At 54.3% G+C, this 69,928-nt stretch overlaps 3 long non-coding RNA genes across 9 annotated transcripts in view; 2 read left to right on the forward strand and 1 right to left on the reverse strand.

Moving 5' to 3' along the window:
• Positions 1-748, forward strand: part of LOC124508430 (uncharacterized) — a 13,480-nt gene extending 12,732 nt beyond the window's left edge. Inside the window, exon 3 of the long non-coding RNA XR_006961228.1 lies at positions 1-748. This exon is cut by the window's left edge and continues 2,083 nt beyond it. This is a non-coding gene — a long non-coding RNA (uncharacterized LOC124508430).
• Positions 749-22,479: 21,731 nt separating this feature from the next.
• LOC124508433 (uncharacterized) lies at positions 22,480-26,120 on the reverse strand. Of its 2 annotated transcripts, none has more exons than XR_006961235.1 (3): positions 25,942-26,120; positions 23,043-24,660; positions 22,480-22,692 (listed from the first exon to the last, which is right to left on the reverse strand). It is a non-coding gene; the product is annotated as an uncharacterized LOC124508433 (long non-coding RNA). The 2 variants fall into 2 exon arrangements; XR_006961236.1 differs by having other exon boundaries at positions 23,043-23,369; positions 24,421-26,120.
• A 510-nt stretch (positions 26,121-26,630) lies between these two features.
• Positions 26,631-41,343, forward strand: LOC124508431 (uncharacterized). Of its 6 annotated transcripts, XR_006961234.1 has the most exons (7): positions 26,631-26,728; positions 29,688-29,882; positions 31,019-31,194; positions 34,140-34,281; positions 34,960-34,988; positions 37,644-39,463; positions 40,584-41,343. It is a non-coding gene; the product is annotated as an uncharacterized LOC124508431 (long non-coding RNA). The 6 variants fall into 6 exon arrangements; XR_006961233.1 differs by lacking the exons at positions 26,631-26,728; positions 29,688-29,882 and having other exon boundaries at positions 30,886-31,194; positions 40,584-41,030; positions 41,255-41,343; XR_006961230.1 differs by lacking the exons at positions 26,631-26,728; positions 29,688-29,882 and having other exon boundaries at positions 30,886-31,194; positions 40,584-40,768; positions 40,869-41,343.
• The last annotated feature ends 28,585 nt before the right edge of the window (positions 41,344-69,928 follow it).

The raw sequence follows: 69,928 nt of genomic DNA on the forward strand, positions 1-69,928 counted from the left end.
CCTCATGTTTACACTGTTCTGCCCACTCCCTGCACTTGGCACAGAGGAGGTGACAACATGGTGGCCTGTGGATGGAACCCAGCAGAAGCAGGGGGGAAGGCTGCTAGCTGGGGGGTGAGTCAGCCCTCTCCCTGTGGTCTGAGGCTGTCATCAGGAACCGCGACAGTCATTTCTTTCTTTGTGGCTTTGAGGTCTGGGGGCAGAGGGTGTGGGCTCCTGAGACCCCTCGGGCTGCCATGGAGAGCTCAGTGTGTTGGGACCCGGGGATACAGGAGGGACTCTGGGGAGTCCCTGGGGGAGCTGTCCCCCCCTCCCCACTGGCTGTGGACCTCTAGGACAGTGAGGGCTCCAAGTGTGCAGAGGGTCGAATTTCATCTTAACTCCCAAGGAGGCTCCTGCCCCCGTTCTCCAGCTTACAGATTAGGAAACTGAAGCACGGAGAATTTAAGGGACCGGCCCAAGTCCCCGTGGATGTTCAGTGACACTGCCGGACTTGGTGCCAGGCCTGCCTGGTCCCCGAAGCCGCCCTCTCTCCCCTGTCCCATGCCAGCCCCTCTGGGGGCAGCTCTGCCTCTCCTCTGAGGGGCCAAGAGGAAGAGAAAGTGAGGGGCGGAGCGAGGAGCTGGGTCCTGGCAGGAAGGGGATTTGCCCCAAGGGTTCAGATGAGGGAACTGAGGACAGAGGTTTCTCACGGAGGGGTGAGGGGTTGTGCAGGACGGAGGGACCCGTGAGACGGGCTGAGGCACCCCAAGACTAGCTGGGGTGGGAGCTGGGCTGGAGGGGTGGGGGGGAAGTGTTGTGAGGACCTGCTGAGAACCGGACCCTGGAGGAGACGCTGTGGTCATGGAGGATGTGGGGACCGCTGGCGGCACACCCCTGCCCGTCTCCACCGCCGGCTCCTCTCCTGCGGGCCTCCCCTGGACTGAGCCCCAGCGGGACAAGCAGGCAAAGGAGGCTGGGGAGGATGCTGTCCTAGGGGCCAGTCCCCTGGGGATGCAGACTAGCTACCATGGGGACCCAGGGGAGGGCTGTGGGGCTGCAGGGGTGAAGACGCAGGGCCCAGAGGCTGGGGGGCAGTGAGTCAATGTGCACAGTGTCTCCCTTTGTCCCCGCCCACCCCAAATGCAGGGAACACTCAGCGGCCTGCCTTCTCCCCCAAACATGGCAGTGCTTGCCCCCAGGGCCTCCTTCTGGCCCTTCCCATGTCTGTTTCTTGTCGGGGGCGGGGGGAGGGGCTTTCCCAAGACTGGGGTAAAAATCCGGCATCACCCTGGGGGTGACTGTCCCCCGGGGATCGACTGTCCCGGGCTGAGGCTGGCTCCTTAGCTCCTTTCTCAATCTCTCTCTCTCTCTCTCTCTCCCTCCTTCCCTCCACCTCCACTCCTACCTGAGGTTGACAGCCGGCAGGTAGGCCCCCCTGGGGTCTCTCTGGCTGGGGGTCCTCCTCCCACCTGACTGGGGCTGTCTACAGAGCCCGCAGGGCTGAGCGACTGACTAGCCAGGCCTGGAAGCCATCTTGACTGCAGCCTCCCCATGGCAGACACTCCCCGGGGCTCAGGGAGGGCCATCCTCGGGCAGCAGCTCCCGGAAGTGAAACCACCTGCTCAGCACTTGGGGGGAAAGGGGCTGGAGGGCTGGGCCTGGCCGGCTGAGCAGCCCGGAGGAGGGAGAGGCCTTCTGGCCCCCGGGGAGAGCCTGGCCTCCTCTGTCCCGGAGGCAGTTAACGGCCTCTCGGGATACTCCCTCCGCCTCCCCCCAGGGCTGCTCCTCTGTGAGGGCATTAAATATTTATGAATCAGCGCATTTCCGATGTTTTCTGAGCAATACGTTTGCGTGATGTGGGTGTTGGTGAGCGAGGCCCCCGCCAGGACCGGCTGGCCTGTGAATCCCACTTGTCACCCCCCCTTCCCACACCACGCGCCACAACCTGGGGGTGGAGAGAGGCCCAGTCTGAGTGGTGATAAAATGCTGGGGTGGGAGGGACCCCAGGAGGGTGGGCAGGGCCCTCATGGGGCTGGGGAGGGGGCCGGGAAAGACTTCAACAGCCCCAACCAAAGAGCCTCGGGGTAAGCGAATCCTAGCCCCGAATCGGCTTCTCAAGCGGATGCTTTCGTGGGTACCGAGGGCGCTCTGGGGGACCTCGGTGACTGGCCCCCAGCCTGGGCAGAGAGGCCCGTAGCTGCGTGCCAGACCTCGCCCGGGCTGCTGTGCTGAGGTCCTGGGGGTGTCACCACGGGCTGGCTGAGGGGGACAGGGTCCTGGAGGTTTCCTCCTGCCTCCCTCCTCATGATGGAGGAAGCAATATAAAAAGCAGGCCTGGCTTCTTCCTCTGCTCATTTCCACTCAGCAGAAAGTGAGCGACGGCCCCTGAAACCCCCACTTCCTCATTCGCACAATGGAGGTCGGACACGGTGGCGGAGATTCTCATGCTCTGAGGTGGTGTTGGGTCGAGTGCCCCAGGGATCCCCGGACGCTGCCCTTCCTTCCCCATGAGTTCCCCGAGGGCTTTTTGTGGCAAAAGAGCAGACGTTACAGAGCTGGAAGCATGGTGCCCGGGCACACTGCGGGGCTTGGGACACCCCTGCCCCTTACCCTACACTGGGGCCCGGATCTCAGTCCTGCTGTGTCCCATAAGGGGGTGGGAACAGTTGAGGGAGGGCCAGACGGGGGTGGGAGGAGGGCGCCTGTCTCCAGACTTAGTGCCCAGGCCAGCCAGAGGCCTTCTGGGCCAGGACAGAGGGTCTGGCCCAGCTGACGCTGGAAGGGGTTGGAGGGAGAGAAGTCCCACCCCCGTGCAGCTGGCACCGCTGAGCATCTCCCTTGGCCCTGGGCTCTTCCAGGCTTGGGGGGAGGGGTAAGGAAGGAGGTGGGGGTGGGGTGAGAAGGGATCAGGCAACTGGAGCTCCACTTGACCGCCAATCACCAGATGGCCAAGGCAGGACCAGGAGAGGCCCTCTTGGCGGAGGAGACGCCATCTTGGCGGAGGAAACCTCCAGGGCAAAGGCAGGGAAGCAGAAACACCGGCATCTTCTTCAATACTGGTATAATCTGGTCAAGTGGATTTCAAAGCCACCTTGAGGGGAACACAAGGGACTGCTCAGAAGAGTGACTCACAGCGATGTGAAGAGGGGGAGGAGGGAAAGGGGGTGCCGCTTTTGCAGTCAGTGCAGGCTGCCCTCGGCTCTGGCCCGGCTCTTCCCAGACCCGCAGAGGGGCGGAGAGGGGACCGCGCACAGCACCGAGAGCCACAGGACCCCAGGCCATGCATTTGCTGCCAGGGCGACAGGACATTCTGCCCTTTTAGGGTTACGTCCACGTCTATAAACTTGGTCCATCATGAGGTTGCCTTAATTAGCCGATAGGTCCTTAGGAGCGTCACTGCGATGAGGTGACGTGCTTGGTTCAGCTTGACCCTCAAGCAGGAGCCACCACTGTCCCCCACCTGCCCACCCCTGCCCCTCTGATCTATCATTCAGAAAACAACCAAGGGACCCTTTAAAAAAACAGAGCTGATTATGCGGCTGGTTAAAACCCATCAAGGGCTGCCCCATAGGATAACGACCCCCCAACTATTTCTTGGTTGGCCTTCAAGGCCCCTGGGACAAGTTCTTTACCCTCGTGACCCCTCCTTCTGTGTCCTGAAGGTCCCGGAAGGTCAGCCCCCCACGCTGCCGGTCTCAGGGTCTCTGTGCCTGCCATTCCTTGGGCCAGCAACGCTTTGCCCACTTAATTCCTACCCATCCCTCAGGCCTCTCTGGCCAAGCCAGGCCCTCTGCCTCGTGCTGAGACCACCCTGTGGTTCCTGAGCATTCGACCACAATCGCAGTGAGCCGGTCACTCGTCTGGTTCACCTTGCCTCTCTGGCTCCCCAGGCTGACCGGCAGCCTGGAGGGAGGGGGTCGGGGGTGGGGGTGAGGGCCCTATGGGTGTCGATCACCCTGTAGGCCCACATACCTCACTTGGTGGACCCAAAACGTTAGATATTATGGGATGGTGAGCCTGGGAACCCGCAGAGTGTTGCAGTCAGGCAAATCCGGGTTCAGCCCCCACCTCTTCCACTCCCTCCACGGGACCCTTGAATCCGAATTACAGACTGAGAAGCCTTTATTTCCTCATCTGTAAATAGAGGCCATGGCTGTTTTCCCAATAAAGCCATGGAGAGGACGAAGCAGGCCAGCTTCGGGGGGGGGGGGGGGCGGTTCCCGGCCACGGTCAGTGGTCACCTAGCACTTGGCCCCCTCCCCCTCGGGGCCTCGCTCGGAGCAGGGCACTGGGGGTACCCGGTTCCAGCCTGCCTGATGGAACCGTGAACCTGCCGAGGGGCCGTGTCGCCGGGGCGCCTTCCCTTCTGCACGGGGACCCCCTCTGGCTGCCCCCTGGGAGCAGCGCAGCTGGAGGGGGGAGGTGTGCGGTTTCGTTCTCGGGGTTTGCAACCAAGAGGACAAAAAGAGGAAAAATGAAACCACCCGGAAAGCGGCAGGGGCCCGTTTTGTCGGCAGCCCGGCGTTGTTTTGCTCGCTGGGCCCGGTCGGCCTCGACGGCCTATTTAGTTTTAAAGTGACTGACTCGTGAGTCAGCCGGTTGGGTCGGTGGCAGGACGCAACCCACTGTCAAGGAAATAGCCGATGAGCGACCCACCGTGGGTGCCGTGCCAGCGCCCCACTCACGACTCCTGAAAATCTCTTGTTTTCTCGGCCAGCGCGAGCCAACTGGAGCCGCGGTCCCCCGCGCGGCTCTCCAGGACCCAGTGCCAAGAGCATCTGAGAGCCGGCAACGATTGCCTCACGGTCGCTGCGCCCGGCCAGTACGTGTTTGCTGTAATTACACAGTGTCTGAAGGAGAAGCACAAAAGACTTGTTGATTTTGGCCGGGGTCCGGCCCGCGAGGCGCAGGCTGACCTGGGCCCCTGGCAGAGGGTGGGAGGGGCCGGCCGGCCGCCCCGGTGAGGACGTGACCGGCTGGAGCAAGCCTTGAACCCGGGCCATCGCGGCCACAGCCGCCGCCTCTGCCTGGCGCTCCCGCCAGCTGACTTGAGCCGCTCTCTTTGGAGAATAACCCGAGGAGAACAAAACGAGGAACGGCAGTTCCTATAAAAAGCAGCTCGCTCCTTCCTCCAGCCAAGTCCCCGAACGATAATCATCTCTGAAGTTGGCTGCCCCTCCCTCCCGAGTCACTGAACGTGCTCATTGTCTCCCGCGTGTCTCTGCAGGGAAACGTCTTGGCTTTGGACGGGGCCCCTCCGCGGTGGCCAGGGAGCTGTTGCCATCAGAGCCCCACTTCCTGCCTCCCCCCAGACTGGCTGAGCTGGACCGTCAAGAGGTCGGCCGGAACGTGCTGGAAAGGGGACCCCGGCCGCGGTTCGGGTGCTGCCGCTGACGTTTTCCAGGACGTGGACGAACTCCTTACCCTTTGGGGGTGGGGTGGGGGGGGCTTCAGTTTCTTCATCTGTTGTTTGAGGGGTGGGCTAAGCCGTGGTTTCCATACTCACCCCTTTTTAATTTTTTAAAATTTGGGGCAACACTTCTTTCCAAGGAAATTTTACTTGGAACCTCAACACGGAAAGCAGAACTGCTTGGTGGGGGCGGGGTGGGGGGGGTGGGGAGGCTCACATTCCGCAGCCCCAGCCACTCTGCATTCCCAACCCAACCCCCTCCTGGAGATCCCCTGGAGCCCCCCCCCCGGAACCCTGGGGTACCGTGGAGCACAGTTTGAAAACCACGGGCTTTGCTCTCAAAGGCCTCTTCCAGCCTTTGGGCTCGGAGAGGAATCCATCTATTTGTTGAGGTGAAAATCCCCGGAGTTGCCTTTGGCTGTCTCAGGCGAACCTGACTCAGTCCTGGGATGAGGGATAAATTCAGCAAGAACACGACAGCCCGTAGTAACAACAACAACAACAAAAACGATTTTGCTCCCGCTGAAGTTTCTTGAGCAACTGGCAGGCCGCCACCAATGTACTTAGGCGGAAAATCACCAGAAAAAAATGATATAATCTGACAGATTTTTCACAGGCTTAAATATTCATGAATTAAAGGAATTGGCAGAATTTTCTACATTATTAGCTTTCATCATGGCTGCAGGAGCAGTTGGATACTGGCTGTTCTTCAAGATCCATTAATCTCGTCCATCATAAGAGCAGCCATTTTAAAATTAGCTATTTTTACTGAGCGATGGTGTACCGGGGAGATGGGGAGATTGAAATGCTATTCCAGTGGAAAGGTCCATCCCTCCTCACTTTCAAATCAGCAGGGGAAGCCGGACAGAATCTCCACGGGCAGGGGTCAGGGAGAGGATCGCGCAGGGGCCCTTCTGGAAGGTTCCTTCACACGGGGCAGCGAGCGTTCTGCCTGCCGAGCCCCAAACTCTGGGAGGTTAAGACAACTTTCTGGGAGGCCGAGACCAAGAGACCCAAAGAGGGGCTTCTGAGTAGGGAAGACGTTTAGACCTAATAGCACAGTCTTTCTAGCAGGTGGCACTGGGGGTGCAGGACAGCATAAGAGCCAAGTAATAACATTCATTATTTATGGAGTGCCTGCTCTGAGCTGGGCAGTATGTTATGCATGTGTCTTCTTATTCTAGCATCAAAGACATTGGAAGGTAGGTATATGTGTGTGTGTGTGTGTGTGTGTGTGTGTGTATAATAGTTGAGGAAATGAGGCCAGAGGGGTTAAGTCAGTTGTCCAAGGTCTCACGGCCAGTAAACAGCAGGGCCATGATTCAGATCCAGGCCTGTCCCCGAAGGCCCTGAGAACACACGGTGTTCATCGCTGGCCTATGACACTTTGAAGAAACATTCTCTCCAGCATATCCAGAATCTTCTAGGAGGAAGCTGGTTCTTCCAAGCATAGAGCAAAGTTGCGGGTCAGGTCTTCCCTCCAGTAACTTGAGACCCAGTTTCATTTCAACTTTCCTTGCTCCCTTGCCTCCTTGCCTCCCTCCCTCCACCCTTGTTTCCATCTTCTCCTCCTTCCCCCCCCCCACCTCCTTCCACCCCTCTCTGTTTTAAAATGCAGGTTTTATTATTATTCAGGTACAGCGAGGCCATCAGATGAGCAGAGGATTGCCAGTGAAGACAGAGCTTATTACTTCCAGTCCCAAGGACTGGTGTTCATTGCACGTCATGCCGGGCCCCCTGGGGAAGTCCTGGGGTCAGTCTGGAGGCAGAGGGAGTGAGAGGAAAGCAGGGCAAGTGTCTTTATAGTGGTTTCCGTGGGAGGGGACAGGTGGGGCACGGCAAGCAGGTTCAGGATTAGCTAGTCTAAATAATTTCAGTAGGCTCTGGGGCATAGGGACTGTCCCTGGTTGTCTTGTACCTGTCCCAGGGATGATTAGGGAAGGTGGGTAGTGGCCTGGAGTAGGAGAGTCTGATAAAGGAGGTAGTTGGGAGGGGCCTGGGTTTTGGATTGATTGGTTTGCATCTGAAAGGTATACTCACAGGCAAGTTGTTTACTATCTCTAGGAATTGACTACCTTTGGGAGGGGCAGTGTCTCCTTGGTCAGCAAAGTCCCAGATATCAAAGCATCAGAAATAGCAAAAATAAAAAGGTATGATTAATATACTCACTTCCATCCATCTATGCATATATGCATGTATGCATCCTTGCATCTATCCACTCATCCATCCACCCATCCATCCGTCCATCCAGTCTTCCATCCATTCATTCACCCATCCACCCATCCATCCTTCCCTCCATCTGCCATCCATCCACCCATCCATCCATCCTTCCATCCTTCCATCCATCCACCCATCCATCCTTCCATTCATCCACCCATCCATCCACCCATCCATCCACCCATCCATCCATCCATCCATCCGCCATCCATCCACCCATCCATCCATCCATCCATCCACCCACCCATCCATCCATCCACCCATCCATCCTTCCATCCACCCATCCATCCATCCATCCATCCACCCATCCATCCATCCACCCACCCATCCAGCCACCCATCCATCCACCCATCCATCCACCCATCCATCCACCCATCCATCCACCCACCCATCCATCCACCCATCCATCCACCCATCCATCCACCCACCCATCCATCCACCCATCCATCCTTCCATCCATCCATCTGTCCATGCATCTATCCATCCATGTATTTATTGGGCTCCTCCTATGCTAGGGCTGAGCTAGGTCCCGGGTTCCTCGGGAGACCTTCCTCTGGTTCATTTCAGGATGGCGGTGAAAGTCACATGCTCACCAGGGCCTCCTCCTTACCTATCTGCTCTCATCCTAAAGACAGAGTTCTTGGGAGCTGGACCAGGATTTGTGCAGGTCACACTCTACACTCACGTCTCCCTCTTGCCTACAAGCCGGCACTCGAGGAATTGCCAAGGGGTGTTCTCATTTAGGCGATCTCTAAAATATGTAACAACCCAGAGACGGAGGAGCCGAGCAGGCAGAGGCAGACTGAGCAGCCTGACTGGCCAGATGGGGTGCGTTTGGGTGAATGTCACCTGCCTGGGTGAGACCAGCCCATCAGTGCTGCCCAGAGTGTTGGGGGGAGGGCAGTGCTCCTTGCGTGCCAACTTGGGACCAGCAATCTTTCTGGGTCCCAGAATGTTCTTCGTGGTTGAGGAGGGATAACCATCTGCAGACAGATTGAGTGGGGGAGCTGGTGTTTGGGTAGCAGTTCTCACGTTTATCATCAACAATAATGATGATTAGTCATCATAATAATTAATAACTATTTAGACTTGCATGGTGCTTATTTGTAGAGTATTTATTCCATGCCAAGTGCTTTATAACAGCTTATAATTGTAGCCAAAGTTTACTTAGCTCTGCTGGGGGCCCATCACTGCTGAGCTTGGGACTGTCCGGGCATTACCTTGTTTCGTCCACACATCATGCCTGTAAGGGAAGGCTATAATCTCCCTTTTACAGGTGAGGGATGAGGTTCAGGCTCAGAGAGGTTAAGTAACCCGCCCAGGGCCACACAGTGAGGAAGTGGAAGAGGCAAGTCTCAAAATTCTGTGTCTGGCTCCCCCCCCCCCCCCCCCCGGCTTCTCCGATGCCCAGCCTGACCCTCAGGCCTACGGATCCCAGGTCCCAGGGAATCAGAGAGTGAGGTCAGGGCCTGGGGTGATAGGCACAGGTGCTCAGGCAGTGCAGGGTTCTCTGACCAGCTCCTGGGCCCTGGGTGGGGAGCAGAGCCCATGTCTTGAGCCTGACCCTGCCCGTGTCTGTGTCCCAGGCCAGGCGGAAGCGGGGAAGCACTGAAGGGACAAGATTCCTCACTGCAAGCTCCCGGGAAATTCTGCTTCAAGTTCTAGAGCATATAGCCTGACGTGAGTCCGCAGCCCCGGCACTAACACCGTAGCCCCAACAAAGCCACCACGACAAACAGCCATCTCCCTAAGCTTGGCTCTGGCATATTTGGACCTCCCAACTGGGTCCAGAGCTAGCATCAAGATTCCTCAGCCAAGCCCCTCTACCCCCACTGCCTTCATGGCTGGTGCTTATGTCATCCCGCATAGATGACACACGCAAAAACGCACACAGGAAACCCTGGGGTGAGCTGTGTGAACACGGGGAAAACCCACAGGGCCGGTGTTTACTGAATACTCAGCACTGCTGGGGAATCAGCTGGTGACCCAAGCGATAGGGCCGCCAGCGGTTTTCCTGCAGCCCCAGAATGTTCGATTCCACAGGGAGGCTTCCCTAGAAGTCTCTCCTTGCGACGTGATTTCCTGCCTCCGTTAAACCAGGAAGGGGGGCAGGTGGTGCGGGCCAGTGGCCAAGGGAGTGGGGACTGGGTCCTCCCTTGGGCAGCAAACCTCAGGAAGAGATTAGGACAGAGGAGCTGAGGGAGGGTGGCCATGCAGGAAGGAGCCCTCCGCCCAGTAGGGGCTTGCCAAGCACCTGTCCTTGGACACACCCCTGGGCCTGTGCTATGGGAAAGTGTTACCCCCTCTGCCCTTGAATACCCTCTGCATCTGCCTGTGGCCTCCGGGGTTGAGCCCAGACTCCGTGAGGGGGGTGTGGAGGGGACCAGAGACTGGCCTTGTCTGTATGGCTGGGTCTAGGAGAACCCCAGCCCCATGTGTATCTGACAGTCTAGCCCCACCCCATCACCCGTGTCCCCCGCCCTCTGTGCTGCGACATACACTGGGCCTCTGCCAGGAGTGCTTTTCCTCTGTCTGTCTGTCTGTCTGTCCTCCAGGGCCCAGTCCTACTCCTGCCGGGCCTGGTGAGTAGGCGCCTCTCCCGTCCTCCCCGGCCCTGTCTACACGCCTCTGTGTTTGCATGTGTCCCGTGAATTCCTGTACACGTGTTCGTCCCCCTGCTGTGAAGGCAGGACCATCCCTGAGTCGTTTGTGACAAGGTCAGACAGGGACCACGCGGGACCAAATTTGATGCAGAGAAGGGCCTGATCTCCCCCCACCCCACTGGCCCGATAACCCCCGGGGTCCTGCTCCCAGAGCGGACGAGACCTGCAGGGTGAGTGGGTTTGGTGGGGGATGCTGAGCAGCAGGCCCCTGACAGCTGGGGCCTTCTAGAACCAAATGGACTTTGGGGAAGAGGTGCTCACGGGGAGCGACCACCCAGAGATGGAGAGATACAGATGCCTTGGCTCCCCTGTCTTACTGGGTTGGAGCTCCCCACGGGGGGTGGGGGGGCGTGGGGAAGGCAGGTGGAGAAGGTTCCTGTGCCCATCACCCTCCTGTGGCCTAGGGCCTTCATCCCATGCCTCACTTCCAAGAACCAGCACCCACGGGCCTTCATGAGGCACCCACCGGCCGGTGACCCTGAGCCAGAGGCTTCTCCTTCTGAGTGATGCTCACTTTGGGCTGGTGTCGAGAGGGGCTGGGCAGAGCCTACGGAAGAGTCCAGGCGCCCCCACCCCTCGGTGCTGCAGGGGGGACTCGAGGAGAGACTGCAGACGGCGTGTGCATGGGTGTGCATGGGGCGGCGGGGTCAGTCCCCGGGACCGGTCGACCCGTGTGGGCCCTACTCCAGCTGGAGGTTGGCTCACTGGGGCTCGCCCAGGCCAGCCCCGGCCTGCTGGGGTCCCTGGTTGTCTCTTTTCCCCCCTCACTCTCTCTCTGCCTCGGTCGCTCTCTGTGTGTGTGTGTTTCTCTCTCCATCTCTGTCTCTGACTTTTTTTTTTATCAACCGGGAGCCGTTCCCCACTCCTGTCTAAAGCGGTTCTTTGCCTCCTATTCCGGGATGTTTCCCAGCTGAGCTCTGCGTCTCTGTAACCACCGACTCCACCGCTCTGGGGACGCAGGAAGATACCGCAGTCAACTGGACGAGCTCTTGGGCTCTCAATTCATCAACAGAGGCTAAGGGCCTGCTGCTGCCGGGGAGGGCCCCACTTCAGGGAGGCAGCAGAGGCAGGCCCAGTGGCCGCTTTTCTTCTGGAAGAACACGCGGTGCGTTTTGCGCCCCAATGCCACCGCCCTCGTGACAGCTCTGTGACCTGGGGGAGAAAGACAGTGGTGCTGCTGGCCGTGGGGAGTGGGGAGCAACGCGTCTCATGCTCGGTTTCCTCATCTGTAAGATGGGGCTAATAATACCTAGTAGCGGTGTTTTGGTGAGGTTTAACCAAGTCAATATGCTGTCCAGGGCACAGCATGCATTTCATGAATGTCAAGTACTAACATCGTATTGGTATGATTGTTATCTCTGGGGTCATTGTTTTACCTTCCAGCGGCAGGGGGGAGGGGGGTGTGAGTTCACCTCCCTGAGCCCGTTTTCTCCTTTGTAAAACACGGCCATCCTCGGGGGCTGGGGGGAAATTCTGTGTAAAGCACCTTGCCCGGTGCCCACCTCTCCGTCGCTGCAAAGTTAGCCACCCTTCTCTTCCCCCTCCCCCCCCTCCTCCTTCCTCCTTCCTCCTTCCACGTAAAACTGAGGCCCCGGGGAGGTGGCCATGGAGGCTGGCATAGCAACCCAGTGGCAAGTCTAGAAATAAAACCAGAGGTGGGGACTTGCCTTTTCTCTCGGTCCCTTGGCGGACAACGCCCGGCTTTGCAGCTCCTTCGGCATCGTGGACGCAGGTTCTAAACCTGTTTGTCCCCAGAGGTTGGGCCCTCTCTTCATCTGTCACCCGTCTGTGCGGATTGTCCCCATTACGTGGAGAACAGTGCATCCTAGGTCTGAAGCACGGGGACGCTTGTGGCTTTGTGGACTTCTTCCGGCTAGATTAGGGTGCCGTCGCTGAAGACTTTAGTGAGCTGCAAAAGAAAGGGAGGGGACAGAAACGGGAAATATTCTTTCTGAGCTCAATTAATTCCTGTCTTCAGGCAGGACCGTACCAGGGGACTGACTCTTCCCAGATGGTTGGGTGTCTCTTGGAGCTCATCTCAATGCTTCCCGCACACTTTCCTTCAGAGCCCCTGCTCCTTTTTTTCCCCCGGTGGGGTCTGGATCATCATCGAACAATAACCCAGATGCAGAACTTCTCAGGTCCGAAACTTGCACCCCTCTGCCTTCTCTTAGCCGCCGTGGGAGAGGACGCCGGGCCTGGGTCCCCAGGGCCACCCTTCTGCCCCAGATCCTGTTAGAGCTCTGCGTCTTTACACACGAGGCCTGTAGGTGGCAGCACCTCCCGAACCCAGGAGGGCGAGCAGAGCCGGAGAGAGGAGGTTGAGGAGGGGGAGGCCTGACTCTGAAGCACCTGGGGGTTAAAGGTGGGGCCAGGGATCGGGAATCAATCGGGTGAGCAGTCTGGAAGGCCGCTCAAGACAGGGTCAGCATTAGAGCTAGGGCATTAGACGAATCCCTGCTCCGTCATTCACTAACTGTGTGGCCGCGCCCAAATTACTTTCCCTCCCTGGGCCTCAACTGTTCCATCTGTAAAATGGGAATCATAACAGTACCCGTATCAAGAGATTGCTTCACGATTAAATTAGAAGTTACTTGTCACGGTAAGTACTCATTCGAGATTAAGTCTGTGCTAAATGTCCCCTGGGTCAAACAGTGAATTGTACTGTAGAAAAATACTACGGCTGCAATGCCTTCACCGTCTAGTCTGGGAGTGGGAGACAGTGCATGAGCAGGAACATGTCCAGAACCCAGGGTCACAGCCTGGGGTAGGGGACAGACTCCAGGCCACCGGCTGGGGTCCTCAGAAAGCTGGCCTGTGCACCTGGATGCTGTCTAGTTCCTTCCTTCCTACCCCTGCAGGGGTGAATCCTCAGGCACTGGGGTCCTGGGGCTGCAGGGCTGGGCAGGGGCTCCCGATTAAGTGGGAAGGGAGGGGACAGGGAGAAAAGCAGCTGAGGACAGCCTGCCCTCCACATTAGCCCATCTCCTTTCAAAGGCTCCAGTCCCCAGAATAACTGAGGCTTTGGTTCCCTCAGCTGCTGTCTGCTCGTTTTCCAAAGAGCTGCCTCGGTGCCCCTCGCGGTCACTGGCAGATTTTCAGAGCGACAATTATGAAGCCCAAAGATGCTTCTGGCAGTGAGCATGACTCTCGCTCTCTCCGCACACCAGTGCGCCCTAGGCCTTGGGAGGGGGCCGGTTTTGTCACAGCCCAGCCTTCTCGGGCTTTCCGGCGGGGTCTCGGGGATCCCGGCAAGTAAGGAGGCCCTTTGGGTAGAAAAGTCTGCTGGCCTCGGGGGTCCGCAGCCCCCACCCAGTCTTCCCGTTCTTCTCCCCTTCTTGCCTGCCCGTTTTGTACTGGCTTTGAACTTGAATGCCCTAGCAATGCATTCATTAAGGAGATAGCGCTGTTTATCAAGAAGGCTTCGGTCTTTGCCTGCAGAATCAGAGGCCCCAGTCTGCCCATGAGAGTTTCAAAGGCTACAGATTCTGGCTGGCTCCCATTCAACGACCGAATCCCCTTTGCAACCTCTTCTCGAGGTGGCACCGGCTTCTCTAACCACCGACGATGGAGAGCTCGGTATTTTGGAGGCCGCTCGTGTATAGACAGCTCAGACTACTCCCCCGGTCCCCCGAACAGGAGGACGCTCTGTTATCCTGCCCTGTAATCTAACCTCAGTCCTTAGAACCACCCTGGGGGGCGGATCTGGTCACTCACATTTCACAGCTGGAAAGATCGGAGGCTGAGTACCTGCCCTCGGGTTCCGGGGGCCGGGCCCCATTTGTGGCCGGGCGCGGGCTTGCTAAGGAAGGATGCTGCACCCGAAGGGGCTTCTGACACTTTGATGTTGGGCTGGTGCACGACACTTCAGCGCCACCGCTCAGGCGTGGGTGCTGGTCTCGTGTCTGTGCGTCTGTCCCCGTGGTGTCAGGAAACCGTCTTCCTGTTTATCTGTTGCCAGGACCTCGCCCTCTGGGAGGGAGACTGAGGTCTTGAGGTCTCTTTTTGACTCTTGGCTGCACGATCACTCGCTGGTGTTCCAGGCTCGGCAGACTCCTGTCACCCAGAGCCACTTCCCCTCCTGGGGGTGTTGAGGAGCCGTGAGCGCCTTCCCACCCCCACCCCGCCGTGCTCCTCACCCCGTAACCTTGTGCAGTTGACTCTCTCCCTTCTTTTTTTTTTTTTTAATTTTTTTAAGCTTATTCATTTTTGAGAGAGAGAGAGAGAGAGAGAGAGCGTGAGCAGGGCAGGGGCAGAGAGAGAGAGGGAGACACAGAATCCGAAGCAGGCTCCAGGCTCCGAGCTGTCAGCACAGAGCCCGATGCGGGGCTCGAACCCACGAACCTCGAGATCATGACCTGAGCCGAAGTCGGGCGCTCAACCGACTGAGCCACCCAGGCGCCGCCGACTCTCTCCCTTCTTTGGACACAGCCACTGCTCCTGGCATCTGCCTTCGCAGTGACCTTGCCCTGAGGCTGAAAGGTACCCAAGTTTCTCTTTCTATCTCAACCCTTGTGGACTCAGAATATTTGAACGGGGAGTAGTGGCATCATATGCGCGTGGAAGTGAGCCCCAGCGTCACCATTCTCTGGTCGTGTGACCTGGGGCAGGTCAACCGCTGTCCCTGAGCCTCAATTTCCTCAAGGCCAAAGTGAAGGTGACAAATAAAAAAAAAAAGAATCACAATTAGTTAACCCTTTTACTCTGTGTGTGTCAGGCATAATTCTAAGTGCTTCGTATAAATTATGCAACCATTGTAACTAGGATATGCAATCATCGGTATATTTCAGTCTCCACGTACTCGGGGTGAGTAAACTGAGATCACGTAAGCAGTTCACGTCCAGCAGTGCTAGGATCCAGGAGGAGTTAGCTCCACAGTCCTGGCCCTTTACGTCTCAGAAAGGCACACGTATAGTCCCATCAATAATGTCTACTTCACCGGGTAGGAAATAAATGGTGATGATATCTGTATGTGCCAAGCTCCGTGCTGGGCCCTGAGCTCATTAAGGCTCACCTACCTTGTCCTCTCCCTGCTCGTCTATCTTTTTCCTTCTAGACCCCCCAGGTGAGCACACGCTGTGGCTACAGCAACGAAGCCAGTAGGCTGCGTCCGGGAAAGGCCGGCAGAGTAAGCACGGGCCAGTGGTCTCTCACTTCCCTCTGCCTCTGGGACAGCCGGCACCATAGCAAACAAGCAGACGTGGGTGGCGTCCCCCGTAGCTGACATATCCCTCTGACTGTTTCCCAAGGCGGGAGAGGAGGAGGGTGTAAACCCATTGGCAGCTGTCAGTAGGCCTGGGGTTCCTCCCCATCTGCTCTGGGGAGGCTGTCGATTTATGCTTGCACCCATTTCCTCATAGGCGCCCTGAGGGTCAGAGGTCATGCGGCATGGCATCTGGGCCAAGGGACAGCTGATAAGGAACAGACCCATCCACTGGGATCCACTGCGGGGGGGGGGGGGCCTTCCCATTAAGTCACGCACCAATGTAGATAGCCAAGGCCTTAAGTAGAATTCACACTTTCTTGATCTCTTTCTCTTGGTTTCTCCAATCCCCAGCCAGCTCGACCCCAAGGGGCAGCCAGTTCCATTTCCCCACAGGCAGACGAAAACCCGTGCTGGAACCCTGGGGGAAGTTTCAAGAACCAGTTTGACCACAAAACCGAGAAGCTGGTCTGTTAGGCCCTATCTGGGCAGAGCGGTCATGGTAGCTGTCAGATGAGGATCCAAATTAGTCACGGGAGGAACAGAGCCCGTCTGGGGGTGGAAACAAGCCTCAGCGGGCTCTGCTCCAGGACTCGGGATCCGGCTGGGGCAGGAGCAGAGGCTGTGTTGCAATTTCACTGCAAATCAACTGGGTCATCTCTTGTGGGTGGCAGCGTGCAGAACTGCCAACCCTCGTGTTTTTTTGTTTTTTTTTTGTTTTTGTTTTTGTTTTTGTTTTTTTTCATAGATAGGGAGATGGTATCGTCTCACCCAACTGTCTGTAGCATCGGGCCGTGACACGATGCCGGAGGGAAGATGTATGATAGGTGTTTTTGGCCAAACCAGTGGCTCCAGACGCATGGGGTGGAGGGGGACAGGGTGGAGTCAATGGTTGGACAAGTTGGGAGCCGATGGCTGGAGGAACCATGGGTACCCCCCCTCCAGGTCAGAGTGGGACCCTGGGTCTGTTTGCAAGAGAGGAGGGAAACATTCACCACGTCTCCAATTGGGACAATTGCTGGCTATCTACGACACAGTAGCCAACCCGTTGGCCTGGGGCCACCCTCAGCCCCTTGAATACTCAGTGCCTTGGCAGGTCGTGAGGTGTGGTGGGAAGCACGTTGGCTTTGGGGTCTAACCAGCTTGAAATTAGATCTGAACGCTGCCCGAGACACTGGCTGACCTTGGTTATGCCACTCAATATCTCTGGACCCCATTTTCCTCATCTTTTTTTACTAGAAGAGTGATGACTTCTCAGCAGGGTGGCTATGCAAAGCAATAAGGATAACGTGGGTGGAGGGATGGTATACCGTAGGGAATTAATAAAGCTGTGGCACATTTCTCCTCCTCTTACAACACACACCGTCCTTCAGCGACTTCTGGGTTTATCTTCTTCATCTGGGTCTTTTGGGTGAAAGGCCTCACGGCTGGCTGCCTCTGCCTAGATCAGGGATCAACAAACTTTTTTCTGCCAAGGGCCATAAAGTAAATATTTTAGGCTTTGGGAGCCATAAGGTATCTCTCACAACTACTCATCTTTACAGTCACGGTGCAGAAATAGCCATAGATGATATGTAAATGAACGAGTATGGCGGTGTTCCAATAAAACTTTATTGACAAAAACAGGCAGTGGGCCAGATTTGTCCCCCAGGCTGTAGTTTGCCAACCTCTGGCCTAAAGTTTTAAGTCCAAACATACCTGCTTATCCCTCAAGGGACTTCCCCAGGTTGGTTTCACATGGTCCAACCAGTCAGGTTTGCAATTGTTCTCTTAAATGTTTCCCAACCCTATCAAACAAAATTTCCTTTTGTTCTCTCTCTCTCTCTTTTTTAATGTTTATTTGTTTTTGAGAGACAGAGTGTGAGCGGGGAGGGCAGAGAGAGAGAGAGGGAGACACAGAATCCGAAGGAGGTTCCAGGCTCTGAGCTGTCAGCACAGAGCCCGACGTGGGGTTCGAACTCACAAACTGCGAGATCACGACCTGAGCGGAAGTCGGACTCTCAACCGACGGAGCCACCCAGGCGCCCTACCCTTTGTTCTTTGCTCACGAAGCCTCCGGTCTTGCCTCCATGCCTCTGCTCAGACTCTTCCTCCTGCTTAGAAGAACATCCCATTTCTTCTCTGCACTTCAACCTCCCAGGTTGTCCTGTAAAGCAAAGGGCTCAGATCAAGGTCTCTGGATTCAACACTGGACGAACATCCTTCAAGATCCTTCAGGGCCGGGCTCAGGTCAGCTGTCCACGGGAATTATTCCCTTTGCAGGAATCGCGCGGCCGTTCCACTGAGGCCAGAGTGGCCCTCCTGCGCACCCTGGGTTGCGCTGGTGTCTCTGTTTTGGTGATAATGCCTCGCGGCTCAGTCCCCAGCTTTCCTACCGCAAACTCACAGCAACAACTTGAACTTCCATCCTGCCAGGTATCTCTGGGACTTCTAGCCAATATGGATCCTGAAAAGTCTCCCGCATCACCTCTTTCTTTATCTGTGTCTCACACACCCACCGACTTTTAAAGTTAATTTTTCATTTTCAGCCATTCTATTTGAGTCTGTATAAACATCTCCCGATCATTTTTGGTAGTTTCTTATTCCTTGATCATCTTTTTTTTTTTTTCTTCCATTCCATCTTTCAAGTCTTTAAACAGTCCGTACATAGTTATTTGGTGACCTAGCTCATCGTTCTAATATCTGAAACCGTTTGAGGATCTCAATCAGTGCTTTTCAAGCGGGAGCCATTTTTCCCTCCGGGGACATTTGGAAATGTCTGGAGACATTTCTCGCTGTCAAAACTAAACTGTGTGTATGTGTGCGTGTGCGTGCTCACACGCGCATGCAACCTGCATCCAGCGAGTAGAGGTCAGGCATGCCAAAACATGTGCAGACGGCCCTCACAGTAAAGAATCACCTGGCAAGATGTCAGTGGCTCTGAGGTTGAGAAACCGTGTTTGAAATCTGTTGCTCGTTGTCTCTGATGACTCTTGCTCGGGGTGACTCATTGCTTTGAGTGTGTGTGTGTGTGTGTGTGTGTGTGTGTGTGTTTGGAGTTTCTCTTTGGCAAATCCGATTGAGAACGCACTTCCCTCCTGGGAGGGGTTGCATTTGCTTCTTCCGGCCACCAGGGGGCACTGCCAACCTGGGACCACTTGACTTTTCCAGCGTGGGGGCTGGGGGGTGTCCCTCATCACCCCCCAGGCAGCACAGATTCAAAGCCCAGACTCCCGCGAGAACTGGCACCGTGAAGTTTTGTGCGTTAGCCCTGGATGGCTCGGAGCTGACGTTCGCCTGCTGACTTTGGATTGCCCCGCATCAACTAATTAATGAGGATCCGAGCCTGGACACGAAACAGCGCTTCCGCTCAGTCCACTGGGCAGGGCGTGTGCATGCACGTGACTGAGCCATCGCATTTTGTCCTATATCGTTTGCTAGGCGTGAGCAGAAAATGGGTAAATGCGAAAGCTGGGGTAGGCGCGATAGGTTTCCTAACCTTGGCACCGCTGTGCCAAACGTGGAAATTATTTAGCATGGCCAAGGCTGACCTCAGGGGCGCCAGCACCCCCGTAACTCGGTTGTGTCCACTGTGCCCTTAACTATGCGAAGAGAGACGGATACGAAGACGCAGGGGGTGCAGGTACAACATGCTGACGTCGCACTGTCAGAAATGGCTTTGCAAAAGTGGAGACTTGGTTAGGGATGATCTTGCGATATGGCACCTTATCCACAGTTTCGAAATCCGGGAAGCTCTCAAACACGAAAAATTGATTTTGACAGTTCAGCACAGACTCATTTAGCAGCAGAATCTGACTTCAGCCGACCTGTGGCCATGCAATCTTTATATTTGGTGTGAACGTTCGTGCATTTTGCCGCAGAAATGCCGTGTTTGACTAGAAGGTGCCGTTCCAGGCTCTGCCAGGAGTACTGGGAAGCAGACAGATTTTGTACACCAGCACCTGCTAAAATTATAAATCTTTAAAAAAAATTTTTTTTAATGCTTATTTATTTTTGAGTGAAAGAGAGAGAGAGAGAGAGAGAGACAGAAGACAAGTCGGGGAGGGGCCGCGAGGGAGAGACACAGAATCGGAAGCAGTCTCCAGGCTCCGAGCTTGTCAGCACAGAGCCCGACGTGGGGCTCGAATCCACGAACCGTGAGATCATGACCTGAGCCGAAGTCGGACGCCACCCCTGAGCCACCTAGGCGCCCCGATTATAAATCTTGTAATTTTTCAAAACACATCTGGCTCCCAGGGTTCTGGGTAAGAGATTGTCAGCCCACATTATTAAGTTTCAAAGAAAGGGTTCCCCTTCCCCACACCCTTACACCCACGACACATGTAAGAATGCATGCGAACACTCACCATCCAACTATCAAGGATTTAATTTTCTAATACGATATGAGGAAGACCTTAATCCTCGCCCAAACCAGAAAAGGTGGGAATTGTTACCCCGTTTCCCAGATAAGGAAGGTGAGACTCAGAGAACCTATGGGACCAGTTCATGTCATACGGCTAGCAGGGAGTGAGGTTCAAAAGGACAGCTGCCTCATTTATTTTTCTTTTTTAAAGTTTATTCATTTATTTTTGAGAGAGAGAGCAAACCGGAGAGGAGCAGAAAGAGACAGGGGGGCAGAGGATCTGAAGCAGGCTCCGAGCTGACAGCAGAAAGCCCCCGATGCGGGGCTTGAACTCGCAAACTGTGAGAACACGGCCTGAGCTCAAGTCAGATGCTCAACCGAGTCACCTAGGTGCCCCCGAATTTGCCTCATTTATCCAGGACTCTGGGCTCCCATCTACACCCTTAACATAAATTCTGCAGGAAAGAGGAAACAGCAATATGCATGCGTCTGCACACATCTATAAACACAGGAAGAATGTACCAGAAATTAGCGGAGGAGGATGGGAACAGGGTGGAGAGCATTAGCGTAGGAGTAAAACTTCTCCAAGTACGACTTTTAACATGGTTATGTGTTTTTAACTATGGACATGATTTATATGTTCAAAAAAGTAAATCAAAGTAAATAAAAAATAAGAAAAAAGAAACCCCCCAGGTCATACACACACATACACAACTGAACATAACTGCAAATTAATTTGGGGACCTAACAGCGCAGACAGTGAATTCAAATAACCTGGGAAAAAAATACCTTGGCCATATACCTGCGGTGGCATATATTCTAAGGACAAATAAAACTACAAAGAAACCTCAAGCTTTGCTCAATAGGCTTATTGTTACTATGCATATTGTAAAATAAAGCAAGTAAATACGTACATTAATGCTGTTAGAGACAAGGATTTTCTGTGTAAGATAAAAGAGACTCGCATATGAAACGAACAACAAGAAAGAGTTCAGAAGAACCACCCAGAGCGTTCCATTTGCACTGACGATATTATGAACTGATTTTATTTTTCCTGCCTCTGTCCACTGAAAGGATCTACAATCGGGAGCCCCATGGGGAGTGAAACTGAACTCCCCAGTGTCCGGATCCCGCTTTCTAAGACCGTTCCCACCAACTAAACCTTCCTGAAGAGATTGCTGATCTGAGGGATCGGATCTGGATCTGAGGGAAGGAAAGGACGAGTAAGTCTGGAACATTCTTATTGTCCTATGAAGCAAGGACGTGCCTAGTGGGGCCATGTCAAAAAGATGTAGAAGCAGACTTGAAGGGACCCCTCTAGCTAACCTTGGAACTGCTGATGGAAATGACGCCTATGATTAATTGAACAGGCAGACGGAGAGGTAGAGAGAGAAGAGAGAGAATGGGAAGCTCTTCTTCACAGGAGGATACCTGCTGAGCAATGTTTGTAGAAGGAATGATAAAGTTCGAAAGCCGCCATTTGCAATCCCCAGTGTAATTCTTGATCCCGGCAGGACTCATCCCGGGGAGCGAAAACCAGGGAGCGAAGGGTGTTGGGGAACAGGATATCTGTGCAGTTACGAAGCATCTCCCCCTAGAAAAAGGGAGACCGTGCACCATTACGTTAGAGATATGGCGGTCAGAAGTTTATCCAGTTGACCAAACTTAGCATCACAGGCCTCCTGATGTAAGGTGACGTGTGGAACACGTCACCTACGGAGCGTTCTTGCCAAAGACTTTAGCCTTTGGCCCCAACCACCTGTGCCCAGAGGGACAGGTTGAACGACAACGAGGTAGAACAGTCAGGCAAATCCTTTCTAAAAGACTCTTCAAAAGCCCAGTGTTATGGGGCGGGGGGAAGCCAAGGCCATTTTAGCGTGAGAGAGGCCTGATACCCACGTGCCACGTGAGACCCTTCTGAAAACAAACCAAACGGCCAACAAACAACACCGATGGGAGACGTGTTTGGGGTAGTTGGCCCTGAGGCGGGGGCAATGGATTTGTCACTGTGTAGAACGTCCTCAGAGCAGATGTGAGCGGGACAATGGAGCAGAGAAGTGCCGTGTGTTCCATAACTGGTCTTCAAACATCTCAGCAGGAACACATGTTTACAGAGCAGGATAAAGCAAGCATGTCAATATATTAAAATTGTCCAACGAGGCCAGTCCTAGGGTGAGGCCAGGGGGTGCCCTATGCACAACACGGAGGCAGGCGGCACTCTCAGGGTCCACCCTGCACCTGCCCACCCTGGAAGCACCTGCCCGCTGCTCCTGTGGGCACCAAAAGCAGCTTACCAGCGTCGCCCCCATCCTGGCCCTGCTGCGGAATCGGGGGAGCGGGAAAATGGGTGCTCATATGTCAGAAAGCAGATTCGAGGTTATCAGGGGATTGGAGGAGGAGGCATAAATGGGGAGTGATTATTTAATAGGTACGGGGTGTTTTCATAGGGCGCTGAAAATGTTTTTGGTTTAATTTTTTTTAACATTTATTTATTTTTGAGAGAGAAAGAGAAAGAGCGAGAGAGACAGGGTGCGAGCAGGGGAGGGGCAGAGAGAGAGGGAGAGACACGGAATCTGAAGCAGGCTCCAGGCTCTGAGCTGTCAGCACGGAGCCCGACGCGGGGCCCGAACTCACGGACCGTGAGATCGTGACCTGAGCCGAAGTCGGACGCTCAACCGACTGAGCCACCCAGGCGCCCCTGAAAAGTCCTCAAAGTAGAGCGAGCTGGTGGTCGCACCACGTGGTGAGTGCACTGAATAGCACTGACTTGTACGCTCAAATGGTTAATTACATGTGACGTGCATTTCCTCAAAAACTTCAACCGCAGCAAAACGTTGAGGAAGCAGTGGTCAGAATACAGGGATACAACTGATACCTGTGCAAAAGAAATTAAAGTTGTACGTGCACGCATCCGAAGGAAGATTTGGAATGCCGGCAAGGGGTAAGGTGGCACGAGCAGGGACGGGGTCAGGTGATGTGGGCCACCGTTGGCTGTCACGGGGCCATGGTGCATTCAGCGCCCCCTCTTGAACCTGAGTTGCCACTACCCAGTAGGCTCCAGGTTTGCCCAGGCCCCGCTGCGGCTCTGAGCCTTGGCTCTCCACTGGGAAACCGGGCCACGGGCAGGGTGGCTCCCCTCCCTCCCCCCTGCGCACCCGGGCCCAGGTGGGAAAGTTGCAAGGAAATGTCCTCCTGTTCTGGGAACACGCTAGCACCTTTCCTGACCTGAGCCCAGGGGCAGGGTTCCTCGTGGGTGACCCAGGGGTGCCAACGGTCGCGTAGGTGATGTTGATCTGGCTGGGAGGTGCGGTTGATGAAGCAGCTTCTGAGGGACTCTGGCTCTCCCGGGGCCGGGGGATCGCGTTGTGTGTGACTCGAACGTAAAGGAGGAGAGTCTTGCGCTTGTGTTTGGGGGGTGGGATCAAACCAACAGCACCACCAACATTTACTGAGCACTTACTACATGCCAGTGACTGGGTTAAACCTGGCGTGTGCCCTCCCCATGCAGTCCTCCTGATGGCCCTCTGATGTGGCGGCTGTTACGGGTCCCCACTGCCAAAAGGTGGGGAGAGTCAGACGGGTTGGGCTAGCTGCCCAAGGCAAACCCAACTGGTGAGTGGCGGGGCCAGGATTCAAACCCACCATGTCTGATCCCGGGGCCTGAGCGCTACCTGGTGGAGACCCCGAATCCTCCCAGCAGTGAAGGGGCGGCAAGGTTCACTGTTGAACTCCTATCCTGTGCTGCCCCCACTAAGCTCAGAATCCAGGAGTGCTCGCTGAACGAGTGCGAACGACCCCAGGCAGCAGGCGTATCTGTGCTCGTGACCATTTTACAGGGGAGGACACTGAGGCTCAGAGAAGCAACGTTGCCCGCACATCACACGGCCAGGAAGCGAGCGAGGCAGGATTCGAGCAGGCTCTACCCGAGGCCGCACGGCTGACCCCTTGCTTCCCGAAGGTGGGAGTGCTTATAAGCGTCTTGATTTGGGGCCTCCCCTTCCATCTGCTTCTCTGAGGAGCGGTTCAGCCTCGTGAGAAGACAGGAGAGGGCTGTTTCTGCCTAGGGACACACACGGGGCCGCGAGGCGTCCCGTGCAGGCAGCGGGGGCGGAAGCCTGGCTGCGTCGGCAGCGTGAGTCTCCTTGGCACATGGGACAGGGACATCGGGACCCCCGGCTGCCGTGGCGTCTCCTCTCTGGAGGAGCGGTGGCCTGGCTTTGATGCCCCGCGGAGGATGAAGGGGTTGGAAGTTTCCAGAAGGGGGGACACCCGCAGCAGTCCGGCTGCCCGCAGCCAGGAGCGTAAATAGTCCTCCGAGGACTCCGGGGGAAGGACACGGTGGGGAACAGAGTTCTCTGGACAGCTGGAACTCGAGCTTTCCCTTCTCTGGGCATCTCCACCACACAGGGTAGGGCCAGGACGGGGTGGGGAGACAGGAAGGCCCAGCCTTGTTGTTTCTGAGTGTCTCTTGTGGGCATGGGTTTGGCCCCGTCTCTCAAGGAGCCCTAGGGTGGGGGCCGCCTCGCCTGTGTGCTCTGTGGGAGATCCAGTGACAGAACCCCCCGCCCCAGGCCTCCAGATACCTCAGGCCACTCCAACTCACCAGGTGTGAACCACTCACTTCCTCCACCGCTCAGACAGAGCAAAACTGGCTGAGTCTGGTTTAAACGAGTTCCTGTCAGCCTCTGCACACCTCCTTGCCTTGCCCGTCCGCTCTAGGCATGGCTGGTGCCCGTTCTTGGTGGCTGCTGGAGGCGAAACCCTTTTCTGGGGCCGGGTACCGCCCTCACCCGGTCATGGGAGCGGTGCTCAGGGTTCCCGGTCCCGGGCTGGAGGGAATTCTCTGAGGGAGGGAACACAGCAGCAGGGCGGGCTGGGGCTTGCCAAGGGGACGCATCTGTCACCTTCTGATGGATTTCTAAGGGGAACGCTGGGTTCCTGTGACCCCCCCCCCCCCAGGCTTTGGGGTCCAAACCGCTTCACAGGGGTCAAGCGCTTACTTGGGATCCAAGGTGTGAGAGTCTGAGAGTGGAGGGGAGGGCCTTGAATGGGGCCTCCGGCATGTGAGGGAATATAGAAGGCTTTCTGGAAGACGGGAGGGGAGGAGGAGGGGCAGATCCTAGGACTGGGGGCCCAGATTCAAAGGCGGCACTCTCCCCCGCCTGGATGTGCCCTTCATCCTTCCCATGCATGCATTCCATGCCTCCATGACATGCCTGCCATATTCCAGACTCTGACTGGAACTTTGGGAGCAGGAGGTAAATTAAGGCAGGGTCCCTTTCCTCACAGCCTGGAAGGGAGACAGCCAGGAAAACAAATGGTTTTGACAGACACGTGTGCAAAGTAAGTGACTGTACTACTGGAGGGCCTGGGGTGAGTTCTGCTCTGGGGCCAAGGGAAGGCTTCACAGAAGAGAAGGTATCTGAACTGGTTCCTGAAAGATCTGCCAGGCAAGAAGGAAAGGGAAAAGCCTTATGGGCAGAGGAGCTGGCAAGTGCAAAGGCCCTGGGGCATCAGAGTGGGTATGTAGTGTGCCGGGCAACAGTCTGGTAGTTCAGCCATGTCAATGGGGCAGGTAGAGGGGATGATGCTGAAAAAGTAGGCAGGCCCAGGGTGCGCCAGTGTTGAAGGTCACGTTAAGGAAGGAAGATAGGGTCCCACAGCCACGGAATAATGATGGGTCCCTGTCAGAGGGACCGTCTACTGTGTGAATGTGTCCAAACCACCCGGTCTAGACTCCAGTCAGGCTCTCCCTCCCAGCCGTCCCCCCTCTGTGCTGCTTATTGTGGTGTCCTGTGCCCAGGCCAGGACTGTGTCCCCACGGTGATGGAGGGGGCCAGGGAGTGGTTGCTGGAATAGCCTAGAGCTGTCCCTCATGACAGGCAGCCCGCAGCCCTAGACACGTGGGGCAGAGCCCCGTCGCAGAGCAGGCCCGGCTCGTCGGGAGGGGCCGGACCTCTGCTCTTCTCTGTTCTCATCACTCCCCCACCCCAGCCCTGAACAAGTGAGTTCTTCCAAGGGGACTCATTGCGCTCAGACACCGCCCCACGTGCCCTGCGCTCCGTGGCCCGAGTGGGAGGCCTGCCCTCTGTCCCTGCCCTCCGTTGTCCCCGCACCCAAGCACCTTGTCGTCTCCCGCTGTGAGCTGTCACCTCTCATTACAAAACCTGCAGAAATTCTCCGAATCGGCTCACCAGTCATCATGCTCCCCACAAGCGCCTGCATGAGCCTCTGGGCCCGAACCACAAGGCGACCACAGCGCATCAGCGGCTTCTGCTCTGAGCCCCGCCGGGGGGCCCCTGCCCCTCCGCTGCCCCAGCCCTCCCTGGGCTCACCACGCTTCCCTTTCTCTAAATCTTAAAAACTAAAGTGGTGCAGAGCAAGGCCTGGGGGTGACAGGCGAGAGCCACGGAGGCGGGCCCGGCAAGGGGGCAGGTCACGGCAGGCCCGGGGTGCTCTTTTTGGAGGAAGCCCGGGTTGGGAGTGGGAGCGGAGGGGTGGCCAGCCAGCTGAATCGGCCTGGTCTCCCCACGGTGTTCCTTCTGGCTTCCAGCAAGTACCCTCAGCCAAGGGGCCTCTCGGGAGAGTGTAGAATGTGTGCCCTCCACAGAGAGACAGGAACCCAGTACAACACAGAGACGAACTTATGTGGGAGACACAGTGGGGCCGTTAGTCTCGAGCTTCCTTGCCTTCCTCCTCTGACTTCCCCCTCCTAGCGACGGTCACGAGGACGGCTTTGAGCAACTGCGCAGGAAATGTTGGCGGAGCAGATAATGTAATCAGCGCCCGACGGCCTACTCCTGAGAGGTACCCTGGGCTCAGCAAGCGTGTTAGGGATTCAGGGACCCCCTCTCCCCCTCTTGCCCCCGGGGTGTGACCAGCGATGCCTGTATCTGCGCGTTGGAGGCCAGGTGAGCACCGGCCTCGTGGGGCCCACACTTGAGCACAGGAAGTGAATGACACGGTGGTCATGAGCACCCACAGCTCCTGGGGTGGCTCTTCCCTACCCGCCCTGATCCAGCCAGGACTGCTGGGCCCCCCCACTCAGGTTTGCAGATCCTCAGCAAGCTCCCTGCAGCTCAAGGCTCAGGCGAGGGGGATCTCAGTCTCCAGGAGCAGGTGGGGGAGGGAGAGGAGGGGGGGGTTCTGTCTTCCGCCACTTCGCCTTTTGAAACCCGAGTGCCGTTCCTGCGGTTTGGATCGCTCAGATTCTAAGGGAAATGAACAGCACTCAAGGAGTGTCTGCTGATCGCCTAGCTGAGCTATAGTAACAACAGTGACCGTATGGCTCCCTACGGTTCGCAAATCACTTTCGCCTCTGGGATCGTACAGGAGTCCCGTCGACCCTGTGCGGCAGGGAAGCCCATGCCTGTCTTGCAGACGAGAGATGAGGTGACCTGTGTAGGGCCACACGGTCTACGCAGGCACGAAGCGCGTCTGGCGGAGAGAAGGAGGGGGGCAAGGGGCTGGAGGGTGGCATCGTGACCGGGGAGTGTGGGCTGAGGACAGCCACGGCCAGCACGAGCAGGGGTCTGCTTCTCAACTCTCCTATGTGTCCCCAGAGGACCCAATAAAGTGAAATCCCTCTCCTTACCCGTCTGCCCTCATCCTGGAGGCACGATGCCCAGAGCTAGACCAGGAAATCCTTTTCCTTTTTTTTTTTTTTTTTTAAAGGTTTACTTATTTATTTTGAGAGAGACAGAGCTAGCGCACAAACAGGGGAAGGGGCAGAGAGAGGGGGAGGGAGGGAATCCCAAGCAGGCTCTGCACCGTCAGCACGGAGCCCGACGTGGGGCTCGCACTCGTGAACCATGAGATCACGACCTGAGCCAAAATCGTGAGTCGGACTCATAACCCACTGAGCCACCCAGGTGCCCCTGGAAATTCTTGACTCAGGGTGAAAGCAATTTCTGAGAAAATGGCATTTTTCCTCCTAAGCCCAACACAAAACACGTGGGGTTCGGGGATACCCCGCTTCTCTTAACAATTTGGTCTTAGCGACTCTACTCCGGCAGGCAGTAATTGGTGACAATGTCCCCAGCACATGACCTAATGACAGTTCCTATAAAATGGACATAAATGTTGACTTCACACCGTAAGCACAAAAGGGGGGGGTCCCTGTTTGCCTTGAAACCTAAAGATAGACAACAAAATGGCCACCTCTACTGTATCATACATTCAGTCTAAACTCTCATCTTCTCTTTAATAAGCATTAATTAAACTTTTATCTGGGAAACCTTTTAAAAAATCCGTGTTGCAGTTTGGAAGTGTAATTAGGGTAACATCCGAGGGGGGAAAAATCTTATGAAAAAAATTGAAGCAAGCATTGCCCCCTCCTTTTTTAAAGACATATTCCTGCAGCAAATGGGATCTTTCTGTTCCCTTCCGCTTGCCTTTGGAGGCAGTGTCCGGGGCAGTCGTGGGAGAAGCAGGCCCCCGACCTGTACCAGGCTGTGACCTTGGGTAGGGACCACCGCTGCCACCTTCTTTTTTCCAGGGAACCCGGGCTGCCCAGAGGGACAGTAACCGGCCCCAGGCCCCCTCGTTGGTCCTCAAAGTGGCCTCTGCAAAGTTCAGTGTTTCCAGGTCTGTTGGACAGATGGGGAAGCCGAGATGTTCTAAGCGAGAGGGGCGGCCTCTGGAGTCCTGAGTCTTCTCCTCCCTGGACGAGAGGAAAGGGAGCCTGGCCTCTCCACAGTGCTCTCTCTATACGAGGGGGAGAGTGTGCCTGTGACGGGGCTCTTGGGACGGAGTGCAGGTTGTGCCTGTGGAGTTCTTAACACGGGAGGGGTTTCACGAATGCCAGCCAGGGCCACTGCTACGACGTAGGGCTGGGAGCCCCAGGTCAGCCTGACTCTCCAGCCATCAGAGAACCAAGCGACTACATTCCTGCTTTCTGGGTTACGTGCTGTGTTTCCTGGGGCCGGTCACTTTCCTTGGGCCTCGGTTTCCTTCACGATAGCGGAGAGACGTTACCTGACACGGTGGTTGTTCGAGACTCAGTGGGCCGAAAGAAGTAAAAACGTTCACTCCACGATTAGAGGTAGCATGCAGAGTTCAGTGTTAGCTGGTGTTTTAACAAGTGTTGGCCGGGGGCGCCTGGGTGGCTCAGTCGGTTAAGCGGCCAACTTCGGCTCAGGTCATGATCTCGAGGTTCGTGAGTTCAAGCCCCGCGTCAGGCTCTGTGCTGACAGCTCGGAGCCTGGAGCCTGTTTCGGATTCTGTGTCTCCCTCTCTCTGACCCTCCCCTGTTCATGCTCTGTCTCTCCCTGTCTCAAAAATAAATAGGGTTAGTCCACGGTGTCTTTGGGGCTTAAAGTACAGAACCCTAGCCCCTGATTCCCTGGGAGACCAGATAGAGGAAGAGATCACCTGACACCAGCTGTATACCGAGCTTAAGGACGGGCATTTCAGAGATGGAATCCAGGGGTCCTAGCTCCCCAGCGCGTGACCAGGAAATCGCGGCCCATTTGCTTTTCTTGGCTCCCGCTGCTAGAAATGAGTGTTTCCTGGGTATCTGGGGGGGGGGGCTTGGAGGCTGTGACCCCTGTGTCTGTCCCACTGCCCCTCCCCAGCATGACCCCTGCCGTGTGAGGAGACCATCCGTGGCCGGGGCATTGAACACTGGAACACAGAATGTTCTAGGCAGAGGAAGAGGAGGGGGCACGTCTCTTCACTTCCACGCCGCAAGCTCCGCTTCTGTCCACAGTCTTACGAAACCTTTTAACTTCTGACTCTCCAGCCTCTAGATTTCAGAGCTCAGCGCAGTCCCAGGGGCCAGATGAGAACAGGCTCCATATCATTTCTCTTCCTCTGCTCTCCCCTCAGACCAAACTCCCAACCCACCCTTTTCTTTTCTCTCTCTTACAGAACAAAAGCGTCTGGCATAGCAGGGGGTAGCAAAGACACGGGACGACGTCGGTAGGAGTACCCTCTGCCCTCAGGCTCAGCCATTCCCAAATTGCGTCCTTACACAGATGCTGTGAGATAGATATTGTCAGCCCATTTTACAGATGGAGACACTGAGGCTCAGAGAGGAGAAGCTGGGCCAAGGATACTCAGCTGGTAAATGGCCGAGCTGGCACTCGGAGGCAGGGCTGTTTCGTACCACCCTGCTTCCGGAAGCTAAAGGAAGAAAGCCCTGGCAGGTGACAGGGGTCTCTGGGTTCCTTCCCCCTGGCCACACAGGCATTAGCTGATGGCCCTGCTTTCTAGCTGTTAGGCCCATCCCAATTTCGGCTTTCATGACACCTGCCCTTGAGAAAGTCAAGTAATTCAACCTGCACAGAAACCTAGGCTCCCTCAGAGTTTTCTGGAGCTGCTCTGAAGATAAGCAGGGTGGAGCCTGGTTCGTGTTTGCCCGGGAGAGTCTTCTAGGGACATTAAAACGGTAGACTCTATGTTCTTGCTTCTCAGTGAGGAAGGGGCCTTCATCCGGGTCTCCGGGAGAACTCCCTCCCACACTTTCTTTCCGCTCCTTCCTTCCTTCTCGTTCTTTTCCAGATCTTATATGCAAAATGCCAAAGACAGCCCATCTCCCATCATTTTCTTCCCTGCCCTTTGTGTCTCTGAATCCTTAAATCACATGCCACACCAGCCGGTTTAGCATAAGAAATTAGATTAATTTTCATGCTCCGACTCCAGATGTAAATGCCTTTATTAATAATTTAAGGCACATTTATTTATGCAGTTTGATATTTTTCAGGTTCAGGGAAGCAATTAAGTTTTGCTCAAGTTGTGGATCAGCGGACAGCATGTTCCTCGCCCTCTGCCCCTCCAGAGCAGATGGGGGGGGGGACGACAGGCACGCGGGCAGGGCCCGGCTGGCGGCTCCCTCCTCACCCCTCCCGCCGGCCCCCTGCCTCTGGGAGGCCCTGGCTTTTGAAATTGAAGAGAACAGGGGCGCCTGGGTAGCTCAGTCGGTTGAGCATCCGACTTCGGTTCAGGTCACGATCTCGCGGTTCGTGAGTTCGAGCCCCGCGTCGGGCTCTGTGCTGACAGCTCAGAGCCTGGAGCCTGCTTCGGATTCTATGTCTCCCTCTCTCTCTCTGCCTCTCCCCCACATATGCTCTGTCTCTCTCTCTCTCTCTCTCTCTCTCTCTTTCGAAAATAAACATAAAAAAAAAATTGAAGAGAACACAACTATTTGCACACATCTATTTGCTTGGGCGCGTCCCCAGAAAGGCCAATTCCTTCCTCAGAATTGCCCTGGGTTATCACGCTTGAAGACCTTTGGAGGTCCCAGCTGCTAAAAGTTCCTGCAACTAGTTCCTGGGGAGACTGTCAGCATGGAGAAGCCATTTTTCACTTCCATCTCCATAGGCAACGTCTCATCCGTGAAGGCCTGGGAGAGGAGAGCTTGACCCCTTCGGAAATGGTGAGTGTAGATGAGCTGCCCACCTCTGTTCACCTTCATTTCCTTACCTGAACAATGCGCAAACGGCATATGCCTTCGTGGGGCCACTGTGGAGACCGGGCCTCTGCCTGGGCTTTACCCCCAGGCCCGGCCTTCTCATCCTCCGGCCTCAACTCCGCCCCACGCTTTGTAATAAAAATATTTTCCATTCACGTATTGCTTGGTACCGCGTGCCTCGTGTCATTTGATTGTCAGTAACTATCTTATTGTATTTTTTTTTGAATGTTTATGTATTTGTTTTTGAGAAGCAGAGAGAGAGAGACAGAGAGCGAGCAGGGAAGAGGCAGAGGGAGAGAGAATCCCAAGCAGGCCCCATGCGGTCAGCGCGGAGCCCGACATGGGGCTCGAACTCAAGAACCGTGAGATCGTGACCTGAAGCGAAGTCAGACGCTCCACTGACTGAGCCACCCAGGCGTCCCCCAAGTGCCTGATCACATCCATAGCTCTCCGCACGGTGTGGCACCCACCCACAATACTGGCACCCCTGTTTCTGCTGCAAAGCCATATCAGCTCAGCCACAGTACCCTTTCCCTGGCTTCTAGAACTTCCCGTGCACCTTCCTACTGATCGTTCCTTCTGCCGTGTCCTCTCCTCCCCACCCCTCTACCCTGTGTAACGCCAGATCACTGTTCCTGCCTCAGCGACCCCCAGAAAATAATAAGTGTTCCCCCTTATCTAGTGTTCTCCTGTCACCCCTTCCTACGCTTTCACAGTCCCCAGGGTGGCATGTGATCTTATAATTACATGTGGATTAAATTCGAGGGCCCCTTCCAGCTAGAAGGCTCCGGTCTGAGACCACTTTAGCAAGCGGTCTGCCCCGTGAACCGAACGGACAGCATCCCCTGAACGCCTTCTCGAGGCATTGCGCTATCTGCTGGGCTCGTCTCTGGAACTGCTGGGTTGTCTGTGCCCCCAGCCATTGCTGCAGCCGTGTGCAGGGGCTGGGAGTGGCGGTGGAGGGGAGGGGAGGCTGGGCTGTCCCAGGTTAGGGGGCTGGGGGATGGGGTAATACGGGGGGAGGGGAGGCCGCAGTCTCATATCTTGCCTGGAAGGCAGTGGACTTTGGAAACAGCGCTGGGCGGGAAGTCCGGAGAGCTGGGTTCTGGTACAGTCCGCACGGGCTCCCCTGTCTCGGAGCAAGTTCTGGGAGCCTCAGTTTTGTCTTCTGTGCCCGGAGATGATCTCTGTCTTTCACAGCGAGGACGTAAGTCTAACGCAACGTCACACTCCAAGGGCCTGGCCCGAGCCTCTTCCTGCATGGTCTTCCTGGCCCCTGCCCCTGTTCCTCCCTCCAGCTCTCGTGCCTTGGGCTGAGTCTCCAGTGGGGCTGTGGCCCCAGGTGGGGGCTGGCCCAGAGCCTGGGTCCCCAGCTGGCTTTCCCCTGGGGGTCTGATCACATCATCCTGCCCACCCCCACCCGCCCCGGACCTCACGCGAATGGGAGCTCAATGCTTCCCAGACTCAGCTGCCCCATGTGGGCACCACCAGGCCTCAGTGCCCCCAGTCGGGGTCGGAGGGGCAGAGCTCGCCGTTTACACGTAAAAATTGGAATGGCAGCAAGTGTGTGGGTCGCACCTTCTTCCTTGTTTTCTTCCGAGTGTGGCGCTCAGCACCTTTGAACTGTGATCCCAAAGGCTCTCTGTCCTGGGGGACAGAGTGACTTGGGACAAGACATGCCACCCCACTGAGCCTCACCGGAGAATTGGGGGCCTCGTGGAGTTCTGTTAGAAAGAAAGGAGGTAAATTATAAAGTGTCTCGTGGGCAGAAAATGCAGGAAAAGAAATTTCCCTGCCTCCCCCACCCCCACGTTCTCCCCAGATCCCTAAAAGCTGTGGGGTGGGGTGCAGGGTCCCTCCTGGTTTGGGCTCCCGTCTGTTGCAGGCTGGCTGTGCAGGGCCCGGGCTCCCCCGAGCCCTCTCCCTGCCTCGCCGGCCCTAAAGACTGGCGGTCAGGGTGTTGACGCGCCTCTGACATCCTCCCACTCAAGGAAGCCACTGGCTGAGGGTGGGTGGCCCAGGACCTGTGCTGAGCTCCCCTCTCCTCTCGTCACTCAGCTGGCTTCCACAGGTAGGCACCTCTCCCAGCCAGCTGGGTGGGCTCCAGGGAGAAGTCTGTCCCCACTGGCAAGAAACAGACAGGTTCGCACAGGGGCAGCTCCAGGCTGGGGTGCTGGGGGGGGCAGGGCTCAAACGTGCCCAGAGACATAAAGTGACAAAGCTAAATGGGGTGGGAAGGCTATCCCTGAACTCATAGAGCTGAGGCGCTTCATTGTCTGTATGGGGAAACTGAGGCTCAGGGAGAGAAGGTCTTGTCTACAGGAGTTCAGGGCAAAGGACCAGAACTTGGATTTATTTCAACGGACGTGATTCCGAATGACCTGAAAACCTGGTGCTGTGGCGGGGAACACCCCTGAGCAAGACTCAGCCCCTGCCTCTCGGCGGGAGGGACGCTGTCCTCGATCTCCTGAGTCTGGGTGACCATGACTGTCACCCAGTCATGGCTGTCAGTTCTCTGAGGACCTCCGGCCTGCCACCGTGCCCTGCACAGACCTTGCATAGACCCAGGCCTGTGGCAGGCCCCAGCTGAGTCTGGGGATTCAGGATCCCGCAGGAGGGAGCGCTGCCCAGGCCTGCCTCTTGCTCTCCTCTGCGACTTGCAATCTCCTTTGAAAAGCACAGGCAGCGCTTGAGGGAACTGGATGGACCCCTCTGACCCCGCCCTGAGCTGAGGATCAATGCTACTTGGGCCGGTTTAGCAATCCACCCTGCATTTTCCAACAGGCGAACTGCCTGGCTCAGTTATTGAGTCACTTAAGTCTCTACATTGTATGAGATTTAGAGATTTGGGGAACCCCGGGGCTATTTGATGTCTCCTTTGTTCCTGTTAAACCCTATTCCCTCTCCAGCAGGTGGGGCCAATTTCTCTAGGAACACCGCAGGGAACCCTCCAGAAGCTCCAGGCCGCGCCCAGGGCTGGGAAGGACGCGAGTCCATTCCTGGATTGCCCCGTCTGCTTAGGTGGCATTTCCAGAAGCTGATTCTCTAGCAGTGAGCTCCTTCCTGCTTTGAGCAGAGCACCGTGCTAGGTGCTCGCGGCAGGGGGTGGGGGTGGGGGGGGGGGTAAGACTGACGTCACTGAATTGATTTGGAGGTGGAAGAGAAGGATCCCTACCCGAACTGGTGTGGGCTGGTAAATGTTTAACAGCCAGATTTCCCCCGGGGTAGGGGGTGGGGGGATAAAATACCCTATCGTAGCATTTGCCAATGCCTGTGGCATAAAATCTCCTCCATGGCCCTTGTCAAGGTCCCAGTGTGACCTGATTGGAAGAGATGCAGAGGATCAGTCTTGAGAGGAAGGGGACTAGGGCTCCAATGTACCATCCAAGCTAAGCACTTGGAGAGGCAGTTGGTAAAACGTCCTAAGATAGAAGAATAAATACAAATCTATGGGCCCTGGACAGGGTGAGCCGTACCTTCCAACTGAGCTTCCTGGGGAGGCTTAAAGGAGCAGTTGTGTTCAGTTTGGGCCTGGAGGCAGGATAGGACCTTCTCTGGGCGAGCAGTGGATTGGGAGGCCCTCCGGCCACAGGGAACAGCCTGAGCCATGGAAGCACCCACACAGCCAGCCTGTTTGAGGACCAGTGTCCCGCGGAACAACCATAGACACCCGATCATAGGCAGCTTTATAAACTCTGCTGAAGAGTTTGTCCCTTGTCTTGTCAACAGGGGTGTGTCGTCGGCGGGCGAGTGACACGGTAAGATTTGTTTGGTTGTGTTTCTTTTGAATCCCAAATTTATCATTTTTGTCCCTAAAAAGTGACGTGTGTATGTTCATTACAAAAAAGAAAATCAAGCTGTGCGTTAAAGTACGAAAACCATTTTGAAGATTAGGTAAACATCTTTCTAACATGTCTCCATACACAATGCAGACAAAAGGTTAGACAGGTATGGTAGGAATTACACTAAAGAAATGGAGGGGAAAGTAAAGGAAAAAAGACACAGGAATTAACTGGTTTCTCTTCTTACATTGGATACATCAGGACTGTGTGTGATATTTGGAGCTGTGGCAGCCATCTTGCAACCATGAGGGAAGCTAGCTCAGGCCAGTAGACACACAGAAACTGACAGAGTGGGAAGACAGAATATGCGTTTCGATGAGATAGGGTAGCTGCCGTCCTTTACATATAGATCATCACGTGACAACTTTGGTTTTCACGTGGGTATGGTTTCCCCGTCTACCTCGATTCTGAACTCCCAAGACTCAAAACTGGGTCATAATGAAACAAGTCAGTGTCATGTGGTGGTTAAGAGCTTGGGCTTTGTTTTTATTTCCCTAACGTAGCATCTTCAGACAATAGACATTGTTGCTTCAAGGAAATTTATTTTCTGGGGGGGGGGGGGGGACGACTTTAAAGAAACCTGGATTTGAATTGAGCTCCTCCTGGGGGAATCACTTAATCTCTTAGTGCCTCAACGGTCTCATCTCTGAAACAGGAACAATAAGCCTCCTGGCAGAAAGGTTTCGAGCATTGCAGTAGATAACATAGGTGCAGTTTCAACCACAACGCCCAAGATGGGAGGCGCTCAGGCGATGATCGTGAGGTCTACAAATGGATCTGAGAAAATACTAAGCATGCCACCGGGTGGGGGAAACATTGTACTTCCGTTTCTTCAGCCCTCTCAGCACAGACCGAGCTGACTCTGAACTTTGACACAGGCCGAGTAATTTTGAGCAAGTTTCTTTACTTCTCTGAGTGTCAGTTTCCTTAGCTGTAACATGGATACATCAAGTGGAGGCTTAACGGTGGATGTCCAAACACTAATTTCCTTCTGCGTTGTCACGCGCGCGTGCACACACACACACACACACGCACGCACCCCTTTCTTAGCCCCAGACTCTTTCAGGAGGAATTTTATGAGTGTCCACCTTTGAGGAAGCTGTCACCGTGTCTGTCTGCAAGGCCAGCCATGCACAGTCATGGGGTGTTTGTCTTACTCTGGATTCCTTTCCCAAATGTTAAGATCTTCAAACAACAGGCATTGTGGCGTAAGGGAAAATTACTTTCTGGGGAACAAGTGCTTAACATGTAACTATGCATTAGATACACATCTAGTAAATCAGCCAGTGAATGAGGAGGCTTGTGCCGCCCCGAATTTGAAGGGGCACGTTTCCGCAGACGGGACAGCTCTCTGGGCTGTCAGAGGGGGTGGAGGCGAGAGGTGGAAGGAGAAACCATGTTCTTCCTTTCCGTCTGCCATGGGGCGGGAGGGGCCTGCTGGACAGGCTCTGGCTGGGACACGGGGACAGGAAGCCAGAAGCGGGCTGGGCTGCCCGGGCTGTCCGGCTTCGTCCGGGTGGGGAGTGAGGACACTTCCCCGTCTCTCCGTTCACGTCCCGGCCCCACCATCGTGGATTCAGCCTTCTCCCTCGTGTCCCAGTTCCGTTCTTTCTTCCTCTCTCCTGCTCTGTGTAGCGTCACCAGACGTGTGTCCCTGAAATGTCACGTTCCTCCTGTCATGCCCCTGCTCGAAGACCGCCCCCCCTACTCCACCTGTAACGGTGCCTTACATTGCCAACCTGGCTTTCCAGGGGGAAGGACAGTGCCCCCCCCAGCTGCAGCCGACGGCTGGGTCTCCATGCTGTAAAACCATGCCCAGCGCTAGGCCACATGGCTGGCGGGAGTCACGTATATATATATATTTTTTAATGTTTATTTACTTATGTTTTTCTTGAGAAAGAGAGTGTGTGTGTGTGTGTGTGTGTGTGAGCCAGGGAGGGGCAGAGAGAGAATCCCAAGCATGCTCTGCCTTGTCAGGGTAGAGCCTGTCACGGGGCTCGAACTCCCCAACCTTGAGAAGAATGACCTGAGCCGAACTCAAAGAGCTGGACGCTTAACTGACTGGGCCACCCAGGCGCCCCTGGAGTCACACCTTTTTAAAGGCTGAGTCTCCACAGGGCTCAGTCGTAAAGCCGTTCTCCCTGACCCAGCTTGCACTCCTCTTACCAACCTGTCCTTTCTCTTCCTGCTTCTTCCTTCCAGTTTACCTTCCTTGGCTTCTTGGGCCAGATTGTCAGCTATACTTAACCGTCTTTGACCTGACTCTCCTCCTAGCAGGAGGCTTGGATTGCCCTTCTGGCCAGACATTCATTCTTTTATGGAGACTTACTGGGGCACGTGCTGGCGACGCCATGGGGGCATGGACGGTGTCTGTGATCTGGAAGAAGAGGGAGGGCATTCCACACTTCCCTGAGAACTCACTTCCTGCGTGTGTGTGTGTGTGTGTGTGTTTGCAGAGGGGAGTGGTGTTGGGGGGGGGATAGTTGCAGAGAAGAATAAAACGTTGTCCTTGAACTCTGGCAGCTAGCCAGAGGCCAGTCAGTGGAATTTTATCCTTAATTGATTTATCAGATTAGCTTTAATGGAACCCGGAGGAAGCAGGAGCAAGGCAAGAAGTGATTACAACCGAAGAGACCACGCTCAAGGATTCCTTTTGATCTTCAAACAACCCTGAGAGGGAGGGGGTCGTCCCCATTTCCTAGCCTGGGAAGCAGGCTCAGAGAGGCCTGCGGACTTTCCTGAAGTCACCCAGCTGGCGGGGGCGGGGGCAGCTGCCTTCTAAAAACTCCGCAGACCTGATGGGCATCCCCTGCTCACTGCTGAGGCTGCCCTGACTCCAGGGCAGTGGTCACCTCACTTCCTGAGCAACCTTCTGAAGACCGTTGAACTTGCGGTCCACGGGGCAGGCGAAAGCCCCGCGCGTGCCCTGGGCACCGTTTTCCACCCGCCACCTCATCCTCCTGGCTTCCCTACCTTGGCCCCCGGGGCATGGTGGGGGGGGGGGCGGCCAAGCTGTCATCTGAGAGCACTCCTATGGCACCGCGTGGGAAAGGGACACTGATTTACGATCGGAAAGGTAAAGGAAGATGCCGGGAAGAAGCAGGGTGCTAGGGGTGGGTGGGCAATCAGGGATAGCACCGGAAAGAATAAAAAGAATCCCTGAGCCTTAAAAAAGAGCCTGCCCTCTGATTGCTGGCAGGCGTGGGCAGGCGCTCTCTCCTGTAAGACTGAAACGGAACCATGGATGAGGAGAAAGCATCTGGGGGCTTGGGTGTGCCTTGTAGGACCGCGTTAAATTACAAACGTGTTGATGGACCCCGCTGGTTAACAGGCTGGGCACGTGAGGAGGGGCTGGACCCGGGGAGCAGCGTCCCTCTGCCGCCACCGTGTCACCTCTGAGTCTTGGCAAATCTTATAATTGGCCCGACGGGTTATGATTTGAAACCGGGGGAGCCAATTAGCAGGCGTCTCCTCTGACCTCCGGTTTGGGGTGGTGGGAGACGAGGCAGTGACTTGAGACACAGAGAAGGGAAAAAAAAAAAAAAATTCAAAACTAAAAATAAAAATAGAGACCATCAAAAGCGAAGACCTAAATCTTTTTGGCTCCCTGATTAATAACCCTGTCATGCCGATCACAAACCCTAAACAGCAATGCTCGTTGCAGCTGAATTTTTTATACTTTCTATTAATCTTTAATGATAGCTTGGTCACCTAGTCTCTTTTATCTTGTCAGATAAATGTATGGTTAACAGGATAATGAGATTTCTAAAGCCCCATGCCAGCTCCCAGCCATCCAGTGCTTGCGGTGACCTCTGACCCCTGGCAGACAGCGGCACCAGGGTGCTGGTAATTGGTAGGTGTGCTGGGAAGGTATTGGAGGCTGACGGATGGTTTAAACTTTGATTTGCGGTCAGCGAGGTCACCGAGCTCGGGAGGACCAGCCCGGTGTTATTACCAGCTGCCACTGATGGGGATATAATTAGATTTAGCTCTTTCTTTATTAATAAGTAATTGCTTCCCCCATCGCTGTGGGTGGGCAAATGTATTCCTTGGATAATTTGAGGACACTCCTCTGGCTTTATTAAGAAGAATATATCACGCGTATTGGCCAGAGGCAGACACCCATTCGGTTTTCTGGACTTTGGAGGAACTGGATCATTTTTACCCATTTGCAGCTTCGAGTAAGTTAGCTGTGCCTCGTGAAATCTGCCCTCGCCTCGGTGACCTCGAACTCTCTGCCGTCATAGGGAAACTCTGTTTTGACCCGTTTCCTGTGATGTAAGAGCAAGAAATAGTAAATAGTTTCATGCAGCTGTCCATCCAGCCACTGAATTATCCATCCATCCATCCATCCATCCATCCACCCATTATCCTATCGTCTACTCAACCATGTAAGTACTCGTTAAATGCTAGTTACAGCCTTAGGTGCAGGGAGGAAAGGGTTCACAGAGAGTTAAAAACCTAATCACTGCCTTAAGAGATTCGCAAGCAGGCAAGTGACTGAAAGTCAAGGAAGGGTATAAGCTAAGAGCCACAAAGTGTTAACACAATGCTAGAGCGTGCCTGGAAAGCCTGAGCATTGGCCCGGACGCATCAAAAGTGTTCACATTTTGGAAACAGTTACTAACATTACTTCTGTGCTTTCAGAGAAGGGCTGGGGCACGGGAAGGAGGTAGACTTGAAAGGCGGGCCGAGGATTTTCTTTAAATCTTTAAAAATGTTGAGAGTTTCTCCCGTGAACCCCTAGCATGGAAAATTAGGAAGGAAGAAAGGGGGGAAACGAGAGAGACACAGAACACAAGAGAAACAGAATTGAAGAAAGATCACTCCCTGGTACTAATCTCTGAGTAACTCATTCAACAACTCTCTCTCGAGTGGCTGCTGTGTAGAAGTCATGTCTTAGCCATTCACCCAAAGATAACCCGCATATAAAGATTCCATCTCTAACGTTCAGGGCCCCAGTACTGCATAAGTCGTTCTATTCCGAAATACTGCAAGCTTGGCTTTTTTTTTTTTTTTTTTTTTTTTTGTAAATCTGAAATTTGCTATGCTGGGTGCTCTCCTCCATGTGGTGACTTAGGGATTCAGCTCCCAGTATATACATATATATTTTTAATTTTTTTAACGTTTATTTATTTTTGAGACAGAGAGAGACAGAGCATGAGTCGGGGAGGAACAGAGAGAGAGGGAGACACAGAATCCGAAGCAGCTCCTATTCGCCTAGAGGCTTCAACGACGCCCTCAAATTTCTAGTTGAACAAAGGGGCGTTCTTTTAAAAAGTGACTGTGATCACATCTCGACTGCATTTCACCCGATCCGAGGCACAGCATTATGTTAGGTACCGTGGAAAGGAAAAAGCATTTGCTACTCTATGCCGCGATGTGCTATTGGGTGTAAGATGCATTGTAATTTCCAAAATGTCAACTGGTGGAAAAAATGTGTTTTGCGATTGATAAAAGGTACCACTTTCAACCTTCCCCAGTATATTGTTTTTATTTTCCATGTCTCAGGCTCCCTGGGAGGGTGAACATATTGTCTTATGTCTACTGGCCCTTTGCCCTGGAGACCCCGTTACGCTTGGATCTACTTCCCACAGTCTTGGGTGGCACTTCCTCCAAGGACAGTGACAGCGTGGAGAGAGGCCTGATTCCTTGCCTTTGCCTGGATAGGCCCTGCCCTGTCTCTTGCTTTAGAGGTAGAGTCTCTCTTCTCCCCCCTCCCCTATTCTTCCTCCAGGGACACACCCATTCCCCTAGGGCTTGGCCCCCTCTGTAAGAACCACTTGTCGTCACTAGGAGACCCTCAAGAGCAGTGGACAGGAAAATGCCACCAGGACGGACTCAGGCCAGACCAAGGAAGCCCAGTTCTGGACTTAGTGGTCTCCCAGACCGACAGGCCATTTGTCGTACCACCGAGGCAAGGTCCAATGTGGGTCTTGCCATCCGATGGCTCTACAGGTATTTCACTCCTTTTCACTTGGCTTACACTACTCTACTTAGCTTTGCTAACCCGAGCCTAGTAGCCTTCTAGGGCCTCAGTTCCCGCCACATCTTCCTTGGGATCTTCTGCATCCAGCCTGCCAGTGAGCAAGGCAGACATAAAAAGGGTGGCTTGTGGAGGTTGCGAAGGCCAAGCCTGCAAGTGGTAAGTCTTACCTCTACCACATTCCATTGACCAGCAGTAGTCCCACGGGCCCGCCTGGATGCAAGGACCACGCCCAGGAAGAACATGAACTGGTGTGAGCGAACATTTACCGTTAGCTCTTTCTCACCAAAAAAAAAGTCCTCAACTGGAAGGTGCAATGGTGATTCGAACTCAGAATAACGTTCTCTTCCTTATTGCGCCACAGGCCTATGGTCTGCCGAGGGGACAAAATAAAATCACCAACCAGCCAACAAAACAACATGACACAAAGAGAAACACGCACGTGCACACACACACACACACACACACGCAGGACATAACTGAGATCCCACAGGTACCCTTGCTTTCTCCCGCCTTAGAGGTTTAGACTGCCCTAAAGAGGCAGGGGAGTCTACAGAGGGGGGACCAAGGATTCATCTGGAAGCCACAGGTCCTGGGTTCAAACCTCATCTCCCCCATCATTAGCTTATGATTTTAAGCAAGCCGCTTCCCCTCTCTGAACTTTGGGATTCTTCTCAGTGGTAACACTATAGAAATAGCCATGGAGTTTTCTGATCCTATGTTGGGGTACCAACAAATGCCGGCGTGTGTATGGAGGCCACAGGACAAGAGTTTTGAAGTCAGGACCAAACTAGAAGACTGGATTTTATAGGACCACGTAGTTTCCCGTTGTTGCCGTGACAAATCACCACGAATTCGGTGGTTTAAAGCAACACACATTTACGCTTACAGTTCTGGAGGTCAGAAGTCAGAAATGGGGCTTATGGAGCTAAAATCCAGGTGTCAGAATATCTGGGTCCTCGTGGGGTCCAGAGGAAAATCTGCTCCTTGCCTCTTCCAGCCAGGCGGCCACACTCCTTGGCTCATGGCTGCATTTCCTCAACCTCTGTTTTTGTCATCACATTGCCTTCCTCTCTTCCGTGGTCAGATCTCCCTCCGATGAGAGCACTTTGTGATTACCTTTAGGGCTCACCTGGGTAATCCGAGATAATCTCCCCATCTCACCATCATTAATTGAATCAAATCTGCAAGATCCTGTTTGTCGTATAAAATACATTCACAGATTCTGAAGGTTTGGATGTGGGTATCTTCGGGAATCATTGTTCAACCTACTCCCAAGACAGACTGAGTCATTCAGAGGGAAGTTAGGTGCTTTTCTGGAATGGAGGGCCAGGGGTCGGGAGCCCAGCACAACCACTATTCTGGCCTCAGCCTTGAAGTCTTTGAGAGGAGACGCCGCAGAGAGTCCCAGGGAATCGCCAAGACTGCTCCTGACTTTCTGCTCTGCCCGTCACCGACTGTGTGGCCTTGGACAAGTCTGTTGACTTTCCTGAGACTGTTTCCTTATTTTTAATTTTTTTCACGCTTATTGATTTTTGAGAGAGAGAGACAGAGAGACAGAGAGTGAGTGGGAGAGGGGCAGAGAGAGAGGGAGACACAGAACCCGCAGCAGGCTCCCGGCTCCGAGCTGTCAGCACAGAGCCCGACGCGGGGCTCGAACCCACGAACCGCGAGATGGTGACCTGAGCTGAAGTCGGACGCTTAACCGACTGAGCCGCCCAGGCGCCCCTGTTGCCTTATGTCTAAACCGGAGAAAGGTATATCTGATTGCCATGGCTCCTGTAAAGATAAGCGATAACTCGTGAGAGGCTTTTGGCATAATGCTCAGCACGTAGCAGGGCCCAGAGTCTACAGGTATTACCCTAACCCCCCTACCCGATACCCCTGCAGGTGTATTAGTCTGCCCGGGCTGCTATAACGAGGTGTCACAGACCGGGTGGCAGAAAACAACGACATTTATTTCTCATGGCTCTGGGAACTGGCGGTCCAAGATGAAAGTGTCAACAGATTCAGTTCATGTTGAGAGCTGTCTTTCCAGCTTGCAGACAATTTCCTTTCTGTTGTGATCTCATGTGGGAGAGAGAGAGAGAGAAAGAGAGCGCGCGCGCACTCTGGTGTCTCTTCCTTTTCTTATAAGGACGCTAATCCCATCATGGGTCCCCACGCTCATGACCTCGGCATAATTACCTCCCAAATGCCTCACCTGTAACCATCACGTCGGGCGTTAGGGTCCCGCATGTGAACTTGGTGGGGGACACATTCAGTCCGTACTAACAGGCGAAGGAGAGCATCAGTAGAGGAGACACTGGCCTCTGGAGAGAGTGGAGATCCCAACGGGGTACCCACGTCAGCAGGGGATGGAAGCAGGTCACAGCCAGCGGCAAGGACAGCTGGCTTTCCCAGAGTGTCTGTGACAGAACGGAGCCGTGGAAGCGGAACGTGTGAATGGGAGGTATTTTTGGAAAAAAGCAGCCGCCCTGGAGAACCTGAACGAGGGGACCCGCCGGGATTCCCTCCTCTTGGTGTATTCCTTCCACCATCGAGACCCTTCGGAGGCTGGGACTAGACCTCCAGCATAGCGGGTGAAAGCAGGCTCTGCTCTTACCGTGCTCACGGCACGGTCCGCGTGCCGTGAATCCTGGCTCTATCCCCTGCAGGGTCTGTGACCCGGCGGAGCCATTTGGCTTTTTGGTGTTTTGGTTTCCCCGCGTGTGGACTCGGGGGAATAATTACAGCCCCTGCGGGACGGGCTGTGAGGACTCCTGAGTTAACACAGCCAGGGGAGAGGACATTTGGGGGCCCTGAGACCGCCCCCCTCCCCATCAGAGGCTCCGGGCCCCCCTTTCCTCCACCCGCACCAACCTCAGAAGGGGCTATGGGTCGGATGCAAGTCTCCGTCTAAACAAACCGACTTCCAGATCTGTTGATTATCAAAACACAGTACAAATGTTGTTTTTATGCTCAATAAACAGTTCCTCAGCTCTGCAAAATGAAATATTCCTTTCGTTATGAAACCGAGAAGCCATTTATCCTGTGTCTTAAGTGGTATAAATAGACCGCGTGGCAGTCAGTGGAGGGATAATGACACTGTTTATTTTCACTAGCTCGGGACGGGCTGAAACACCGTATACCGGGGGAGTGAGTGCGGCTCCTAGAAGGGGACCCACAAATCCGTCGTCTGTGCCAAGAACAAGGTGCTCGACGTCTGTTCTCAGGCTCTGCTTGCCAGGCCCAGGCAGGTGAGGGAAATGCGGGGATTCCACCTGCTACCTTGTAGAGCCAGTTCTGAGCTTACGATGGAGAAGGGTCCCCGATGGGGAGGCAGCCGGTGCACCTGGGCAGCCCTGTGACACCTCCATGCCGCCCAAGACTGCCGTTGCTTAGCTACTCGGGCACCAACCGAACCTCACAGCTGAGGAAGCGGCCGGTGCCCAAGTGAGGGTGGTGGAACTAGACACAGAGCCTGAGAGTTGGGTCCAAGGTCGGGCCCTGACCCTCTCGGTCCACAGGACACCGGACAAGTCCTCAGCTCTCTGGCGTCTACCCTCGCCTTTCTGCAGAGGGGGCGCCTGCCTTGCCTTCGACGCGATTGAGTGACAAAGTGTATCTGTAGGTGTTCAGCTTTGCACCTGACCATACCTGACCATTCTGGGAGGAAATGAGATTCCACAGAGAGGGGGTCAGTGGCTGGTAGAAGATTCCAGATCGGACCCGGGTCTCTTGACCCCTAGTCATGAGCTCCTTCTACCAACGTGTTCCTTTGGACTAAACCTTGTCGTTGGAAAGGCAGGACCACTGTCTAAACGTGCGCTGCATGCCCCCAGGGGGTGGGGGAGGGCTGCTTCCACAGACAAGGACGTGAATGGCACCCCCCAGGGTGGGGAGGACACAACCTCACGGTGGGAGGTAGAGATCCGCTAAGAACAAATGCATTTCTAGGGAACAGAGGGCACATCCGCTCTCCAACACGTTAGTACAGATGAGCGTCTTAATTCCCTGGTGGAAAATGGCACTCGACAGACTTTGGATCCAGACATTGTATTGTGTTGGGGTCAAAGGATTGGAAAAGCCCAGTGGGTGGGACTCAGCCTGAGTTGAGGGCTCTGTGTAGCTGAGGGGTGTGTGGACCCCCCTAGCACCTAAAATAGGGAAGTGGTGAGTGCTGATGTCAGATGAGAGCCTCTTCCAGAAGAAAGCCATGGGCAAGTCACTTTCGCTCTTTTGAAACTCACTGTTTCCGTCCGTACAATGGGCCTAATACTATCTTGCCATTCTGAAGAAGGGAGGCTAGAGTCCAGATCTCTACAGGGCTGCTGCAGCCCCGGGGTCACCTCTGGGTTGAGCTGCCTGGAGAAGCCATTCCTTTCTCTGCCTCGTACACACTTTAGGATTCTGCCTTCGTGGCGTGGCCGGGAGTCCCTGGCAGTGGTGGAGAATGAGCGGGCTGAGGCATACTGGGGCCCCGTCAGGGCCTATGGGGAGGTAATTCGAACAGAAGAGCCGAGCCCCTTACAGAGGGGACGGGCGAAGGTTTCGAGTCGTTGATCTGTTAGGGTAAACTGAGGCCCAAGTCTGGGTTCTGATCAGAAGGTCAGGCAGTAGGTGTGGGGGGGGGCGCTGCTGGGGGGTTCTTGGCACCGCAGAGGGCCTGGGCTAAGGTTCAGAGAAGGATGCACAGAGTAAGTGAGCAACCCTCCAGATGCGGGCTTCCTGCTCTCCGCAACATCCATCAGTGCCCAGGCAGGAGATAGGAGCTGCTCTAGATGTTTCCAGCAGATTTAATGCAAGGAATTGGATGCAGGGGAGTAATGGGTCATAGGGCACAAGGAAACGAAGGTTCTTCTGCTTCATCCAGGAGTCTGCCTCTGTCCTGGGGTCTGTGGCCCACCTGGGAGCCCCTAGGACCACAGCTTCTCCTGGGCACATGGCCCCTGCCTCTGCTGGAGGCAGTGCCAGGACCAGTCAAATGCCTTCTTCCTCCTCCCTGCTTTCCAGTCTCCCGCCAGGGTGTCCCATTGGCAGGACCCAATGGGAAGCCAGCATGCAAGGGAACCTGGGAAATGTAGTTTCAGGGATAATCCTAGGCAGGGAGTCATAACAGGGGAGTGTGGCCGGGCACCTGGGTGGCTCAGTCGGTTAAGCGTCTGACTTCAGCTCAGGTCATGATCTCACGGTTGGTGGGTTTGAGCCCCGCATCGAGCCCTGTGCTGACCGCTCGGAGCCCGGAGCCTGCTTCGGATTCTGTGTCTCCCTCTCTCTCTGCCCCTCCCCTGCTCACGCTCTGTCTCTGTCTCTCTCTCTCTCCCTGTAAACAAACATAAAAACAAACAAACGGGAGAGTGTGGCACCGAGAGCCAACACACCCTCTTTGACCAAGGTGATCAGATACATTATCTGATTCAAACATTCATTCTGGATCTTTCCAACCACCTTTTTTTTTTTTTAATTTTTTTTTTAACGTTTTTTTTTTTTTATTTTATTTTTGAGACAGAGAGAGACAGAGTATGAACAGGGGAGGGGCAGAGAGAGAGGGAGACACAGAATCTGAAATGCGCTCCAGGCTCTGAGCTGTCAGCACAGAGCCCGACGCGGGGCTCGAACTCACGGACCGTGAGATCATGACCTGAGCCGAAGTCGGACGCTCAACTGACTGAGCCACCCAGGCGCCCCTCCAACCACCTTTTGAAGACGATAGTGGGTAGTAGCATGTCTGTTTTACGCGTGAGGATCAGAGCGGTTAACCAAAGTGCCCAGGATCCCATAGCTAGCAAGTAATAGACCTTGGACTTGAGCCCCAATCACCTGCTCCTTTATCCTCGGGGGGCAGTACTGGTCACAGGGTTCGGCTGAGACGGGTATTTGGGCAGGAGCCAGGAAAGTGGGTGCGTCTTCCTAAGTGGCGGGGGGGGGGGTCTGAAGCCCATGTGGCCCCTGGGGCTGAGTTCACTGGCAGGCTGCTGGGCAGGGGAGAGGCGGGCGTGCTCACTCTCTTCCCGGGGATGGGAAAGCGGTGGTGCCCCCGCTGTGGACCAGCATCTCATTGCCCAGAGTGGGGCTGGGGGAGACAGGGACTGACCATAGCTTTGAACTTGACAGGAGCGCTGTGTGCTATGCCCCGTCCCAACGTGATGGAGAAAATGACCAGGGGTGTTGACACCCTGGAGCTGGGGCCACAGGCTCCCACACCGGTCATCACTCGGGCTCACAGGGTGGCACCATGATCGGTGTGGTGGCGAGGGCAGTGGCAGAGTTTCTGCTCTGTCCCCTCCTCACTGCGGGGTCCCAGCAGATCAAAGTCACTTTGTTTTGGGCCTCTGTGGTTCTGCCAGGGAAGGACAAAGAGCGTCTGCATGAAAAGACCCTCAGAGGAAGGCCATGGCCGCTTGGGGGTGGCACGGGACCCTGTCCCCCCGCCCCCCCCGCCCCAACGCTGAGCCAATATTTCTGTTCCAGATCACGGGTAGCTCTTCCTAGGATTCACTGCCACTTCCCGTTTCTCTAAATCCCAGCTTGGGTCTCTCTGGTGTTTCACTGGCCGCCTTGGCCCGCTTGTAACCTTCAAAGGGACTTGGGGGCTGAAAGTGACACCACCACTGGCCGATGGGAGCCCGGGGGCAGGCGTGGGTGGGAGCTTGCTTCCGGCCACACAATTGCAGTGGAAAATAGCGTTTTGGAGGCTGACACTCCTGGCTCTCTCTTCCGACCAGAAGCGTCTGGGAGGACCTTTGACTCGCAGAAGGACTTTCTGTGGGAATTGGGGCATAGACGATATACAGACCCCAGTGGGATCGTTTGGAAGAAGCAGGCTTAACATCAGCTTCCCAAGAATTATCCTCTCCACTTAGCCCCAAACACTTCTCGTAGGTTCTCACCTGTCTAGTATGTCAGGGTGCCTACCCGGGTCAGGGATCTGTAGCTGAGTAAGAGACCACACCCAAACCCAGTGACTTAAAACAAGTTAGTTGGGCTCACAGGTCTGCAGGTTAGTTCTGGGCATCCCTGCTTGCTCACACGTCTGCCGTCCTCTGATGGGGTGGCTGGGGGCTGGCTGGTTCTGGATGGCCGTGCTCCTACATCTGGTGGGCAGCTGGAGCGCCTGGTTTTCTCCTCATGTGATTTCTTGTTGTTGTTGTTGTTGTTTTTTTAATGTTTATTTATTTTTGAGATAGACAGACAGATAGACAAACAGAGTGGGAGCCGGGGAGGGGCAGAGAGAGAGGGAGACACAGAATCTGAAGCAGGCTCCAGGCCCTGAGCTGTCAGCACAGAGCCCGACGCGGGGCTCGAACTCACGAACCGCGAGATCACGACCTGAACCGAAGTCGGACGCTTAACCGACTGAGCCACCCAGGCGCCCGCCCCTCTCTGCATGCGATTTCTTTTCCTCCAGCAGGCTAGCCCAGACTTGTTCGTGTGGCGGCCGTGTTCAAAGAGGAACAAGAGTGGAATCTGCAAGGTCCCTTCGGGCCTGGGCTTGGCACTGGCTCCTGGTCACGTCTATGACACCCTCTTGGTGGAAGGAAGTAACAGGCCAGCCCAGATGCAAGCGGTGGTGTTCTAGATTCTACCTCTGGATGGGAGGCGCTACACCTCTACAGATGGAACACCCATCTCCTCTTTTCTGGATTCTTAGAACACTGCCTGTTTGTCCGAGTCCCTGACACCCACTGGGTCCCCTAGCTTTGGTCCCATAGCATTCTGTTTGTTTTGTTCATCTTGGTATCTTCTATATGTCAAGGCTTTTATTTTGTTGTGGAGCAGAGATCGGCGGTCTCCTTCATCGTAGGGCCAGGAGCTATAGTCTCCTTTGTATTTCCCTCAAATTCATCCATTCATCCATTTACTCAGTCATTCAACAATATTTATGGAGTACTTATCATGTGTCAGGAACTGTGGCAGGCTCTGGGGACGCAAAAGCGAGCAGAACAAAATCACAGTCCTTTGCCGTCACGGAACTGAGGGTGCGGTGGACACGAACAGGCTTTGAAGAAATAAACAATTGCGTCTATAACTTCAAAGTGTGATATATCTCAAGATGAAAAGTACCAGGAGCATCTAGTTTAGGTCAAGTGCTTAGGGAAGGCCTCTTTGAACTGCTTAAGGTGCAGTGGAAAGCGAGGGGAAACCAGGTGGGTGTTGTAAAAAATGCTCCCCGACAGAGGGATAGCGTGTGCAAAGGCCCTGAGGCAAAAAAAAAAAAAAAAAAAAAGAGCTCAAGTATTTGAGGACAGGAAAGAGGGGTCCTGTGAATAGAAAGCAAAGGAGAGAATGGAGGAAGGGATTGGAAAGAGAGCCAGCAGCCAGACCACACAGGGCCATGCGGGCCATCGAAAAGAATCTGAATTTTATTCAGTACGCAGTGAGGAGCTCCTATGTGCCAATATGGGTGCACCAACTATTAGGGTTAGGTTCTCCTGCTTCTGACTGAAAGCCCGAGTACCAGGGGCTTAAACAAGCCTGCAGGGAGGTTCAAGGAAACTGCAGAAGTCCCAGGTTCACAAGGAGGCTCCAGGATGCTCTTAGGAATCCAGGCTCAGTTAGCTTCCTGCTCGACCATCCTCATCACGTGGCCCTATTCCCTAGTCTCTTCATGGCCCAAGATGGCCGCCGGAGCGCCAGTCACGTTCACGCACGAGGCGCAAAGAGGGAGCAGGGAGGCCTCGTGGCTGACTCAGTCCCCCATAAAGAGCTTCCCAGAAGCTCTGCTGAACGGCTTCCACTGTCCTGGCTACCCTCAGCTGCAGGGAAGCCCGAGAAATGTCATTTTTCAGCTGTGCCTATTGCCCTCCTATCTGAATTGGACTTTTGTTTAGAAGGAAAGGAAGGAGGGGGGAATGGATGTGCGGTAGGTAAGGAGAAGTCTTTGCCAGAACTGGGTTCACGCGAGGCATTCATTAAAGGCCTATTTGCTCCGATAGCTACACACAACATGGATGAGTCTTGCAGCCATAAGGTTGAGTGAACAAAGCCAGAGCTGAACGATACCTCTCTACGATTCCAGAAGTAATCTGTGGTGAGTGGCAAAAGGGGTTACTCCTGGGGCATCAGCGCCTGGGAGGGAGTAGGCATTAGGGAGCTGTCTGGGGAGCCGGAAATATTCTAGTTCTTGATTTGGGTGGGAAGTTACGAGGTGGATACGAATCTAAGAGTTTAGTGTGGCCTCTTCTTAACGTTAATGCTCCTTACCGCATACATGTTACGCTTCAATAATTTGTTTTAAAAGTACATTCGTCCTGGGACTTGTCCAGAATATATATGTATGTGTCTACACACATTTATCTTTCTGGAAGACTCTAGTGTCAGAATAATCACCGGCTTTGCTCTGTGCCTTTTCTAAACCCCAGTCCCAGGACTCTCCTCCTGCAAAGCTCTCTCCAACTGTGAGCTGGGGGCACCGCGTCCTTCTCAGAATCTCCCCGCTCGACATCCCTTGACGACGCGTCAGACTTTCTCTCTGCCCGAAACGAGCCCCACGCTCCTCCCTTAGCACAACTCCTGGCGCATGTTTGCGGAACCGCAACCTTTATTCAACCCGTGTTTTATCACAGGCTCTCTGTGCGGGGAGCGGAGGGGTAAAGACACCACGAACCCTGTCCACGCTGCGCTCTTGCCTTGGGACCAGTGGATAGTTGAGGGAACAAAGGTAGTAGGGAGAAAGAGGAGGTTGGTGTTAGGGAAGCAAACGTGGGAAGGCTTCCTGGTGGAGTCAGCGCTCTGAACCTGATATTGAAAATGATTGGGAATTTGCTACTGGCCGGAAGTGGCTGGAGGGGGAAGGGGTAGCAGAGAGGCCGGTGGTGTGGGCCTGCGAGTCTCAAGTCCAAGGGACTGGCTAGGAGCAGGGCGGAGGGGGCAGCCAGGCCAACGCCGGAGTGAGGGCCGGAGCCAGGGCTGGAGCGAGGGCCGGAACGTGGGTCCCTATCTGTCTGCCTGTGGCAAATAGGAACCCTGAGTGGTGGCCCTGTGTCCCAGGGCTGGGCAGGCCGGCTGCCCGGAGGCGCACTTCCTTCCTTCCCTCTCTCCTCCTCTCTGCTTCTCACAAAGCGGTTCTGAAATGGCACCAAGAGCAGCTGCTTAAGCAATTTTGCCAATTAATGGGTCTCTGAAATTAAACCGCCTACACCGTGTGGATGAGCCTTCTCCAGGAGGGATTTCAGCAATTGTCTTCATGATAATCAGGCTTGACTTGCCTTCACACACGTTAATAAAAAAGCGAAGGCGTCGGGAGAGATGCCCTTTCGCGGGGAATATCGACAATATCGTAATGAGGCTCCGGGAGAAGATGCCGGGGCCTGGTGCCGCGTGCCCCAAACCCTTCCCCTCCGGTAGCAAGAGCTGCTCTGGCTGGAAGCAGCTGGGCTGACAGTAGAGAATGTCAATGCCAGGGGAGCCAGGCGGGCTGGGTGGGTCCAGAGAGAGGAAAGGAGAGGGCAGGCTGTACGTAGGAAGAGAAGTCAGGAGGGCCTCCTGGAGGAATGTTTTAGGCGGAAGCCGGAGGTAGGGGGCGAGTGCCGGGCAGTCAAGAGCCACAGAGGCCACGCTGCTCTCAGCCTTCGTCTCCCAAGCCCTGCACGACTCCAGACGCCCACACCTTTATTGACAGGCATCACCAGTTGATCACCTATGCCTTCCCCCCAGCCGGAAGTGATCTCAGACCCCTTGTCACACTCCTCTACCAATTGGTTGGAAGTAGAACCAGAATTGGAACCTCCTTGGCCCCAGCCACAGTGTGTGTGTGTGTGTGTGTGTGTGTGTGTGTGTGTTGCTTCCAGCATTTTCCAGCCCCTTATTCTGCACTGTTTCTACCAGGCACAGTCCCCCCAATTTTCTCCCAATGGCACTGTATTTTCGCAAGGATCAGAGGCTTGAGAGATGACGTTCTTTTTTTTTTTTTTAATGTTTATTTCTTTATTTTGAGAGAGAGAGAGAGGGAGAGATCAGGGGAGGAGGAGGAGAGAGAGAGAGAGAGAGAGAGAGAGAGAGAGAGAGAGAGAGAGAGAGAATCCCAAGCAGGCTCTGCACTGTCATCACAGAACCTGATGTGGGGCTCGAACTCACGAGCCGTGAGATCATTGACCTGAGCCAAAGTCGAATGCTTAACCGACTGAGCCACCCAGGCGCCCCCAGAGATGATATTCTAATGGTGGCCATTCACGAGTGAAATACAGAAGACTGCGTGGCTATCCAGGCCCTTGAAATAACACGAGAGAAAAGGACACTGACAGCTATCTAATAACTACGAAATCACAGACACGGGGCCCCCCTCTGCCGTCTTGTTTAACCTGCCGTCCGTTCTCCTGTTAGGTAGGTCCTCTATTTTGTGCACAGGGAACGTGAGGCTTAGAGAGGTGATACACTTGCCCCGAATCACAGAGAGTCAATGGCGGAGTTGGGAGGGGACCCTGGGCCAGTGTGGAAAGGGGCCACCGTGGAAAGGCTGCCTGGCTGCCTGGTAGGAGAACTGCCCTTCCCCGGAGCTGTCCCCGAGCCGTGGTGGCCGCATTTAATCACAGGGCTTTTTATTTAAATGGCCCACACCAGGCTGTCCCTTCTCACATGCCTACCATCATCAGCCCTTTGGGAGCTAGATGCCACATTTCTTATCTCCCTCTCTCTCCAAACTCCCAGCAGGGTAATTATTTTTGGAATTGATATACTTACTTAAACCCTCAAATAATGTAAGGCAGTGTATGATTATGCCAAACCTACACTAAATATAACACGTAGCATCTATAGCTGAAACTGCATTTTTTTTTTTTCTGAAAAAAAAAAAGTCTATATTTGTTTCTCTCTCCTCTCTGTGTGAGTAGTTGTGATTCATTGTCTGGGGGAAGGTGTTTGGTATCCGTTTGTTTTTGCGTGAGTGATTTTAAGCCACGCATACACATACAGTTCTAACTTACAAGGCCGTGGCCAGGCTCAGACGTGAGGACCACAGGGCTCAGATTTGGGGTTATCTGTTAGGACAGAAGACTGTCTCCTTCTTTCATGTATCTAAACAATTTTTTTAATGTTCATTAAGTTTTGGGAGACAGAGCACGAACGGGGGAAGGGCAGAGAGAGAAGGAGACACAGAATCCGAAGCAGGTTCCGGGCTCTGAGCTGTCAGCACAGAGCCCGGCGTGGGGCTCGAACTCACGAACCGTGAGATCATGACCCGAGCCGAAGTCGGGCCCTTAACGGACTGAGCCACCCAGGCGCCCCGGACTGTCTCCTTTTTATATCCACGCTAACTGCTTCTTTTCCTGGCTTTCCTGGCTCTGAGGTAGACTTGCCCTCCTCCCCATCTTCATTACTTAACACTCACAGTGCAGGTGAAGGTACCACGGGCTAAGGGTGCTCCTATGTGTCATTTCATTTAAAACTCAGTCCGAAGACGCAGGTACTCTCAGAAATCCCATTTTCCAGCTAGAGACATTGAAGCATTAAGCGATCACCTACCTGCAGGGAGTCACTTATCACCTGCCTTTCTTTGGTCCCCCTGGTGACAATCTGGTCCTCTGGTGGGGCAGATGTCAGGACTGAGGGTGGTCAGACGGACCTATAGACAGGGACCTGTGACCTTGGCTCCTCTGCACGGCCCTGCAGTAGGTTGAGCCCCCTGCCCGTGGCAGAGAAGACCACCGTCTGCCAGAAAACCACACTCCTAGAACATCCTGAGGCCGCTGCTCAGTCAGGTGCCATGACTCCCAGGCTCCCGTGACCAGGTCTCCCCAGTGCGACGTGAACTTGCCTTGTTCACCAGCAGCTACACGGGCCCTAGAAGAGTGCAGATCCCAAGTTGGGTAGAGCCCGGAGCCCGGAATCACTATGAGGAGGAGAGCTGCCCCTCAACCAGAAACACCCTCCTGGGGCAAGAAAGAAACTCATTTTGTGTTAACCCCCTGGTAATTTCAAGTTTATTCGATTGTAACAACTAGCACTGGCCGGATCCAAACACCTGGCCGGTAAAAGAGCCCAAGACTCCCGAAGGATTTATTCTCACCTGCCTTTGCCCAAGGCGAACCTCGCCGAGGGACCCCTGTCCTTCGGTCTTAGACTCAGCACCGCCAGGGTCCACGTGTGATCTCGACTGTCAAGGCAGGAGGGCGTTCACCACACGCACACACACACATGCACACACGCGCAGGCACACACACATAAAGTTACAGCACACACTGCCCGGAACAGAGTGGAAATGTAACGCTTCCTTAGACGCCTCAAGATCCGTGTGTGTTTTCTTCCTTATAAACGCTTCTCCCTGGCCAAGTCCCTCTGCGGGGCCCCCCTCTGCTGACACTTCCTGAAGGAGCTTAGTGGGGCTGGGGCTACAGAGGAGGTCCCCCCGCCCCCGAGCCCCAGATCCCGGGCCGTGTCACCAAGGGCCACGCCAGCTCCAAGCAGCCGTACTGCTGGGAAAACCTGGGCTCCGAGACATAAAGACAGAAAACACAATGTTTTATTAGTGCTTGAGACGTTTATTTCCCGAGTTAACAACAATAATAAACTCGTTTACGGCTGTGGGTTTCATTGCCTTCCCCGGTGGGGCTCCCACCTGCTGCCTGGGAGGCTCCGGGTGCCGAGAGGCCGGCCTGGCAGCTGGGAGGCCGGTGGCAGGGTCCCTGGGGTACCGTACTGTCAGCAGGGCTCCCGCCTCGGTGTTGGGGGAGGGGCTCACTCCTCCCGGCAGGACCATAGGCAAGCAGGTGGCAGCAGATGCTTCTGGGCTCTCACCTGTCTGTTTTGCAGGTGTCTTTTCCCAATCAAAGCAGGAAATGATGTCTTGACTCAGGTGATTTATTACGGGGGACACAAAATCCGAATACCAAGGGATGGGTTTACCTTCACACAGGGCTGGGACCAGCGTGGGGCCAACGAGGCACTCAGGAGGCGCTGACAGTCAGGGTCAGGGTCAGGCAATCCTCTCCATGAATTCTGAGTTCCGGGCATCTCCCCCAGTCCTGGCGGGGCCCCCCTGCTCCCTCCACTGACAGCATGAATGGCCTCCTGGGCTTTTTCTTCCAGTTCCCATGGAAAAGTGGTCAGTCTTCTCCTTTTTTTTTTTTTTTTTTTTCCTTTTCAAGATGTCACAGGAGTAGCTGTGGATCTCCAGCCACCCCTCTTGTCAAGCCGCCCGGTTGCACGGGCTGCAAGAAATGTGGCGAGGTGAAGCCCCCCACCCCCCAGCTTTGCAAGGTGCCGCGCCCTGTTCCTTCTCAGGACTGGGAGCCCAGGGGGGCGTCCAGCGAAAGGAAGGGTGGGAGCAAGATCTTGGGAAGTTATGAAGATATGACTCACCTTATGTTGTTGTTTTTAAAAACCCATTCAGAGTTAACTGTCCTGTTGGTGCTGACTTCCTCCGTGATTCTAATTGCTCCTTCGTGCCTCCTCCTCTTAGATCTTACAGAGTGGCTTTGCCTGACACCCCTTTGCAGGAGGCTTTGAAAAGCTCTCAAGTTTCGTCTGAGTGACAGGTGGGCGGGGCAGCAGGGAGGCTGAGGGGGTGTCCTGTTCTCTCTCTCCTCTCAGGGGTTCTCCAGCCTGAGCCCGCATCAGGGTCCCCCGGAGGGTATGTAGATAGTTGGGTCTGCCCCCCCCCCCAGTCCTTGACTCTGTGGGCCTGGGGTGGGGTGGGGGGTGGGGGCAGAGAATTTGCATTTCCGGTGCCGCTGCTGGACTTGAGACCCACTGCCCCAAGGGGCTCTCGCCGAAGCCCTCTGCAACTGGTCAGAACTGAATTCAGATCCAGCTTCTCTGTTTTTATCAGCTGTGTGACCTTGGGCCAAGTCATTCAAAACTTCCCGAGCTCCTAATAGCTAACTCTCATGACAATCAGAGGGCAAACCCGCAAAGAAGCTGGTGTGTGGAACGGCTCCGTTTTATGGGTGCAAAGACGGAGGCTCGGGAATTCGGGAACTTTTCCAAGTTCACGCTGCTTGCCGGTGGTAGAGGCAAGGATTTAAATGAGGTCTGACTGCAGAACGGAGCAGTAATCCTGAACTCCCAGAGCAGTAATGGGGATTAAATAAGATGTGTAAAGCACCCGACGTAAGGCCTGGCATGGAGTCCCTTCCCCCCCGAGAGTAAGTCCGTCTCCCCAAAGACAGTGGGTGAGGCAGGAGGGGAGGAAGACCGGGGCCGTGCTCATAGAGGGGTCAGCCTCCAGGTGAGCCCAGCCTGGAGAAAGAAGGAAACAGGAAACAGTTGGGCCAAGCGTCTAAGTTTGGCTTAGAAAGAAGTGGGCACAACCCTACTGGACCCCCAGGGTGGGAATGGGCGGGTCGGGGTCTGGGGTGAAGAGAACACCCCATCGTGACGGCGGGACCTGTACTTCCTCATCGGGAGGCCCCCAGAGGGTTAAGAGTGTTCTCCTGGCCAGAGGCTTCCATGCGGTGTCCTAGCATCTCAGGGGTGCCCTTTTGAGAGCATCCATGGGAGTCACCCATGGGGCCTGTCATCGAGCCCTTCCCTGTTCCCCTGTGTCTCAGGCCATTGGCTCTAAGGCCATCTCCATAGCAATGGTCCACCCATCAGAACCAGCCTGGATGCAGAGAGGGACTCTCGTGAGTCCTGCCTACTGTTTTCTCGCCGCTTTGCAAAACCACAGTTAGTCCCATGTTTGCCCCATCCCTTTGTCACTGCCATCGTCATGCAAAGGAAGCATGCTCACATACGCTCCTAGTGCCCTGCAGGGTAAGGTAAAATGGGGCATCCTGGGGTTCAACTTCCCAACAGAGAAAGAGCAGGGGCCTCCCGGCCCAGGAGCCTGGATTATCTCCCAGAGAGCATGTTTAGACCAGGCTCTTAGGACCGGGTGCACCGTGGAAAGACTCCTGGCCCCCTAATGCTCCACTTCGTTTAGGGAAGGGGTTCAGGGAGCAACAGTTGGTCAATGGGAAGAAGAGGTCTGTCCAGCTGGGCCGCCATCTTGGGGATGAGCCTCCAGGGCCACCCAGATCCGCTCTCCTGAACCACCGTGTTACCACTAAGCGGCCCTCAACCTCCTCCCAAGCACCCTCTTCCAAGCCCAAAGGGTCTTCTCCATGAACCTCTGTGCAGGAGGGACCAAAGGCTGCATTCTGCACAAGTCGAAGCTGTCAAATATGAGCTCGGGGTAGCAGCCCGTGATTTCCATTTCTCCCCAGGCCCCGCGGAACGAACCCACGCGGAGCAGGCGCCCAGTGAAGGCGCCCATGTTGGAGGAAGGACTCTAGAGAGAATCCTCGAGAGACTCTCTCTAGAGAGAATCACACCACTGCCTTCCACCTCCTAACAGTCTCCATAGTATATATATCAGCAAGCATTCTTAATCAGAAGACGTTAAAACAAGTTGGTTTGAAAACGTCACTGCCCCTTGGGACGCCACAAGGGTCAGACACTAACGGTGAGGAGAATCCTGGCTTCGGCTGGAGAAAGAAAGACCACACTGACGGGCAGAAGACCCGCGGAAAGGGGGCTTCTCGTAGAAGCTCACGGAGTCCCGTCTCCCACTGATTGTGTGACTTTGGGCTGGTCTTCTACATCTCTGTCTCCTCATCTATGGAACGGACGTGAGAATCTCGGCGGTCCCCTGCAAGATGAGTTATGGCAAAGCCCCTGGCTTGGAGTAGATGCCCGAGCAGTATTCGTGGGGAGGAGAAATTCCTGTAGTAATCATCGGCCATGTTTGAACAGGGCTTTAAGGGGTCAAGGCAGTTTCGGACGGGTTACAGGGCTGAGTGTTAGCGATCGCCGGATATATAGACAGGGAGCGAGCCCTTGGCCCACAGACCATAGGGAGGAGATTCTTTGGGTCTCCAGGGAACAGGCGAAGCTGCGAGCATCTGATCTGGGCAGAGTGGTTCTGACTGCCACCATTCCTTTAGTTCTTCTGGTTCTATCGGGAATGACGATCTAATTAAATGCTGATTTGCCTTTCACAACATTGAAATGCCCTTGTCACCAGGATTGCTCAAAGTGACCTGTCAGGGAATAGGCAAGGACGCCGCTTATCCAGGCACAGAGAAAATATTCCAAAGCACAGTTCTGGTTCCCTGTATTACTCAGTCCTGTGTCTCTGCCTCTCCAGCTCGGTGATGCACACACATTCCTACAAATGGCAAGTGATGAAGACACAACCGTTGGAAACCCCCGTCCGTGGTCAAGTGAGAGAAAATACCTCATCCTTCCAGAACCGGATTCTGCATGCCCGTGAAGCCCGAGATGATTTTTTTCTGACCTCCAGATGCCCCGCCCACTGGGCCTCGAGTCTCAGCAACGTGCACCAACCACAGAGATGTTGATTCAGGAGGGCAAGGGGGGGGGCCGGGAATCTGCATTTTAACAAAGCTCTGCAGTGGTCCTAACTGCGGGGGCTCGGAGGACCACAGCTCTCGAGACCACTCTAGCCTTTGCCGTCCAGGTAGTGACGAAGATGTACGCTAAGCCAGCCCTGGGAAATCACTTTCCCCTCCCCCAAAATGGGATCCCCCCCCCCCCATTCACACCTTGGAGGAAGCGGAGCATTTTCTTGACAACAGACTACTAATTTAGAAGTCCCGGGGAACAGGTGGGAGACGGGAAGAGACAAAAGAAGCAACTTGGGCAGGTGCCATGTTGAAACAAGGGGCTCTTGACAACCCCCTGGAGCACACTTTAAGGCGGGGGGGAGGAGCCTTGGGGCCCAGGCAGGGAGGGATGTGGCCAAGGGAGCCCACTCTTCCATCTGGGTCTTGGTGAACTCTGGCGGGCAGGTCACTGAAAGTCTGTCCTGGAGCTAATTTTTGAAATTCAATTTTATTGAAAGACATGGCCGTCGGAAGGGAATTTTAATTGTGAATACCTCATTTGAACAGGAAACTCAACCAGAGAGGCAGTACTTAAGGCCAGCAGCCGGCTAGATGTGGGCTTCCAGAAGGGCACCTGGCATCAGATAAGTCTGGAGAGAGAGCTTGCACCTGGTGGGACCCGGCCCCTGGTTTATGACTTCAGTTCTTGGCAAATTCTTTCGTGGGCCACCTGGGTCCTGTCCCAGGCCCTCTCTGGTGTCCTCTCCCAGCCAGCCTCCAACCAATGCCCACGGCTCAGCGTCCCCTATCTTGCCTTATGCAAGTTAATCCGTCTGTCTCAATCCCTCTCCTCCCCCCCAGGACCTGCATAGATCCCGTCGGACAGCAGCAGCATAACGTGCGCTCTCTCTCTCTTTCTCTCTCTCGTGCACACACACACACACACACACACACACACACACACACATCTCTTCTCTGTGTATCTTTACCTCTTATCACCAACTGAGCCGTCTGCACCTCCTAGGCAAGAACCAGACCTTCAGATGGCCTTGGAGGAACAGGAACCTCAGGATGGGGGCTCAGTCATCGGCTCTAGGCTGCTCCCTGAGTTGGACTTGCCCTTGGCATGAAGGTGCTCACCTTGGTAGCACATCAGAACCCACTGGGGAGCTTTAAAGAATGCTCATGTCTGTCCCTGCCCCCGACCACCTGAAACCAGATCTCTGTGGGGCAGCCAAGTCATTGCAAAAGCTACTGGCTATTCTGATGCACAGTGAACGTCGAGAGCCGCCTTCTTGAGAAGGCCATCCTTAGCCATGGAGGGCAACTTAAGAATGAGGCATTTCCCTTGTGTCCTAATACTGTAAGAGTTCAATACACAGCAACAACCCTAGCTCTTTTCTGCTCCCTCCTCCTTCAGGAATGCGAGAAGTTAATCCCAGACTCCATGAAGGCTTAAACTAGCCAAAACCCTGGGACAATGGCCAAGGATGGCAGATACCTATGTACCCACTCCTCCATACCTCGCGGTCTGTGGGTTCGAGCCCCGCGTCGGGTTCTGTGCTGACAGCTCGGAGCCTGGAGCCTGCTTCAGATCCTGTGTCTCCCTCTCTCTCTGCCCTCCCCCCGCTTTCCGTCGCTCACGTTCTGTCTCTCTCCCTCAAAAATAAATAAAGATTTTTCAAAAATTAAAAAAAAAAAAAAGAAGAGGGAGGCATAATAGGTGTTATGCCTTGATCTTTGAAGGATATATCAGGGAGGCCAACCATAGTCTTCCCCTAAATGTCTTTCGAGATCTTTGGGGCCTAACCTGAGGTGAGAAAGACAATTCTGAGTTTCTTTGAAGTGAGTTAGTTTCCTCATCTTTCTTAGAATTGGGTGTGGTCTCCCATTGGCTCTCTTAGCTGACCTAGGGCAAGGAAGGCTGAGTAGAGAGAGTAGGACGTCAGGTAAGAATGGCGTTAAGTGTGCATTCAGGCAAAGCTCACAACCTTGTCCATTTCCTTACCACTTGAGCATGTGCTGGAAATAATTAAGCTAACTTCCTCCTTCTCTGGATTTATCAAAGTCCTTATGGTCTTCCTCCTCTAAAGGCCTGACTGCCAGCTTGCTAACCTTAGCTCCATTTCCAAACTGTATTCCAAATGCCCTTGCTTATTCCTTTCACCCCGGCATTCAAAGCCCCATACGCCCTGGCCCCAGCCTAACCTTCCGGCCTGATTTTCCTCTTCACCCTTTTCCTTCCTGAATGCGTCTGGCCCTCCGTGCTTTCATCTGCACCCGAAATGTCCTTGCTTCCGTTTCTGTCCGCTAAGACCTTACTCCTCACTTAGACATATTCACATCATACCTCTTGCACGTGGCTCCCACCTCGCTGATTTTCCCACATCTCTCCTCCTGTTCTTCCGCTTTGTTCAGATTGTACTTCGGTTTGAGCACAGGGAAAGGTGTGCTTCTTTTCCGTCCTTCTCTGTCTCCCAGGCAGAATTTCCCCTTGTCTGCCTTGTACATAGGATTTGGAGTCAGAAAACGGAAAAGGCCCGTACCACCTACTGACTCTACTGTGTTGTTTTGGCCGTTGCCTTAACCTCTCTGGGCTTGTTTCTTCATCTGTCAGAGGATTAAAATAATACCCGGTCCACCTGGCTCACAGAGGAGAGCTCTTTTTCCCATGGAATGGGCCTCCTGGGCTGACACCTCATTATACTCATCTTGCCACCTCCATTCCGCTTGGTTGACACCGGCCCTAGAACAGTAACGCGCAACAAACCCTTGTAATTCAATTAAACGAGATTAAATCGAACGAGGCAGTAGGTTAGGGAAGAAGAAAAAAAAAAAAATACCCAACACCTCCATTGAGGTCCGGAAATGATTGCCCCTCAACAGCGTCACCCGGAGTGCATTTTGATCGCAGTCACTTGTAACGCGCGCGTTTGCTGTTTGCTTTGTTTAGCAAATTCCTTCACAGAGAGACAGGGAAGGGGCCCGGGAAGGCAGGGCGAGGGTGTGGGAAGATGCTGGAATCCGAGAGGGAGCTCAGATTGTTGGTTGAACATATTGCCGTCTGTGTGGAAAATGTTCACAGCGGTTACAACTTTGGATGAATATGCATTAGCAGCGATGCTGTGATTTGCTGGCGTGCGCCACACTGCACTCGGAGACTTGGCAAGATGGGTAATTATCTCCACATTATGTGCCTTGTCTCCTTCTCTTCTTAATTAAGTAACTAATCTGGTGGAGGAGAGCTCTGTTTGTGTTTGTTTGCCAGGTGCAGCCTCGTGACAGTTGTCTGGAGAAGTTTCTTGGAAATTTATGAGATTTTCAAAAAAAAAAAAACAAACTGCTCGGAGCTGAGCCGACCCTGCCGGAGCCGGGGAGGGTCAGAGGCGGGCCTCTCCCGAGAGCACGACACAATGTAGCAGTTGCCACTACTCCTAGACTGTGGGGCTCCTGCTGGCGGGGCCCGTCGGGGCCCCTGACCTTCCAGAGTGGAGGGGAGCAGGGTGTCCCAAAGGACAGGTCCTCCCGGTGGAACCGAGGGAGGTCAGAGGTAAGAGTTCCAAGAAGGGTGGGTTTCTTTCTTGCACCTTGTCTCCCTATGGATTTCCCTCTCTGAGCAGATCTCCCCCCTCACCCCTTCCAAGCTCCCCGTAAAGGAATTGACTAAAGGGCCTAAGGGCTGACCGCTCCTTGAAGACTGGCCACACGGCTCATGGGCTAAGCCACTGACCTAAAGGTGCTTGGCTGGGCCATCGTCACGGGGGCTGCTCTGTTCCAACGGCTGTGCGGGCCCAGAGGCCCCCTGCTCCGACTCTTAACTTCTATTTTGTTACTTGACGGGATGAGCCTGGTTTCTGTGTATTTGTGCACCCTCCCAACACATACATCAGTTCAGTGAAATAAGCCGTCAGATACCCCTCATGAGTAACACATCCCGGGCGGGGGGCACTGTGGTGCCGTGGGAGGTACGATTCTCAGGTGCCCTCCCCCCCAAGATTATCGGACTTTAGTGTACGCGTACTTTCTCCCCTCAATCAACCCTTAATCTCGGTTCTACCGTGAAGGGATTTTGCTGATGTGCTTAAGATCATTAATCACCGGACAAGGTGAAACTGACCTAATCCCATGGGCCTTTTCTTTATTTAAAAAAAAAAAAAAATTCTTTTTAAGTTTATGTCTTTAAAAAAATTTTTTTTAATGTTGATTTTTGACAGAGAGAGAGGCCGAGTGTGAGTGGGGGAGGGGGCAGAGAGAGAGGGAGACACAGAATCCGAAGCAGGCCCCAGGCTCTGAGCTGTCAGCGCAGAGCCCGACGCGGGGCTCGAACTTACGGAACCGTGAGATCATGACCTGAACCGAAACCAAGAGCCAGACGCTCAGCCAACTGAGCCACCCAGGCTCCCCCACCTGGGCCTTTTAAAGGCAGAGTTTTCTCCAGCTGGTTGCAGAAGAGCGAGTGAGAGATTTGAAGCATACGAAGGATGCATTCCACCATTTATGCCTTGAAGGTGGAGGATGGCCTTTAGAAACTGAGAGCAGTCCCCCAGTGATAACCAGCCAGAAAACGGGGTCCTCAGGCCGACGACCACAGGGAACTAAATTTGCCAACAACAGAAATAGCTTGAACGTGGAGTTTTCCTCAGATCCTCCAGACCTGGCCGATACCTTGATTTCAGTGCTGTCCTACGCTGAGCAGAAATCCCAGACGTCCCGGGCCAGACTTCTGACCTACAGAACCATGAGCCAATAAAGGGGTGCTGTTGGAAGCCATTATGTTTGTGCTAATTTGTTGTACGACAACAGAAACCTGAGACAGGGGTTAAGCATTACACCTGACCTGTAAGAGAAGTGGCATAAAGTGACTCTGCCATTTCGTTATGGTCTAGGCACATGGGGACTCAGACACTAGTCCAGGTTTTGCCAGTGATCTTGGGTAAGTCATGTCCCCCGTCTTCTGTAAAAGGAGGAACGGGACTCCATGTTCCTTAAGGTCCCTCACAGCATGCCCATTCCAGTTGTGGTTACAGACACTGACATGAAGAAACGCATAGGGATGACCGCCTGGAGGTCGAAGCTTCCTTGGCCCGAGATCTCGGGCCTCAAGGTCAGAGCAATCCTCCCGCGAGACTGGTTCCATGTTACCATATTCTGCTCAAACACCTTTTATGGATCTCCATTGTCTACAGGAGGATCTCCATTGTCCTCTCTTTGTTGCTCAGGATCTAGATAATTTGGGTCCAGCCAACCTTTTGACTCTGTGTCCTATGCTTCACCTCCATCACATGAGCCACCGCTGGTAACTATGCTCATGTTCTCTTCTCCAGTTCCTACCTTCCCCATCTCTGTTAACCAAAACCTGAACTTCTGATCTTCCAAGATTGAGCTCTACACCTACCTGTTCCAGGCAGCCTTCCTGGCATTTCTATGTGAGTAAGGCTCTCCTTTGGTGGTGATGAGAAAAACTCAAGCTAGCTTGAGAATCGAGAATAGAATCTAGCGATTCATGGAACTATGGAGTCTGAGGTTGCCTTTAGACATGGATGGGTCCAGGGGAACAAATTGTGTCACTGGGAATTAGGGCTTGGCCCTCCCTATCCATCTCTTTTGTTTGGTTCCCTCTGTGCGTCAGGGCCCTTCCTCATATGGGGGCGGGATGCCCTAGTAGCCCTAAGCCTGGTTCCTCATGGCTTGAAATGTAAAAGCAAGATATACCTTTTCTGCCCTCCCCACCCACCTCCTTCCAAGCATCTGTGTATTAAAGATCAGAGAAGACTCTTGGTCCTGTGCGGGACAGTATCCTTCCGAACCAATCACTGCACTCGTGTAGATGACCACGTCTCTGATTGGTCAGAGGAATATCCCGCCTAAGCCTGGGTGGGGGGAGGGCTAACGGGACTGATAACCTCACCCTGACCACGTGGACTTTGGGAGGTTCGTCCTCCAAAGAGGGTGACCTGAAGAAGTGAGACAGAGGGGCTAGTCAGACAGAAACAAGAAAAGCCCCTCCTAGCCTCACCATACTCTGCTCTGGACTTCACCAGCTTACCATTTTCCCATTCATCTGGCCACAACCACACTCTGCCCTGCATAGATGTGTACACGGCTGATCTGATCAGTAGACTCACAAAGTTTATACATGCAGAAGAAATATAACTGGTTGATTTTTTTTTTTCCCCACGCATAACGAGATTTTCCTCCCAATCTTGGTGAGTGGGGGGGGGGGGGCGGGGGGGGGCGGGAATTAACTAATTGTCCAAGGTGATTGAATACAGTTGGCTCTGATCATTTGAAACAGTCCTGTTAGGGAAATTTTTACTCATTTGAGTAAAAATACTGAGCTGCGGCACTTGCTAAGATGGGATCCAGGTGTAGGTAGAGAGAGGGGCTTGTAAAATCTTTATAAATCCATTTGGTGGGAGGATGAATCCAAGCCTTTGGACAGAATTTCCTCTGCACCCCGCCCCCCCCCCCACCGCTGTCTTGTCCACCTGAGTAATGTCTCGGGGGTACTCACCGCCAGAGCCTCAGGTGGGGGGGACCTTGGCTTGGCCAGAGTTCGCTGGCACCCTTGGCTGACTCTGTCCCTTCTTCACTCCCACGGGATGCGGTCTGGCGGGGGGCCGGCCAGCGTTGGGTCCAGCACACTGGCCCTGCAGTCCGTTCCTAGCCCCACTGAGGGGCTCCTAGAGGGGCATCTAGTGTGTGGAACGGGACAGTGGGGGCTTACACTCATTATGTCTCCCCCTTTTTATCTCCAAATCTTTGCTGAGCCCTTATGGCAAACAGGGCAAAAGATCTGCCCGTTCCTTATCAGGACTCTGTGAACTGAGGCGGTTGATATACTAATGAAGGAGATAAAGGAATTTAGAAATCCTCTCTGAGACAACAGCTAGGTTTACGAAACTGTTGCACCCGATGCATAATCCTATTTTCTGTGTCAATAACTGAACATTGCCTCAGCCCTTCTGCCTCTCTTTTGAAACAGAGTCTAACCTCCTTCCAGGGAGGGAGTTGCCTGGGATGGACCAAGAAGGTTACCCTCCAAGAAGGCAAAAGGGAAAGTACATTACAAATTTCAACCGTCAGGGACGCCCGGGTGGCTCAGTTGGTTAATCGTCTGACTCTTGGGGCACCTGGGTGGCTCCGTCGGTTGAGCGTGCGACTTCGGCTCAGGTCATAATCTCACGGTTCGTGGGTTCGAGCCCCGCATCGGGCTCTGTGCTGACAGCTCAGAGCCCGGAGCCTGTTTCGGATTCTGTGTCTCCCTCTCTCTCTGCCCCTCCCCTGCTCATGCTCTGTCTCTCTCTCGGTCTCAAAAATAAATAAAAACATTAAAAAAAAAATTAAAAAAAAAAAAGAAGAATCCCCTGGGAGTTCCCATCTACCTCCCGTGCTACCCTCCAGGTCCTCTGAGGCTGCCTGGAATGTTCTACGAGCCTCCCCTGCTCCATTTCCTTCATCCTCCCCACCGCGGATGTCGAGCGTGCAAAGACCTCCGCTTCTTAGAACACGCCTGACGTGTCACTGCTTGACCCGATCTGTAAATATTGGTGCCCACAGTGCCAACCCCCTAATGCTTGACGGGGAGGCCACCCTGGCTGGGCGGATCAGTTGAGCGCCTGATTTATTTCTCGGGTTACAGGCGACTGAGAATTCTTAATGGAAGTAGCTTCTTTAGTGACCCGGGAAATGCGGAGAGGGCAGAAGCTGGCTAAATCCTTTCCTCCTTGATTTTTTGGGCCATAACTGGTCTGCGCTTCGTGGTGTCCACTCAGAGACAGATGCGCCTGGGGATTGGTTCCGGCTTTGAGAAGCTCACCCAAGCTGACTGTAAATTTCAGACCCGTGGTAGCTAAAATAAGCAAACGAGGCTGCAGTAATTTTAGGACAGCAAAGGGATGATTGCAAAGTGGAGTGGAAGGATGCTGTTTTTGAAGACAAAGGAAGGGCGGAATTTTTGCCAAAGGGCTTTGCCACAGGTGACTGGGCTGCGGAACATTTTGGGGTGGGAAACGTTCGCCAGCTTAGTGGGATGGAAGAAACACCAAACTTGGGAGAATCGAATTTAAATTCTAAGCGTCGGTCTGCCATCGGCTACCTGTGTGACCAGGGGAAAGTCACTGTCTCTCCCTGGGTTTTTTCTTCCTTGGCAAAACGAGGCAATGGGGACTTCACCCTTTCCAGAATTCCTTCCTGATCCAGGAGGACGTGGCTTGGTGATTCCGGCTGCGATCTGCACCTTTGGTCTTCAAGTCGGCCCGCTGTCATGGCCCCTTGGGGTACCGTCAATGTCAACCTTATGGCTGTCGCTCCGGGGCCTCCCAAATCTCACATGCCCCCATGGCATGATGGTGTACCAAAGCGACTGGCCCATTCAAACGAAGCCTGGAACTTTACCTCTCCGGCCTTGAGAGGAGCAGAGACTTCTGCGGGAGGATCAAACCCCTGTCTGGGCAGCGGAGGCCAAAGCGCATCCCTCAGGGAGCAAAACGAAGTGAGAATAGCTGTGAACCTGTGAGCATAGCCTCCCCTTCCCAGAGGGAGTCTTCCCTCGGGGCTCTGGGTTTGCTTTAACTAGGGCTGCTGTTCCTTACAGAAATCCACCGGTCAGTCAAGTGTGAGGTGCGAGACCAGCGTGGGTTTCGGGACGCGTATAGAGGAGACAGAATGACAGCTTCACGGGGCACCAGGCGCTGCTATTTATTGGGCCCCTACCATGTGTCAGCCCCGGTACTGGGCAAGCGTTGCAGGTGGCTTGTTTCACTCTTTGGGATGCCAGACCATACATCGACTTCCTGTAGGTAAGTCTTGGTGTCGGAAAGCAAACAGAGCAAGATGCTCGCTCCCTAGTCATTCTGGAGTGTTCAGGGTGGGGACACGTGGCTCAGGCTTGGCCAGTCAGATGCTCCCGTCTGGACTCTGAATCGTGTGCAAAGAGCCAAAGACGACGGGACTGTTGGAATGGACTCACGACAGAGTCCAGGGGCAGTGGACGCGGGACAAGTACCCCGGCCAGTCTGTTCTCCCTAAAAGCTGGTTGTGCCGTCTGCTGCTGGGCTGCTTAGTTTTCCCCCCTTTCCAAGGCTTATTCTTCGAATTCCCGTTGATTCTCAGAGCCCTTTATGCTCGTAGTAAACAGCACTGGTTTCTGTTGCTCGCAGCCTGGATTCTGGGGTGACACTCTGGGGTCATAATGACCCTCTGGGGAACTGTATTGATAGCTTTTGGCATCACTGAAACCCTCGGCGTCTGTCTTGCTCCAGTCGCTGCGGTGACCCGTTCTGAGCTAGTTTGGCCGACTTTGCCCCGCTGCTCTCACCTGCCGCCTTGGGGCTTTGTGATGGCCAAGCACAAGGTGTCCGGGGAAGCCGGTGTGCAGGAAGGCATCTGTAGAGCCAGCCGTGACCAGTGAGGAATGGAAACCAGTGGAGGAATGTTCTCTCCGTTCCTCCGCCAGGTGGATGCATTTCTTAAGGCTGCCCAGAAGGTCATCCCAGCAGTGGCCTCCTGAATGATATGGGATTACACAAGATTCGCCCTCGCGTGTTCTGCTGGCAGATCCTTCGTGCCTATTCCTCGGCTCCTTTCTGAAATAAGTGATCTGAAGACAAGCCTGTCGGGGCGCCTGGGTGGCGCAGTCGGTTAAGCGTCCGACTTCAGCCAGGTCACGATCTCGCGGTCCGTGAGTTCGAGCCCCGCGTCGGGCTCTGGGCTGATGGCTCGGAGCCTGGAGCCTGTTTCCGATTCTGTGTCTCCCTCTCTCTCTGCCCCTCCCCCATTCATGCTGTCTCTCTCTGTCCCAAAAATAAATAAAAAACGTTGAAAAAAAAAATTAAAAAAAAAAAAAAAGACAAGCCTGTTTCTTGGGCTCTGCTTTTGGGGGGAACTCAGGTTTAGACAGGAACTGAGGCATGGAGGTATTAAGGAACTTGTTCTCCGATCTCACAAAGCACAGAACCGAGGCTTGAACCAGGGTCCCTTTGACTCCAAAGGCTTTGACCTTCTCCGTTCCATAGGGCCTGATATTAATGACAAGTGGGGGTGGGGGTAAGGGTTGGTCCCTTTGAGCCGGGTTCTGGGTAAGGTGGGGAGGAGGGCTCTGGGCAACTCTGGAGTTCTTACCCTGGTGCGAGCCGCTGAACATACGAAGCCTCTCTTACTTCTGGATATTTCTGTTGCTGTGTAAGAAAGTTTTTGCTCTTGGCTTTCTAAATTTTTCTTCCTGTTTTTCTCTGGGCCTGGCCCTGCTTTGCAAGCCTGCTGAAACGTGCATCCAGAGACCCACATCTCATTCTCAAGCCCACCACCGGCTTGTTGTTTGACCATAGTACGAGGCTCCCCTGCTGGCCCACTGGGTCCCCATGGGCCAGCTGAGTGGGTCCCAAGTGTTCACCTGGGATGGCCATGCCAGTCTCCCGTGATGGGAGCGGGGGAGAGCGGAACTTACTAAAAACCCAGATTCCTAAGCTCTGCCTCCCAGGACTCAACCCGGATCGCAGGAGTGGGCCAAACGTCTGTATTGGCGACAAGTTTCTCACATTTTATCAAGGCTTTCTCTCCCTTTCTCTACGCTGAATCGCTCTGTCTCTCAAGCCCTCGATTTGGGAACGGTTCAGGAATTCCATAAGGCAATTCCACTCCCAAATATCTCCCCTTTTAGCCTGTCAGAGCCCTGCAGTTTTCACCTTCAGAGCAGGTATTGTGTCTGATAAAATACCGATGGGGTCCCCAGGGGGTTGACATGTTATCACATCGGCATCCATAACATCACACAGATTGCTTTTACCTTATCAGGTAGCAAATCCCCTTCAGAGATCAGGGTCTGGGATAGTAGCACTAAGGAGCCCCAGCGGGTAGGGTGTTTTCTGAGAAGCGAGGGGATAGCCAGTGAGGAGGAAGACCAGAGTCCGGGTGTGGAAAGGGAGATGCCAGCATGAAGAGGGGACAAGGGAATGACGACAAGGTTCACTTACCTTCCAGAGGCCAGAGATGGGCAGGGAGCCAGGAAGGTAACAGTGAAGGAGCAGAGAAGGCTGAAGCCCATAGTGGATATCTCTGGGTTCAAATCCTGGGGTCACCACCCCACGACCTTGGGCAAGTTACTGGACTTCCTTTTCTCTGATGATAGCCCTCTCTGTGTCTTTCTGGTCTCCTTGTCTCTCTCTCTCTCTTTCTCACACACGCACACCTGCCGGGCACCGGCATGGGTTCCCCATACACATGGCTGTTCTACATGGTCTCACTGCCATCGCTGATTGGGCCAGGTGGTCACTATCCAAACAGAGCATTTTGGAATCTGGTTGGAAGACAAAGTCCCCAGGTGTCCATGGGTATAGTTGGGCAGGCAGCTGTGGCTTGTGCAACAAGTAGAAGTGGGGAAGAAGCTGGCCTGCAGAGAGCATGACGCACAGACTCCGAGAGAAGCAGAAGAACGAGAAGGTGCTGGGGGGGTGGCGGAGCTGAGGGCTGTGAGATGGGAGCCCCCCTGCTTTTTCTGAAGCAGCATCCAATCTGAGGTTTCTGGGAGATGCTCTTATCTGTATGAAAAGCAAACAAGCAAACAACTCCCCTCTTTTTATTCCTTAAATTAGTCTGGTTCCATTACTTGCAATCCAACAAGGAAG

This window comes from Lynx rufus, unplaced genomic scaffold, assembly GCF_022079265.1.
Source record: "Lynx rufus isolate CCGP_SWC_20201006 ecotype Redwood Valley unplaced genomic scaffold, mLynRuf1.p SCAF_13, whole genome shotgun sequence".
NCBI lineage: Eukaryota > Metazoa > Chordata > Mammalia > Carnivora > Felidae > Lynx > Lynx rufus.